Genomic DNA, 66,673 nt, shown 5'->3' with positions numbered 1-66,673 from the left:
AGAAGAGGAAGGACAAGGATCCTGACAAGAGCTGTGCCCACGTGCCCAAGGCTCCTGACCAGAGTTGTGGCCAAGTGGCGAAGGCTCCTTGCAAATCTGATGTTACATCCAAACACAGCTTTCTGAAGCCTCCTGTGCACACCAAGGAGGCCTTGCCCAAGAATACTCTGGATATCAAAAAGCCCAGTATATCCTGGGTACACAATGAATCTAAGAGAGTCTGGAAGGCAGCGAGTGAGCATGTTCTTTTGCAGGTCACAGACCAGTCTTGCAAGGACCAGCCCAAAGTCAAGAAAACAATGAAGCTAAAAGCCACCAACAAAAAAGACCTGAAGCCGGTACTTCACAAGTCCTCTGAGAAGAGAAAGGACAAGGGCTCCCACCAGGCCAACATCAAAGGCTTTTTGGAGCCCTGGCTCCTGAGACATGCTCAGAAATGTGATGCCCTCATCCCCAGTGGCCACAGGCCTGGGGATTTGCACAAGGAGAAAATGCCCTTGCCTCCTGGGGACAAGAAGTTGTTCTTGCCTGCAAGGGAGGCAGACTTGAAGAGGAAAGCTATGAGGAGTCCTGAGGAGTCCCCTGGAAAGAAGAAGGTGAAAGGGGCCAGGGGAAGTGGGTTTGTACAATGACCAATGTGGTGTTTGAAAAACCTGTGTGGAGTTTCTGCTTCATAGGTTGGCAGTAGAGCCATGGTGCTTCTCCTCTAAAGGGAGTTCCTCTAAAGTGTGTTATTTTTAATGTTTTCAACAAGAATCTATCAAACTGAGCTCTATTGGTCTGTACTTTACATGAACCTTTTAAGACCTAAATGAATTTTTCTCCCTGTTTTTATTCTTCCTGCTAGAGGGAAGACAAGGGGGACACTCCCAGGAAGAAAAAGGAATGAGACAAAAAATTCCCAACAAAATAATTTCAGCTATCAGCAAACAAAGGCTCCAATAAACTGAAGTGAGTATGCAGTGATGAGATGTCAGAAAGATGTGTAAATCTAAGTCTTTCTTAAGAAGGGTAGGATGAAGAACTATATCTCCTGTCCAGACACTCAAGAGTTTGCTTCTAACATGGTGTGCCTTCTGCAACTACAACTGCTGCAGATTGGCCTTTACATGCTGGAAGCTATTGTTGGTTGGGGGGTTTATGTATAAATTATGAATGGGATGCAATTGTTGTGGAACATGTCTTAAGCTGTTTATTTTTTAGCATTAGTCTTATTACATAGTCATGACAATGGGAAGATGCAATCAGCTCACATCCCTGGCAGCAGACAAAGAACTTAATGTTACAACTTACTTTTAAAGTTTTTTGACCAATCACACAAAGCAAAAGCGTACTGACAGTTGTTCTATCTAACTACTATAAGTACATGTATTTTTTGTTAAAACAATGTTCACTTCTTTTGAATATAATACTTGTTTGTAAGCTTTAAAACACAATGCACAGAGCTCTATTATTAAGCTTCAAACTTCTAAATATCTTACTAGATATACTTTTCTGTAGCTCAGGGAGTTATTCTAGACAAGTGTTAATATACAGACTATTGTTCCATTTGTCCTTATTTGTCTACTTCTTATATAATTTTTCTGTTGATAAATCTTATGGCCATTGCTTAGCTCTAATTGTAGTTTCATTGTCTCTGAGGTTTGCTTTTGTAGCTTTCCTAAAACTCTCTGATTTTAAGAGTTTCAACAGAAACAACCAGTGCAGAAAGCAGTTCTGAAGGTGTAGGTGGGTAAGGGTAGGGAGCCATTCCCTTCTGACATTCTCTGAAAGCACAGAGGTGTTGGGGCTGATGATTGGCTGGGGGAAGGGATGTTCCAATTGCATTAGGAATGGAAGAGCTTTAATTCTTGAATTCCTTCCTTTTCCTCAGGGAAAATGAGTAGCTGTCTTAGTCATGTGCTGGCTTTTGGAGTGGGAAGGGTAGGAGGTAGTTTTGGGCAGGGAGGGCTCTGGATCATGTCAGGGATGGTGCTGTGCTCTGTGTCAAATCGTCCTTGGTGCAGCATCAGCTGAGCCAAGGCAGAGCAGCTGGAGAGTACATGTGCAGTGAGTAGGGACCAAAGCATGGGAAAAGTGAGTGCTGAAAGAGGTGAGAGGACTGTCCTATGCACAGCATAGTCAGGCAGGAAGTGCAGCCTTACACCTGAGCCTTCTCACTGGGTTTAACCTTATTTCCTGCTCTTCTGATGCTATAGTCCATGAGCTGGGATTTGCTGCTTGGTGTATTCTTGGAAACTTTGCAAAGCTGACTAAAAATGGTGGAAATAAGCAGTGGTGAAACAAGGTTGAGAGCTATTTGGTGCTGCTTCTTGTTGCCACAGTTCCATGGACATCCTGATTTCAGATGATCAGAGATGTGCTAGGCCACTCTGTTATTGAATGTGAAAGTCTGCCAATTCAAACTCCCTCTTATTTGAAGCCTCTCAGCTTTGAAAGTGTTGCCTTGTTGAGACAATGGCAGGATGTAGCCACGCTTTTAAGAAATGCCTACATTATATGTACATCATAGTCATGAATTTGCTTCTCTTGTCCAGAGCATCAGAAGATTCATTCCAAACTGAGAAGAAAAATGCACTGCTGCCACCACTGCTGGCCATGATTGATGCACAATGTGCACCAAATTTGACCATAATGACCCAAAAGAGACCCAGAACTGTGACTGATGACCTGGACCTGCCTGATGTGGATAACCCTGCCAGGAACCAGGATCCTTTGTTTGCCAGCACAGGAAAGTGGAGAAAGACCACACAGAGCAATCCCATGGCATCAACACTGGTATCCAGGAGAGCTGGTGGGAGTACTCCTGCAACCCATGTGTGTTGTATGATTCACTTCAGAAACATCCTCTCAGATAAGTGACCATTTCTGACTGTAGGCAACTGCAAATAAAAGGAGTGTAGTTATAAAAAAAGTGTGTTTATAAAAAGAAATTGTGGTTTATTTAAAAATAACCTGTGGGTGTGACTGCAACCTGGGCCTAAGGTTTTATATCATGCGGACAAAATTATTGCATTTATGGGTTAAAAATTAGATTTTACTGACTCTATATACAAATTTGGCTGTTTACTGATGGCTGATCTAGGATGTTTGGGGGGGGGGGGGGGGGCAAGGGCTATGTGTTAGGCCACAGCTGTCTTCTAACTACTTGCTTTTTGCCAATAATTTTCCTGCTTCCAGCCCTCACTGCACTACCAGTCACTGAGCAAGAAAACCTGCTGCTGAATTTCTCTGTGCTTGGGAAAAGTTTATTGGGAGAAAGCACTATGAGCTGCCAGGTGAGAAGCCAAGGTTCCATTTCAGTTATTGGAGGGATTGCTGGGAAAGAAGGCAAGAGGGGGAGAGCCCAGTGAATAGAATATGGCTGGAGAAATGAACATTTTCTCTGGAAATTTAGGAAAACCTGGCTTTGGAATTGCTTTAGGCATCTCTCTCTGACCAGCTTTCTCTCTGTGGTTTTTCAGGAATGGGCAGGGGATGAGAAGAATCCTCTTCCAGTGACTTCTTTACCACATGAAGACAAGACAAGAAGACCTGAAGTTAGAACAGTAAGTGTTTGTTTTACAGCCCTGCCTGTAGTTTCTGAGGACACCAGACAGGGCTGGCCCTGCAGCCACCCTGGCTTCTTGCTTCCTCATGAGCACTTCTTTTGGGAGCGAAGAGAGAGGGGAGGGATGGAGGAGAGCTGTCCTGTCATGAAAGCCCTTGCTAAGTAGCTTGGCTACAACTAAACAGCACTTGAATTTTTGACTCCTTGCTGGGCCTTTGATCAGTATTGGCCAAACGGAATTCCTAGAGCTGCTGATACGTTTTTGATTGTACAGTTTAATCATTATAAATGTTGCATTGTCCTGTGGTGCAAGCAGTGGGGAATACTGAAAAGCTGTAACCTGCCATCCCATGGGGCCTTTGCAGTGTCATTTTCAATAAAACACCAAGTTTTGTGGGCCTCTCTGGTCAAAGGGATGCATTGCCATGATCTGCTGGCAAACTTGCAAAAGAAAATAAACATGATGTGGCTAGCTGAGTGGCTGGGAGGCTGTAAAAATCCTCTCCAGAAAGAGGCAGCTGCCGAAAGTCAAAAAGTTTCGCAGTACCTTTTGGAGTAAAGTCACTCCAGTCATTGATTGTGTCCTGCCAGGTGTGTCTGTTGGATGAATCCAACCAAATATTTGGTCTTTCCCTCCTTTTGTTCCAGACTTTTCCGCTGAACAAAGCCAAGTGACATGACCAAGAGCTGGCCTGACCTCATACACAGAATGAGACAGAATTTACAGTGACCCAGACTGGAACTGAGTGCCTTGATTGGGTCTCCAGGATGTAAACAGTTCCAAGTTCTCTGTTCCGTTGAAGCCTCAGAAAGCTTTTGTTTTATTTATTTTCTTATTTTTCAATGCAAAGCACCTGCATATTATTTTTGCTTTAAATACAGTTGTAGGGGTTTTATTCAGCTGGAAAACTTTTGTGTTTTCTGAAGGTAATGCTTTTCTACCTTGCGAAAGAAGGGAATGGGGGTGGTACCTGCCTATGAAATGATCTAGTGCAATGAATTGTTTGAATGGGTCCATGTCGTGATGGTCTATAAATGCCTCTATTATGAATAACTAACAGAACAATTTTCACACCTATTGCTGACAAGGAAATCTGCACTCAGACTGTGTTACTGAGGGTCTTGCTCAGTTTCAGCCTTGTCAGATCCAAGTTTGGGTGGCAAAATGACACCCGAAGTTTGGCTGGAAACAGCTCTGTCTGTCTCCTGTGCTGGAGGGATGGGACTCACTGGGAGGGATTCCTCCTTATGCTGCTTTTTGGCATTTGGGTTGGTGGAGATACAAAACCGCAACGGGTCCTTGGGATTGCTTGGACATTGTTGTGAGTCTGAGAGGTTCCAGGGAAAGGAATATCTTCTGACAAAGGAGGGAATAAGTGGCTGAATGTGGAACATAAGGCACATTTTGCATTTGGATATTTGCCTGCAAGCACTGGTGGTCTCAGTGAGCGTCCAAGAGCAGAATTTGGTACCAAAGTCTTCCTGTGGGAGAGGACTCAGGCTCCCTCTCACCCACACCCTAGGATAGGCCCTGTGACTTAGAAACCTGTCAAGGGAACCCAAAAGGGAAGAATTAGCTCTTTGCAAGCTCTTCTCCCTTGCCACACTAACAGTGGAGGCAGCATCCACAGCACCAGTGTGTTCAGGTAACACCCTTCTCTACCCAAATATCTCCTGGAAATTATTCTTGCAGTATGGCTCAAGGAGTTATTTTTTCAGAGAAATCACACTTCTGTGAAAAAAAAAAAGAAAAGCCCAAAACCCTTCAAGTTTTTCAGTCACCTTTCAGTTGACTTTGATGGGCTTTGGATAAATGTTATTTATATAAGATATTTAGAATCAAGTTCAAAAACTGTTAAACAAGAAATTTTACATGCACAAGTAGTTTCACTGTGCCTCAAACACAGATGAGCAGGTTCCTTTTTACAGTCATATTCCCCCATCTTCCCGCTCAAGTCATTGCATTGCAATATGAAAGCAAATTATTGGTAATGGTCATAAGACAGTTAATAAAACACAGATGCTTGATATCAGTGAGAGATTCTGGAATCTTGATTTATCACCATGCTAGTCCAGTGTGTTGACACCCTTGTCTACACAAAGATTTCCTGGTGTGTGCCAGGAGCATCCTGCCATCCTCACATCTAGCGGTGCATCTGCCTTAGCCCTCTGCTGCTACCACATGCCCTCCCTATCTCTGACAGACCTGTGCGACTGTGGAGAGAAGGATGGTATCCCAAAATAATTGTGTTTACCAGAAAGAATTATCTCCCTTTTCCACATCATTGTATGATGTAGGAACAGGTCTGCACAGATTCAGCAGTACCCCCCTTTGTAAAATACCTGTTTGTGGGTTTGCAGCTCAAGAAATTGAACAATAAATACCAGCAAAATGCCTACATTTCCAAAAGGGGTTTCTGTAAAAAGGGCTCCTGCTGGGAGTCATTCTGCCTTCTGGCCCTGCAGGACCACCAGGATCAAGGCTAGGTCCTTCTGCAACTTCAAGGGATTGGCCTTTTATGTTCACTCTATTAAAATTCTTAGTGCATTTCAGGGATAAGCTGCTCTAATGGGTGGGAGGAAGGTCCATATTCCCCCTCCCCATTTTACATATCAAACCTTATTTACTCCTCGTCCCTGGAGTTGTCCCTGCTCATAGCAGGAGGGTTGGAACTAAACCATCTTTAATGTCCTTTTCAACTCATGCCATTCTATGATTCTATGAAATAACAGAAAATTTTAAAAAATCCATTGTATTTCAACCTTGAGCCACATCAGGGGCCTGCAATGGTTTAGGAAAGATGCTCATTGCTTTCATTTGGGGCTAATCTAGGACATGAACAAGATGACTGTTCTGGTTTGAAAGCAAAACCAGTGAGAGACTCCAAGTAAGAAACACAATTTATTAGGAAAAGGGAAAAAAACCCAAAATACACGCAATAGTATGAAAGAAAAGCCACTGACAGAGTCAGAATACAACCTGACATCCAGCTAGTTAGGGTGGTGGTAGCAGGCCAAATGAAATGGTCTTGTTGAAGTGGGGATCCCATAGAAAAGATCTGGTAGCTCATTTTCTCTGGAAACCAGTGGGCAGCTTGTTGTGTCCCAAACCCCAGATTATATCCAGGTGGGGATGCTTAGCTCCTCCCCCCTGCGAGGAGCATCTCACAATGGGCTGATATAATTTTATGAGTCATGCAGTTGGTCCATTAAACAGAGATGGCTCCTGGAGGGAGTTATCTCTGAGTCATGTGGCAAGGCATTGATGGGCCCATTAACAGGAGATAAGGAAAAAACCATGCCTTCCTGGTTTCAGCAGTTCTTGAGGATGGGAATATAATGCATTTTTATATTGTAAGCTAGGACACTGTTCATTTTGTCTGCCAGCTTTGACCTTCTGTCAGTGACAAAAACTTTAAGGACAGTAACTGACCTTCTGCTCAAAGCCAGTGATCAGTGGGTGTGAATCAGTACCACAGACATGCAGAGGGGTGACTTTACCCTGCTGCTAAGGGGTTGGAGATAGCAGTGCCCTTTGTAACTTCATCAGGGCTGTTGGCTGTTCCTCTGGCCATGGGCTTTACAGAGCTGTACATAGATTTGCAAGTTCTCCCAGTTTGGTGTGTTGATTTGCATTGTCCTATTTTTTTTCTTTCTTGGAAAATGTGTGCAGGGGAAGACAATGTCTAAGCAATTCTTGGCCCATGTTAAGTCTTGCTTGTCAAGCAAATGTTTCTCATTGGCCCTGCTGCCACTCCCACTGGCCCTGCTGTCACACCCAGGAACAGCCAGAGCTGCACAGTTGCCTGCTTATAGTTGCATTAAAATGCCATAAAGAGGCAGCCACACCAGCCTTGCAGACTGAGACAAGGAGGAATTACAAATACAAGTTTAATCTCCTGGCTGGCTGTGCTTTATTTGCTACCAGTTCCAGCAGCAAAAACGTGCAAAGCCTTAGAAAAAAAATACATATGTGGTAAAAGCATCCAGCAAAAAAAAAAATTAAGTGGAGTGTCTGGAACAGAGTACTTGGGTTTGCAAAACTCTGCACTGCAGTGATGCTAAAAATAGTTCCAAGAACAGTTTCAGCCTAAATAAGGACAGATAGCCCCATTTGACTGTGGGACCAATTTAGAGTTAAGAATTTCCCAGTTAATTTGTTCTAATTAAGCTTGAATGGGATAACTGGCAGAATTTTTATCACCTGTTGTCAACTTGTTTGTGAAATAAGTCGGTGTCATTTGATGTGGGAGCCACAGTCCCATCACATGTGATCCTGCTGAGCATCCTGCAGCTGTCACAGCAGGCATGGCAGACAGCAAACAACGTGCTGCTTCTGGTTCCCATCCTGGTTTGGGGCAATTAGGTTGGGCTGGCGTTGGGAAACCGTGTAGTCAGTGTTGCATTCCAAGCACCTTAATTTTTTCTTTGACTTTTTCTCTACTTACTCAGAAGTTTCCCTGGGTTGGTGGCACCTGACTCATTCCTCAGTGATTGCTGTTTGCAGGTTTTTTTGCTTCTTGATGAGTGTTTCATGCAGATTGTTTCCAACTCCTAGAAGAGATGGAAACACTCCACAATGAAAATGTTGTCCCAAGTGGAGGGAGGTAAGGACACAGAACTGAGGTCCTGCAACCATGACTGTTGCAGCAGAAATAGCTGCTAGTAAAGTCCAGAGTAAGGAAGCAAAAAGGGCCTTTGCATAATATTCACAGATGTTTAATTCAGCTGCCCGGTAAGATGTTTCCGCAACTTCCCCTTTCAATATTATTAAGAAAGCTTCTCTGAAGGATCAACTGAATCAACACAAAATGACAAAAACAATCAAAAGCGCCCAGAAGACAATTTCTAAAATGCAAGCAATTCTGAGTCCCCAGTGTCCAAACAGATTTCTAGAGCGTCTAAGAGATGGCAGGACGGATGCGGGATTTTCTTAGTATGCTTTATCAGGAAACCCAGTCAGGAGAAGGTTTCTTCAGCAGAGGCTGGTTTTCTGTCACCTGTGGTAGAGTGGTCGGCTATGATAGACTCTGTACAAGGTAATATAGGTGGTGGTATGCCTGTTGGAAACTCCAAATAGAAATCATTAACTTTTAAGAAAAACATGGTTATTTTAGGGAAACTTTCCTTTCTTTCCTCCCAATCGCCACCCATCTGATATTGAGAAGGAACTCTGGAAAAAGGGATTAGTGGAGGGGGGTCCTGGTAGGGGGAAAAAGGAGGGTAATAGGACAATGAAAAGGAAAAGGGGAAAGTGAGGGGGAGGTAGGGAGGCCACAGGAATTGAGGAAGGGTATTAGAAGAAGTGAGGCTTATCTGATTGAAAGGTTCTGTCATTATAGGGGTGGACATTTGGCTGCAGGACAGCTCACTGGTTTTCTATGCCCTTTTGGCTTTTAGGCTGTTTCTGGGTCTTGATGGTTGTTGGTTTTGGACTCTATTTCTTTGGTAGGTGTGTGGTGGACTTCTATGATGTGGATAATACCTCGCAGGTTTGCAGTCTGGTGCATGTAAACTACCTTGCACTGGAACTCCACCAGGTCCTGTCACATTGGCTGCTTGGGGGCCTTTTATTCCTTGTGTTATGTTAAATTCCACAATTTTTCCATCTCCTAGACTGTGGAGGTTTTTCCTGGGGTTGTCCTTCTTTATAGCAGTCTGATGAACCAACACATCTTCTTTGTTATCATTCTAGGTGATGAAACCGTATCTGTTTTTTACATTGAACCATTTCACTGTCCCCAAAACATTCATGGCAAGGACCTTTTTACCTTTGCCAGGGGCCTTGTGTTTGTGTAACTTGTGTTGGACATGTTGCTGGTACTGAGGCACTGCCGTGCAAAGTTCATCCTGCTCCTGGTGCTGGGGGCCGCACTAGGGCCCAGCCCCTTCTGAAATAAATAGGGCCGGAGATCTTTGTCCTTTTTAAAGCCTTTATTAAAAATCAGCTCGGGTGAGAAGAATCAATGGGTCGCGGTCACGCCGCTGCTGCTTCCAGGCGTGGCACGGAGGAGGAAAAATGCAGCTTTGTCCACTGGTCTGCAAGCAGAGCGGGGGCTTCCATCCTCATGACAGCATCAGGAGATTCCCAGGAGTTCTACAGTTTAACATTCAGGGTCCTCTTTCTAGCTGACGTCTTTTTAGGTGAGGGTGAAAGGTAAAAAGGGTCTCAGCGGGCACTGGATTCTGTTCCTCACATCTAGACATCATTTCAATCTTTTAATTTCGTGTTGGCTCATTGTTTTTTGGGTTTTTTGCTAGGTTTGGTGAAATGTTTCCTCATTTGCATGTTAGTCCTGTCGTCCCCTCTTCCTCACTGTCCCTGGGGAGCGGGGGGGGTGCCATCCTCCAGGCAGGAGCAGGGTGGTACTTGACAAAAAAAGGGAATTCTCAATCATCAACAACAGGGAGTTAAGGTCCAGCTATCCTGCCCAGTGACAGCGGCGCCCCAGGCCTGCTGGTCTCACCTGCCTGCCCTTGGTCCCAGTGCACCAGGCTGCTGTGGGGTGGGCTGGGCAGCGAGTATTGGCCAGCTTGCTCTGGCCGTGCGGAGCAGCAGTGGGGTGGTCATGGGTTTTCCATGGGGGGAAAGCTGTGGTGGAGCATGGAGCGGCAGCAGTTCGGTGAGAGGGGAGACGGCTCTTGCCACCTGCGCCATGTCTCTAGGTGCTATAGCAACTGAGGCAAACACATCCATTCTTTTGTTTACTGTCCTTTCCAGCACTGCAAGGCTGGTTAAACTGTGTGTTTGGAAAAGGCTCACATGTGGGCGTTTTTTCCTCTTGGTTTTAAGAGACTAGTGCAGCTGTAATTTGCCAGTCAGGGGTTCACTCCTCCCTGACCCCACCAGCCTTACTCCTGGGACTGTGGGAGGAGGTGTGAGGACCAGAGGGTGGAAGGGGAGACCCCATGGCCCCTGCCATGCGGTCTTCGCCATCCTGAGTGTGTGAAAGTGACCATGTGGCCGTGGCCATGTGGTGAGAGCCAACTTGAGCAGCAGGAGTAAAGATGGGAAAACCTGGAAGAGTCTTTCCTTGTGATGGGGATGGGGTGCAGGGGCATGGAGAGGGGTTTTCAGCTGGGGTTCACCATTTTTTAAATGATCCTCAAGATTCAGAACACATTTTGTAATATATGTTATAAAATAATTCATGCTTAAGGAGAGATGTATGTTATAAAATTATAAAATCCAACAAGTCTCTGACCACAAGCAGCCCAGGGACAGATAACTACTCTGGAATTTCGAAATTCCTGAAGGCAGCAGGAGAATAATGCCTTGTTTACCAATGAATAGAGGTGGCCAGCGTGATGATGGGCTGCCTCTGGGGCCATCAGGAAACACCCAAGGATGATCATCGCTTGATAGATACCATCAACAAAGATAACCTAAGTTGCCAAGAAAGATACATCTGAATACACGACTTCCCCTGGCATGATCAGTGTTTGCTATGACTCAAGAAACAGAAATTGTCCAGCCCTGCACAGTAAAAGAAACCTTCATACATATGTGGGGTTAGAAATAGGGGCACGTCTGCCTCAGGCATAAAAACCTGCCCCGCTGGAAGCGGCATTCATGAACAGAGGGAGATCCGGTGTGATAGAGGTCGGACCTAGGTTCACCCAGCGCCCATCCTGGTCTCGACGCTGTCTCTTTGGCTGCAGGTTTTTGAGGACCATATTTTGGTCGCGAAAATAAAATCTCTCACATATATTAATTTGGATTTTTGGCTGATTATTTATAGCACATTTTGTCATATTAAATAAAAGATAGAATTCTTTATGGAATTCTTCCTTACTTCCTAATTTTTTCCAAACTACTTTCAAAAGTTCATTGGTTAGGACTGAGTTCTGTGAAATATAAGGAAAATGCCTAAATAACCAGTGTACAAAATTTTCTTGAACAAAAGAGTTTTTAAGGTGGAGGAAAACTTCTTGTTGTGCGTGGGTGAATGTTGTTTCCATCTTAACCCAGTTTCTTCCCAACACCTGAGAGTAAAAGGAGGAAAGAACCAAAGTTTTGTGAAATACAAAGCTGTGTTTCATGTCTGGCACAGAAAGGAAATGTGTGTATTTGTGGTTGCGATATGTGTGGATACCAACCATGGGATGACTGCAAATTCTAATAATAACTGAGGAAAGTAAAGCATGGAAGAAGGCCTCTGAACCTAGCCTTTGCTTGCAATTAACCTGGATTAATTTAGGAGTATTTGAATTACAGCATTCAGGATGTTGCTCTTTGCTTGTAGTCAGGCCTTAAAGAGTGCTGCAATGGTAACCTTTTTAGGTATAATTTTGGAATATTGATTGTATCCTTGAAACTATAGCTTTGGAATGTATAGAAAGGAAATGTGCTTATCTCACTCCTTAACAAAACTGAGAAAAACAGCTTGAGAAAGGAAAAGGGACATCCTCTGAAGAATTTGCAACTTCAAGGGAAGCTGGACATCACTGATAGTCATTGTAATAACAAGGGGAACCCACATCTGGGGAGTTGGACTTCACCAGATGGGATTCATCATTGTTCTTGCGGAAACTGGACCAACATCTCGGAGGCTGCCACCACCATCTGGGGATCTTCTTTTTTTGGACACATCCTGAGAAAAACTAAATCACAATAGTGTATAGAATTATGATAGAAATAGAAACTGCTGAGAGAGCTTACGAGTGCCCCTATAAATACCTGTAAGCCCAAATATCGGTATGCAGTTGGAGGTAAAACTGCCTCCACTGTACCCAGCGCTGTTTTGCTCATATTTTACCATAATTAATTAATAAATTGATTGTTGCTTGAATATTGGCCTAGTCAAGTTTCTTATTTATAACAGTTTTAAACTCACCACACTGTGGTAAAAAACCCCAAATTCTCAGGGTGGTCTAGTGCAGAGGTTTTCCAGGAGAATAGGTCTCTTGTTAGCAGGTAGCTACCTTCCAAGCCCCGGAATTGACTGACAGGGGATTTTCCCCAATCAGATCTCTTATGAAGCTGCAAGCATTTCACTGGCCAGATCCCGAGGGGGTGTGGAGTTCAGATCAATGAGAATATCCAGACTAGGTCTTTTAAAATGCCCTTTATAAGGGGGGCATGGGAAATGAATGTGCTCTGTGCCACATGAATATATGGAGGTAAGGTCTCTGTCTCCTTGCCCCTTAACCCCCCCCCTCCTCTTTCGCCAAGCAGCGCAACACATGGTGACCTCCGAAGTGATTGAGAACTCAGCCATAGCCTAGCACAGAGCAAAGGAGACAGTGTAACAGCTATTTTTTTGGTCCAGAACCGGATTAATAAACAGCCTGAGAGCTGGGAATTGGGGTAAAAGCCAGACTACAGGACATGAGAGCCTGGATCGGTGCTTGGAGCCAAAGATATTCCCAACCAGGAGCTGGGAATTGGGGTGTGAGAAACAACTGCTCACTTTGAGAATTTAAACAGGTTTATTAAACCTTGACAAAAACATAACAAAATGACTACATAAGGAAAAATTTGCAGCTCTGGGAACTACCCTCGTGGGGATACCATGTTGCTGGTTCATCTTCAAGATGGATGCTCAGTCTTTTATACCCCTGGGGGTTGCATTAGCCAACCCTGGCCCCTCCCAAAGTCTGTCAGTCATGTCTTATTTGCCATTTATCAGTGGAGACTTGTGGTAGTTGGTGTTTTACAGTTGTTTTAATATAAAAGTTAGACCTTCTTTGTTAGTCAGTTATAATGATTTCTCCCGTGTACCCCATTTTGTTCCCTCAAATGGTTTGTTCCGAAGTTGTTTACCCCAAACTTTTCCCGCCACTTCTCTGCCCATCAGTGTGTCAGTCTCGCCATTTTTACTGTCAATCCCAGTTTTACTGCCCCTAACTCTTATCAGTCTCTGTAGTCACTCCCCTTGTATTCTTGAATGTTCCATGTCTGTTAGCCCTGCTTCAATGGCTGATTGGTTTATAAGGCTTCCTCCCTTACCCGAATGAGTCCTATTGGTTATGTTAAAGGATGTGTTCCTTCCCTAAGATCCCCTCATTGAATGAGAGTTGTACCCACCCCTTGTACCATCCCTTCTTTAAAAATGCTAGTGGGACCCATTTTTTTTGTTACTTGTCCCGGACCTTGCCTAGGAATAAACCTTCCTGGGATTTCATATGAGTGATCTCTCCCAACCTCCATTGTCTCGGTTCCTCATGCCTTGTTTCCTTGCTGTGCTGCCCACGCCACAGCCTGCTGCAAGGAGCTGCAAACACCCTGTAAGCACCACCACCCACAGAGGTCTCAGGCGAGATCTGAAGGTGGCCACCTGTCTGGGCCGGCTGTTGTTTGTCTCTGCCCAGACAAGGGTGAGATGGGTTCGCTCCTATCGGGCTTCAGAGGACAAGGCTGGACTCTCAGGTTCGGTCTTCAAGGTTGTTTATTATTTCTTATCTACAAAGTTTTTCTTTTGACCAGCCGGGGTCTGACCAGCAAGGCAGCCAAAGGCACTCTGCCTGCCCACAGGGCGGTCGCATCCTTTTATAATAAAGACTATGTAAACCATATTTATCTTTTGTCCCTAATACTTATCGTTTTTATTACTAAGTGTACCTTCACTAAGAACCTATCAAAAATATCTGCGTCACACAGAAAATGGAAGACATGAAGAAGGAAGAAGAACCACAAGGCAGGCCCCAACTCCCTCCATCTTGTCTTTACAACTCCCCTGTACCAAAATCTTAAAATCTGTGTTTTGCCCTGTAGTTATACTATTTCTATACCCTTTAAACCCCAGTGATTCTCATATCCCCATATACAGGTGGTACATCTCTCAAAGGGTCAAAATCAAGCTACCAGGTACTTTTGGCAACATTCCAAGGCTCTCGAGCCCCTCAAGGGTTCTCTCGGTAGCTCTGGACATCAGGAGCGATGCGCTGAGTTCCCACAGCCACCTTCATGTGTGCCCTCTGCCCACGGGAAGTGTGCTATCTGGTGACTTTCTACCCTGTGGCCACAGCGTACCGCCAGAGACAGAGACTGCTTTCTTGTAACTTGATTGGAGATCAGGTGTTGCCATGCCGCACCCCCCAAGCAACAAGCTTTTCCGCTCCCAACTGCCCCAGGCAAGGGACACATTTCTTTTTTACCTGTCCTAGACAACCCCAGCTGTCTGATGGTCACACCATGGGGGGGGGAACAGGAACTATGGGGAGAACAGAGGACATCTAAAATACAATTGTTTTTAATATTGCTAAGGTTCCATATTGCTAGATTTTCCTATGTCCTTGATGTTTCTCGTAGGCAGTTCCTCTAAGCACTGACTCTTCCTTGTTCTCGCAGTAGCCAACTGACCCCAGTTCCCCCTCACCCAACCAACCCACTCTTTTATAACACTCTTCTTCTCATTGGCTACAGCTACAGCCTGTTCAAGTCAGGCCTGTTCCTAATCTCTCATAATTGGCTCAGCTGCAACTCCTTTAGGGGTAAGATTACTTTCTATACTACCTTTCATTTCTTATATTGTATCCCCCTACACAATAACATAACTATACATCACTAAAGATTTTCTTAATATTTAGACAATAGTTATCCCTTAATTGTGAGAGCCAATCATCTCATCCACCTATAACACCCCTCAACCCCCACCACAAGCAACATAACAGTCTCTGGTGCACCATTTGTTGCAGCTGGAATAGGCGCTAGTAAAGTCCAGAGTAAGGAAGCAAAAAAAGCCTTTGCATAATATTCACAGATGTTTCATTCAGCCACCTGGTAAGATGTTCAGGGTCCCCGCACCTTCATCGGGAGTCAGGTTTCTCTCTACCCAGAGGCTGGGGCTGGACAGTGGCATCGGGACAGTACAAAGACAAGGGCCAACGAGGGAATAGGGAGGGTGTGGCTCGGGGACATAGGAACAGGGGAAGAAGCCAATTAAGAGCTTTATGAGGGAAAATTCTTGTGTCTCCCTAACCTAGGGATGCCCCCCAGGGTCTCCACACATGACATAGGAAGGAACCCTGATTTTAAGTAACTGCACACAAAAAGTTCATGGCAGCAAAATGATCTCATAGAATCTGGTCCCTCAATACCTTATAACTGATGTACAGTCTGCATCACTATTGCTCACCCTTGAATGCAGTAAGAAAGAGGCTGCTCACCCAAGTGCTGGTTTCCAAATCTGCTGCTAGCCCTGCTGTTGTTTAACTACCTTTCCACTTCTCTGTAAGACTCTTTGGTTTTGATGAATAAATTGTTTCTGACATGTTCAGTCTGCTCTATGGGCATAGTATGTTAAACCTACGAGGCTTACCAACACTGCAGTAACTGCCCCCAAATCCCACTGCATCTGAAAGATCCTGGAGACAAGCAGGGTATCCCTCCTGGCTAGGATCATTGTTGCCTCCTGGTGCTTCTTCCATGCAGCATCCCGAGGCCACTGGTTGATGCCCTTTCGTTGTGTTGATAAACACACAGTGTGAGCAGAGGTTTCTGCCAGGACTGCATCCCCCTCTGCAGGCAGGCGTTTCTAGCTGAAATAGTTTTCCCACCTGGTGTTCAAACAGGAGGGAAGTCTGCAGTCTTTCTGATAGAAGTGGATGCATGTATTTGGTTTAAAAAATACAGGTATCATATGCTTTGCCTTATAAAACTTTCTATTCTTAGCTGAGTATTTTAGCAGGATGTCAAATCTGAAGAGTTTTGCTGCCAGAATGGCTCTATTAGGAATGAAATTCCGCAGGGAAAGAGGAGTATTAAATAGTATTTGAAGCTGGGAAAGTATAACCAAATGGACCACAATCCCCTTTGAACATAAATAAATAAGGTGTGGGGGGGTAGGGCCTCCTACCACTGTGTGGCTTTGTCCCTCAACATGGAGTGGAGGGGATACTCTTTTGTCATCACGGTCCCCTTGCCAGGACAGGTGTCAAATCATAACAGCTTTATGTGCAGGTAGGTCACTGCAGTTTGTCACCACAGTAATCCTGTATTTTTATTTTTTGTTATACTTTGTCATCATTAGCACACTTCCAGCAATAGCGATTCTAAAACCAGTTCTGTACAAAATGTATTTAGCTGTGGTGCCATCCAAGATTAACAATGTGGGACACCACTGTTCTGGGAACAGGGCTGTTCCTTGTAAACCGGCTTTGCAGTTTTCTTGCCAGTCCTTAGGGATACACCTCCAGAGCCCTGAACAAGAGTGTTGGGGCGGGGGTGTACATTGGAAGACAAATGAGATGCCTGTTTTGGGATCCTGTTCAGAGCTAGTACCATGTGACTTCCAGCTCTGCCCACAAGGCAGAGAATCCCAGAGCTTATGCTGTAACCTGATTTCCCTGCTGCTTCTCCCTTTGGTGCCTGGCAGGTGATGTGGTCAGTGTGGTCCCGACACATATGTCACCCACAGGCTGCACCCACGGGTGCCACACTTTCCCACCAAGAAGAGAAATGCATCAGTTGGCAACCTGCAGTGACAGGCTACCTGGTTTCACAGCACAGTGGTTTTGGTTTAGAAGGGGGCCTAGCCTGCAGCAGGGGCCACCCGACCCAGCCTGTTAGCTCTTTGCCAGCCAGAAAAGAAAAGAGATTTCCCATGATTTTTAAATTTTTTTACATGAGTGTTCACAGAGGTCTATCAGCTTTCTCTTTACATCACTTCCGTGAGTGCCTCCCCCATGCAAAACCACTACACACAGTCAGGGCCATATGGTAAACTCATGGTTTATGTTAGCCAGGACATCCACTTGGTCCCAGAGAGGGAACTTTTATCCCTCCTTTCCACACGTCAGAGTCAGGTCAGGAGCCACAAGGGTAACTGCATCCTTGTGAGGAGAGCAGCAAGGTGGTGCAGCCCATGGCGGTAATGCAGGATTCTCTCTGCTAACAGAAGCTTCCTGTTGAGAAATATTCACTGCAGAAACCAAAAAATACTCAATGCTGTAATGTTTCCCAGCACCAGTATACTCCAGACATACAAATGAGGTACTCTGAAGTACAAATGTTTTATTGCAATATTTCATTATTCCCTTTGTCTCTGGGTGCAATAAGTGCACCAAAGTGCAAAGTTATTTTGGGCAGGAAAGCCAAATGATGGTAACTTAGCAGAAAAACATGACTGTGCCTCCTCACTCCGGCTGTCCTGCTTCTTCCAGGTCCTGAAATACACACAAGTCTGCTGCTCTCCCTGGGCATTTGAAACAACCTGGTAATTGTGAAACTTTGGTCACAAAGGATTGTCAGTTGTCAGTTTGTTCAAGGTGATGCAGGAATAGGGATCTGCAGTCTTTCCTGCAGGACTTTACTCAGGATTCAGGGTTTGTAATGGTGTAACAAGACATCTTTGTATGCAGGGCTGTTATGTTGCTATCTCAATTTTTGATGGAAGTACTGGTTTATTCCCAATTATCTTTCTTGCTGACTCTCTTTGATTCATTTAAGGTTTTGAGGTTATTTAAATGCTCCCTTAAAAGAGCAAGTAACTCGAGAATGTTACCAGAGTTGCTACTGGATAATGAAATCAGTTGAGTCTTCCAGCATTGCACTTAAAAAGTTTTACAGAATACCACAAATTTTATTATAAATTCTATAAAAACGGTGATTCAAAACACCACTGAAGCCTACATTTTTACACACTATCATCTGAAAATAGGACAAATTATACTGGTTACTTCAGGACCTCTCAACAGAAACTCTCCTTTGGAAAGGGGGTAGTAAGTACAAATTTTATGGAAGACTAGAGAATGGCAGTATTCCAGTGGCTAAACTCAGGTCAAGAATCTTTCCAGCCTTCTAACAAGTTTATTAGCTTGGGAAAGTACTTTGAAAGACAGTTTTCAGACAGAATCCCTGCAATTTCCACTGCTGCCATCATTCCCTTGGGAGGTAAGCAGTGAATTTCTCTGCCTCAGTTATCTTGGGGTACATCAAAGATGTCGTTATGTCTAAAGCTAGAGACACCTCTGTTACAAAGCTCTTGTACAATTGGGAAATGTTTAAGACTCCATTACAGAAAATAAATTAAATGAAATGGCAATCGAGTCCTCCAGAGAACACGTAACAGGGCTGTTGGGGAAGTGGAAAGCTCAGCAGCAGTAGCTGCTGCTGCTCTCCTTACCACATGCTTGATTTACAAGTTCAATCCTTGCAACAGCTGCCTCAAATGATTTTGGAATTGCAGTTTCTCAAAAATGGGATGATTGCAGTTCTTGGCAGGTTTGTTCCTGTGAGTCACACTTTTATTCCATGTTTTCACAGGCTTTTCTGTATCACTATTAATAGAAAGCTACCAAAAGCTTTACAGTTGCAGAAAACACCATTTTCACAAAGAAAACATACTGGATTTATTCCTTAACCTACCATACAAAACACAGCGTTTAGAAGCTCTGTGGCGCCTCCCTTGTAGCATTCCTTTGGAATTTGGAGGAGGCGGCAGAGCTCACATGCAATCCACAACGTTGCTGGATCCTTGGCCCACATCCCGGATCTGGCTGCTGAGACAGGAACACACAGCCACGCCCGCCCCTGCCCTGCAGTGTGACACTGAGCCCACGAGTTCCCACCTACAGGAGAAAAAGAAAAATAAGGTCCTGCCCTTTCTCAGCAGACTGAAAGTATTTTCTGTGCCTGAAATTCTATTACACTGCCTAGCTCTTCACTCTGCACAAAAATGCACCCCATTTAGTGCAAAATCAGACTGAAACAAGTAGAAGAATATAGATTGTTACTGAATGAAAGGGTGATGACAAGGAATAGAGAGGAGCAGAGGAGGAGGAGGTGCTTAAATATTTACAAGACTGTCCTAGTGATATAAGCAGCAGTCCTGCATTGATAGCCATGGAAATGACTCAGTTATTACCAGGAAACAACAGCTAGGCTCCTCCTGCACACTGCTTCTATGCCACTATGTTTTTATACAGGCAGATTTCCTTGTCTTATTAGGACAAACAAAAAATTTGAAATTACCTGTTCACTATGGGATCAAATGCTTCCACTGTATTCAGGTACACGTTGCCATTATGACCTCCAACTGCAAAAATTTTTCCCATCAGTGTTGCTATGCCAACACCACCCCTTGGAGTTGTGAGCTCAGCCACATATTCCCATCTGTTACAGCGCGGGTCAAAACGCTCCACCGAGCTCAGGGGTGAGTTGTCATCAAACCCACCTGCAAACAACCATCACAGGGTCAGCTTTTGGCACTCCTGGTGCAGGGAATATCCACGACTGGCATGATCAGATTATTCTTAGCATTCAGGGGGTCCTGTTCAGCACTCTCCTTACCAGAACTTTATAAGCTCCTAAAAAGTAATCTAACAGCTCACCCTCTTCTCACTGCTCAAGCATCACTCAGAGCAATAACTTTCTTCTACTCAAGTTGCAAGGATTCTAATTTTATTATTTTTCCCTCTGAATTAATCATATTTATAATGAAACAGCTTCCGAATCAGACGAGAAAGAAACCTAACACCAGTCAAAGGATGGTCTCAAACTTATTTTACTTTATGCAAAACACACACTAGCAGTGTTCTCAATTACAGCATTGGCAAATATTTCAATAGGGGAAAAAATTCTTATAAGACTTAGTGATGCATTCCTCTTGCTGGGGAAACTGTCAGAGGAGCATTTTGTTCAACACCTATTTAAGCACTTACAATAATACACAAGCCAGAGCTTTTTAAACTATCACTGTGGCACACCTACTTGGCATCTTCCTCTCTCAGGAAAGCAGGTAAATACAAGCTAGCACACAAGACAAGAAGCTGTGAAATAAGTGCAAAAAAAGCTACTGTTGTCTACACTCAGAACACAACCGGAATTATGTTTGAAAGCATGTGATCTTAAGAATAGTTTCCTAAAAGGAAACTCAAGAGTACTGAATCTTGAGAGTATTTTCTAATAAAGACATATTGTCCTGAACAGATCATCCCTCCTGAAAAGTGGGTTAGGAGCTGCTTTTCATTTCCTTGCTAATGTACCTTCGTTTAAGCATGACCTGGTTGTGCTTGCATTCTTCTCCTGCACAAGAATGCCAAGTACAGGTCAGCTCTATCTGTTCCCGGTTCCTCTAGCAACAACAGCCTCTTCCAAAGCCAAGCACTTGGTAGCAGCAGCAGCACTACAAAATGCCACGTCCCTACTCACCCACAACATACAAGCAGCCATGGAGCTCACTGACACCATTCCCAGCCCTTCGCTGACCCATCTCTTTTACTTCTATCCACTTATCCAAGTGGGGATCATATTTCTCCACACTGGAAAGAGATGCTACACCATCATTGCCACCCACAGCGTAAACATGGTTCTGGAAAACAGTTGTGCAAAGATTATTTGTGATGTAGTTGCCTGTAGTCAGCTTTTCATAAGCAGTGTTAAAATTATATGAAAATGTGGTATGTCCACTTTTATTTAAGAATTCCAACAACAGATTTAATTATCTAACATAAATTCTATCTCTTCCAATGAAAGAAGTGCAACAGTTTTGTAGTGTTGCAGCTATTTTTCAGAGCATGGGGGGATTAAAGTAGAGCATGCATTTGGTACCTTTAAACATAATGACCATGACAAACCAGTTGGCTGAATGAGATAGGAAGCACTATCCATATCATTAGAACAGTACTCCTCCCAGTACCTCAAATACTTTTGAAACAATTCAATGTGCTATGTGTATTATCGTAAGTATCCTCACTTTTTGCACAGGATTTTGATGACTGGAAGTGCTCAGACCCACCAGCTGCATTTTGTTTCAGACCTTGTGTTCTGCCTTGTGGATGCAGCTTTGAAAACAGGTGGACTCCCTAGCAGTGACTCACCACCAGGGCCACAGAGCCAACGCCTCCCCGGGGAGTGTTCATGGAAGCCACGGTGCTCCAGCGATCTGAGTCAATGTCGTAGCGTTCCACATCACTGAAGCATGTGTTGTCATCTAAGCCCCCAATGGCATAAATGGGGCCGCCCAGGGATGCCAGGGCAATGCCTCTCCTAGGGAACCACAGCAGCAAGACCTCAGTGCAAGTCCTTAACCAGAGGGAACTACACAGCAAGTGCTATGGTATATGAATGACACCTGTTTCAAACTAGGGGGAAAAGAGTAATGGAAATTTTAAAAGTGATATTTATAGAAAATCATGTTGCTGGCCCTCTGCACCCCTGTGTCCTTTTCACTGAATGTCAACTCTAAGGCCGAGTCCTCTGCTCACATATACATGACAGTGTCTTAGATATGATTTCTCTATTTTATTAAATCTGAAGATAAATCAAAACCTGGTTGTAACTTCATTGCTATAGCTGGCTACTACCATTTGAGAATGATTTGGAGTGATACTAATACATATTAAAAGGCAAACCTGCGCTGGATATTAAATAGCTGAACTCCAGCAAGATTTAATTGTGGTTTCTTCCATTCTGGTGTTTCTTAATTGAGTGTTAAAATGGTTGTCAGATTTGTTTCTAATAAATCTACCAATATTAGAGTACAATCAGTATTATAAAATTGAAAGTATGGTCTAGAATAAAAGCATTGAGTTTCTGCTTTAACCACCAAGTGAGGTGAATTATCATGTTACTGACAACATTGTTGTCTCATTAAAGAGGGAAGGTTCAGAGATACTGAGGCAGGAGCAAGGGAGGCACAATCTTTCTACAGAACCAACACTGTGGCAATATCCTGGCCTTATCTTAAATTGCCTCAGCAGGTAACACCACTTTGTGGTGGCATTTTTCTCCACTAAGTATTTCAAGACTTCCATGACTGGGAGGAGTGGAGCTGGGAGGTAGCCAAGGCACAGCAGCCCTTTCCTTTACTTGGGTACTCAGTAATAAATGTCACAGAAATCCAGGGCTGGTTGTTGCTGAGATTGTTCCCTGGAGTAGTGGCAGGATGGAAGAAGTAGAACAAGCCACTTCTAGGAGTCTGGGTCTTCTACTTTAACTAGGTCACAGCTACAAATAGTTTTCGGACTTAAGCCATACTTATTATTTCACTCCTACTTGCACACTATGCTTTGAAAAACAACAAACAACACAACAGAATGCAGAATTAGGGACACTGATTTAAATAACAGCAGAAAAAAAAATACTGATCTCTGAGTCCAGTAACTCCTTATAAGAATCTTAAATGCCAAGACGAAAAAAAGTCTTCAATCTGACTTTCAGAGTGCGTGTTTCTGGCCTTTTGTGTGAAAAACATAGGCAGCTATTTGTTTCCTGCTGTAGTATTTAACTTTTTTAATTTCTACTATGAAATATTTCACTTCTAATGTTATGCTGGCAGTTATCTCACTCATTCCTAAAAAGAGCAAAAACCACGCAGAACCAGTTCATCAGTTCTAATGCGGGAAGATCGCCTTCCCAGAGTCCCCTCCCACACACCAAGTTGTTTACTGGGCACAGCAGAAAGGCTTTGGATACCAGAATGCAAGTGTAGCTGAAGTAAAAGATGTCCCTGGTCCAGAAGCCAGCTCCTCCAAAAAAAGAACAGAAGGGTGATACATTCATAGCATAAAGCTCCAAAATAGGGGAAAGAAATTCCTAGAAATAGAACAGTTTGGAAAACCCCAAAAAAAAAGCAGGACAGACAGGATGTTTTTCAGCATCAGCAAGAAATGGTACACCACAGACTAAGACTTGGAGTGTGGGATATATATACCTCTTTGTGTTCATTGATGCCTTCATCATCCACTTGTTTGTGAGAGGATCAAATACTTCCATGCTTCCTAAGTGTTCATTTCCATCATGTCCACCTACTGCGTAGACTTTACCTGAACACACAGACATCTTTTAAAACAGAGATTGCTTGGCAACATTTCAGTTTTCATTTATATAATATCCCTGCCTATGTGGAGACAAAGAAGTCAAATAAAGGTTAAAGTTTTTAAATGTTTTCAGTATCAGAGTTTTATATGCTGTACTAAACCAGGAATCTATTCCAATGTGAACTTTTATACAAAGCTTGAGATTATGTAAACAAAAAACCTCCCCATAATTTAAGTACTGCAGGTCAAATCAGTTTGGACACATGTACCAGTCTCACCAGATTTTATATCAAGAAAAATTATCTCTGTTCTGCTGCATCAACACAGGGGCTGCTAAGTACAAGCAAAAGGTGCATTTTTGGTGCTAAGCTGCTCTGTCAGCTGATCTGTCTTCTGAAAATGGAGACCCAAAAATAAAGCTAGGTCTGCTCTTGGAAGAGTTATGGTCTTAGTAACTTTCCAGGATGGGTTTAAGTAGGAAGGGAGCCAGTACGAGTACTAGCAAATTCTGGGTGACTACTGTGTAAGGCAATTTCTTTATAAATGGATTTTAAAAAATCACCTATTTAAGGCCAGAAGCTATGTACAGTTCAGTTGGGCTGGGAGGAACCTTTAAAGGTCATCTAGTCCAGCCCCTCTGCAATGAGCAGGGACATTTTCATTTTCAGATTGCTTATAGCACTATCCAGTCTGACCTTGAGTACTTCCAGAGATTTACCCCCTCTCTGGGCAGCCTGTTCCAGGTTTTCACCAACTTCACTGTTAAAAACCTTCTGCTTGATATCTAGTTTAAGTCTATGGTCTCTTAGTTTAAAACCATTACCTCTTGTCTTATTACAACAGGCCCCACTAAAAAGCCTGTAAAGTACAAAAAGGCCACAATAAGGTCTCTTCCCAAGTCTGAACAGCCCAACTCTGTCAGTTCGCAATAATGTTTTTTCCATAAGCACAGTCTCAGATCGGCTCAGGACCAAACATTGCTTCAAAGGGAGAGAAGCTTTACTAAACTGAAGACTATCCAACAATTAAGCAATTAGTTTACTTCTTGTACAGCTAGTAAAAGTACCAGCTCTGCAAAAGGAGCAAACAAGTCCCTTTTCCTGGGGTTGCTTGAATAGGGTTACTGACCTCCCACAGAGATCACACCCACATGCCTCCTCCTGCTGTTCATTTCAGGGCCGAAGAACCAGCTGTTCTTACTGATGGAGTAACACTCAATGCTGCGGAAAGGGTCACCTGATCCACCTCTGCCACCGACACAGAACAGCACACCTGGAGAACACAAAACAGGTTTACAGAGAACTAGCAGCAGATGGGCAAAAACAGTTGTACAGCAGAGCAAACTGAAAATTACGTAGTTTGGGGGAAGTTGTATTTCACTTCAAGGAGCACAGTCATTGCCCTTCATAACTGGGTACTGGATTTTGGCCTTTGTTGACATACTGCTATGGCAATTAGCTATCAATGCTCTTGTAAAAACAATGCCTATTTTAAATATGCTTTTTGTGGTTTAAATCCATTGTTTGCTAAATATAATGATATAGAAATTATGATCTGCAGTCAACATTCATCACTCACTTTTGGTGTAGGTTAGTCAAAGACTTTAAAAGTTAGCTCAGCCTTCAACACCAAAAGATAACTGTCCACCGTTTTCGGTACAGCTTTGAACAGATTGCCTGGTCATAACATACATAACAGCTGTAGCTTTAATACAGATAAGAGCTAATCCAAATAAATTATTATTGCTTTAAAGAAGGAAAATGACTGCTAAAGTTCTGCTAGGAAAATGCAGCACATTACCGAAATACCAGAGAGGTACATAATGGCTTTCCCAATTTTGCATTAAGTCATTAACAATGCTCGATATCAAGCTAAACCTGCTTTGCTATCAAGACACCTGCACAAATGTGCTGCTTTTTCTCCACACCACTCCCTACTGTGTAACCAGACACACATTTAATTACCAGCAGTCTGCTTCCTTGGTGTTGTGCGAATGGAGTACTCAAAGTCAGGCACTGCCCTGCTGCTCAGGTGAAGGTGGTAGTTTCTTGCTTCATCCAGCAAATCCCTACATTTTAGATTCTGCTTGACAATCTCTTCCTTTGCCACAACACCCATAAGGAAACAAATGGGCAAGAGAGGCAGCCGTACCTGACACAGAAATGAACACAGTTGGAGAAAGTGGCTGAACTGCTGAGTGCCACCATGCAGTGCTGCACATGCAGCAGCCAGCAGCTCTAGAGCCAGCTGGCAGCCCCATGCTTCTCAATAAGGAGAGCAGCTCTCAGAGTTGTTCCAGACAACAGTGATATGAACAATTCTTTTTGGTGATAATGTCTGCTACAACCATTTGCATTTCAGCCACAGTGGAGAAGTGTCCCTTGGCCCAGGCTGTGCTGAGGAAAGAGATGAGCTGCTGCCCATGCTGCACCTGCACCTGCCCAGTGTGATGCAGGCAGCACCTGCAGCTTCACCAGGGCTTTGTCAGATTAGTCTGCTGTTGGGTATGAATCTTCAGCTCACTGCTATGCCAGTATAAGAGGGCTTGTTCATTGGAAAATGGCTCATTTTCTTTGGGTGGCAACTCAAAACAGAGACACTTAGTCACCATGAACTAAGTGTCTATAAAGGAGGTATTGCTAGTGCAGTAACACTTTTCTTTAAGGCAGACTTGGCAGACTTCAAGCTTAAAAAAAAGTAATAAATATTGAGAGAGTAATAATTGAGAGTAATAAATATTACTTTAAAAAAGTAATAATTGTTTCCTTCTCTAAATCCTTCCTGCCATTTATTTTAGCAAACCTTTCATCCTTCTTTTTAAGACAAACAGTGTCTTAAAAGTACAAAGGCAAAGGTGGGACAGATGTTAGTGGGAGGAACTGAAGGAAATCTCCACCTGACTTCCTAAGGTTTGGAGTTAACACTGTCAAGCAGTTCTCAGTTGGCTGAACAGCAATGGTGCAGAAGTCCAGTACCTCCAGTGCTTCTCAGAGCAGCAGGATGGGGGTGTTACAGCACTGACAAGCATCTTTGTCTTGAAGAAAGCATACATCTCTACCCGTTCTTCCTCATGTCCTTGCCTTCAGTCCCACTTTTTCCTTTATTTTGGCCCAGCTTATTTGAGGCTACTTTAAAGCACCACTGTAGCCCTGCTGACAGGCTCCAAAGGTTAGTGACATGGTAAGAACTCCAGGCTGTTAAATTCAGAACCTCATTATAACAGTGAAACCCATTAGGCTGAATATGACATAGATAACCATTGTCTACAAGCCCAGGCATGTCTTCTGCTAGCAGTTATGTCCAAGTCAACTGATGTCTCCATATGGTCTGGCAAACAGCCCATATTTACAAGAAGGGGTTAACTATTTCTTTGCTTGAATCTAGTCTCTGGTTTCCACTAACAGAATACAACTGTTAATCTCATCTGCTAGCCTAACTGGGCAATAAATATAAATTTCTTTAAAAAAAAATCTTTAATTATATTGCCTGTAAGTTAAAGTATAGTATAATAAAGAAGGGGTTTTTGTACCAAAAACATCATGCTAGTCTAGATGAAACTGAAGGTTTTTGGAAGACAGCTAATAGACCATTGTGATCTTCTCCTAGGAAATGTAAAAAATGATTCATGAAGACAATGACAGCAGCACCTCAGTGGACATCTTCTTACTCACATAATGCCAATATTATCAATTCAGCCAAAAGCAAAATAATCAAGTTGGAGTTCAGTGACAACTAAATCTGCCCAGCCAATTCTACCTGCTAGACACATGGAATGTTTTGCACCACATGGTACGCAAATTCTTCCCAGTACAGGCTCTCCACACCTGTCTCAGATACTGTGACACAACTTGATGTGACAAATCTCCCTTTTCCTCTAGTTTCCTTTCCTAGCCATGTAAGAAAACCCAACAGCTTTGCCTTCTTTCTTAAGTACAAATACATAACAGCAAGGACAGCGAGCATATGTCAGGCTGTAGGAGTGGCAAGCCAAGTGAAGTGATGGATTTATATTCTGTTTTGTGTCAGTATAAAACATTTCTGCTCAACCACAGATGTAGCTTTTTGTTGGTTCCCCACCTCCCAGCCATGAGCATAAACTGAGTACTCTTCTCTCTATAGAAATAGGAGAATATCACTTCTCCCCAAAATTCAAGTACTCTAACTTGCTTCCACTGTCAACTCCCAACCCTGAATACCGGATGAGGCGCCAAAACCTAAGAACATTCTTCACCTTGAGATCTACCCAAGTACAAAGAGCTGATTACACAACTAAACCAGTGATGAGACAGGGACTTGGTGCTTAGGTCTGCCCTACCTGTGCAAGGATTTCATCCAGCCACGTAGCGTGATGCTGTGGATTGGCCAGCAGCCATTTGATAGCAGCATTGTAAACTTGCTTTTCATTTTCAATATTCAGGTCACTGGAGGACAGGAGTTTATGGAGGTGCTGTGGTGACACACTCACAAAGTCCTCGCACTCCATCACTTCTGTGAAATGTTCACAAGCAAACTGATCGGCCATGTCCATCAGGTCAATGCGGTTGTGGCTCTCGGCAAATGCCCTGACTGCTAGGCAGTTAGAGGGGTGGAAGTGCAGCTTCATGTACTCACAGCAGGCCTTTGCCACCAATTCTACCTGCAGGATGCAGGCGGCGTACAGGAGGGGCTGCACGTTATCCACTGTCAGCGTGAGCCGTGAGGAGTATGCAAACTTCACCAGGTCCTCGATGGCATCGCCGTCAAAGTCCCTGATTTCAATCAGCTTCTGCTTGGCTTCAGCCATTTCCGAAAGAAACATGGCTCGGAAGTACGGGATAACACAAGCTAGCACCAGTTTGTGGCAGGAGATTAGCTTTGAACCAACCTGAAAGAGAAAAGAACAAAAAAACCCTCAGTGTTTTACTGGAATGTCAGTTTTGGCTGTGAAAGCAGGAACAGTGAAACTGAAATAAGAATTCTGGACTCCTTGTATTTTGTCCACACAAATTAACCCAATTTGTCCTGTATTTCTGACATTACATCCAAGTATTCCAAGTAATTCTAAGTTGTAGCTTGGCCACAACTTAGAGAATAGAGCAAAGCTGTAACACAGGTAAGCAATAGCAGTGATGCACTGAACTTGCCTTTCTTGAAAACCCTTAGAATGAAATATCCTTAGAAATATTCTTTATGCATCTTGGAGACAGGATGAGACTGCTAGACACTTATTTTTTATGTACTCATAGACTTTAAGGGGGACAAATTAGAAAGGGACATTTTTAGACTACTTAATTTAGATTTCTGGACTTCTGGACTTCAACTACTGTTGAAAAACTGATGTTTATAGAAGCAAATTCATGTAAAAACACAGGAATAACAGCTATTTCAGGGGTTCTTAAAAGTTACCAATCTCTTCAATATTTTTAGTATGTTTACCCACAAGACAGTGTACTCCCCATAAAGAAAAGGTATTTCTCAAAATTCTCATCAGAAAATGTAAAATAAGCTTTTCATGTACAAAATTCTATAATTCCACTACATTAAAAAAGAATCTAAGTATTGAAAATAAATGAACAATCCACTTCTTATATGTGTTCCAGGAGTGGTTGCTTATGTCAGCCAGCTATCCCCCTTTGTTAGTGCAGAGTGACAAAGGCTGTAAGAAAGCAGTTTCCCTGAAGGATTCAAATTACATGCTCACTTTCAGATGAAGGTATTACAGAGAGCTGTTGTGCATTTGAGAAAAGATACTAAATTATAAAGGATATTTTGGTTTTTTTCTAGCTGTGATTCAATACCCACTTGCTCTTACCTTTTAAAAGAGTATGATCAACACAAGTGTAACCTACCTGGTGAGCAGTGAGCTGACTACAGAAAGCAAACACACAAGAAAGAGTATGCAGATTAAAAAAAGAAGAAAAGATGGATTCCTCAGTGTGAGATCACCCCAGAAAGAACAGTTCAGACCTACCAAATGAATAAAAAGCAAACCACCAGGAGAAAAGCAGATGGTATTCATCGGCCACTCTCTACCTTCTAACAGCCTTCTAAGACTGTTCTTATGACGGCAACAGGAGAGTAGGTGAAATTCCAGAATTTAACTTTTGGAGCAGAGGGAGTCTTCCTGTGTGCTCCCACGGATTATCATTGTTACATCATCAGCACTCCAACTAACTATAGTATTGATAAAGAAAGATGCTACTAGCGGTCTGTTGTACAAGGGAAAGCTCTCAGGCCATTCTTACCATCAGACACTTTAATTCTGCCCATCATCCCATTCTCTAATTAAACTTTCTTTTGAATTAAGTGGCTCTACTATGTTACCTAAATCTGCCTAATTTTAAATTACAGAATGGTTTGGGTTGGAATGGACCTTAAAGGTTCTCTCATTCCACCCCCTGCCATGGGCAGGGAGACCTTATATAGCCTGTTCTAGCTATTTTGAAATCAGTTCCCCACCAGTTACTATCATATTTTAAGAGCCAGCAGTTAAAATAATAATTGGTCTGACAAAAGCAACGCTAGAATTGCTCACTAACTCAGGTCACACACAAAAGCAGAAAGTTCAGTAGAGATCTGATTATTCTTACAACATGAGTGATACCTGAGACTACAGAAAGAAAAATCAAGCCCCCCTGAAAATTCTAATTCAAGTACAAAGTTAGCAGTTACTTGAAAATCCCTCATTTAGGAAACCTACAATAAGATAGATGTCCACAGGCTGCTCTAGCCTTCACTGGAAGCCAAGTCATGTCATCTAGCATTCTTAAGTTACCAAAATAGCTCTTCACAGATCATACAAATGAACATTAATATAAGCCTAACTTAGGGAAAGTTAAACTGCAGCCACAGTAAAGTATTTTTTCCAAGTAGTTTCCATAGCAGGAATATGCAGTGAACTATGCTTATAAGACTTTCAACCTTTTTTTTTTTTTTTTGCAAAGGTAGGTGGAAAGGAAGGAAGGTAAGAATGAGGTCACCAAGAAAAGGGATGAGGAGGGTTGGTAACACCAGGGACATGCATCTGTCAAAGATTTTCCCTGTTCATATCTAACAGCCTAAGTTGCAGGCTAACAGCTTTTCCTAAAGGCATCTGTCCTTTGTTCTTGGTTTAGGAACTGTGCTTCATCACTATTCCTTAAATAATTACCTTTAACTAGTAAGCTGTTTAGTTAAGCAATACTTAATATTCAAAGGTGCAGGCACCCACTTCTATGCATGTGAAATACAACTTTATTGTCATCAAGATATAAGCAATATACAGCTGGGTTACAAATAATGCCTTAAAGGAATGCTATGCAAGAATCATAAAATTTGCTTTATCCCTCTCTTTCTTTACTCTTTGGTAAGCTGTAGAACACAAGCATCTGGGTTTTTTTTCTTTCTTTCTTTGAAGAATGATGGAAGTTAGATTTGTTACAGAAATCCTGTTTGCTGAGAAGAATATAGCAAAACAACACAAAATGCAGACATCGAGGTAAAATTGGGGATGAAAATATATTGAGAAAAAGGCGCTACAAGTAGCTGGAATGGCACAGTAATTAGTGACCAACTGTGGGAACTTGCTGAGAAGGCAAGCTGGATAAGCTCAAAGTCATGTACTTCCTCTCTCAGATTGTCAATATTTTATTTCAGCTGTAAACTTCCTAAATAAGGAAAAAAACCCTAGCATCTCTAGAGATGTCTCAGATCCAAGAGGTATTCTGTGGTTTCCACACCCCTGTCAATATTCACAGCTAACTCACAACACACTTATCTGCAGCTTTATCTTCAGACTGATACATGCAATGGATATGTGGCAAGTATCACCTTCAGTGTAACATCACAGAGCTCTCCAGCTTCAAAGAAATGAAGAAGAGAGCTGTGAAAATCCTTCCAAGCCTCGTTTGCCTCAAACACGAAGACATCCTCATCACCGATGGAAGGCTGAGTTTGCTGCTGCTGCCACCTTTTTCCCTTTATCAGATGTTGTTTTGTCTGCTCAGGGATCATGGATTCTGAAGCCATTGGCTGTTGCTTCTCTCACTGCATCAATCTTCAAAAACTCCTGCCAAGATAAAATCCAGCTCATCAGGAGTTAGGTCCTAAAATTCAGTTCTGTTCATCTTTCTGTTTAAAAACACACACACAAAAAAAACCCAAACAAGACTGTTATATATGTGTGATTAATTAATGCTATTAGTACATATATATATGTATGTATTATTATATTACATTAATCCACCACGTGCCCTTGACCACTCTGGCTGGGAGCATAGTCTCATTCCTATTCAAGCAGTTCCCGGAACACGCTAAAGATAATATCAAGTCTTTAGCCTAAGAATGGAGTCTTCTCGGGCCATGAATGTCGACTCTCTTGACCATTCACCAAGGCGATGAAGGAGCTGATGCAGATGCCAGGAGCTGATTACATCCAGGAGCTGATTACATCGGGCTTCCCTAAACACCAGTAACACCCGAATACACGTGAAAGACAGCTATACAGAAATCGAGGCACACCTTTTTGCATCCGTATGGACTCGGCCATCCATGTGAAAAGAACATCCAGGAAGGACCAGAGGACTGTAGAAGCACCGGGAGTGAATCTTTGCATTCCTATGTGCAAACTCTACATATGAACAAACACAAGGGACATCCTGTGTTATGCAGGCCTCAGAGAGAATATAGGGTATATAAGCGGGCAGTACAAGGCAATCAGGGTGAACCTCCGGGCAAACGCTGGCACTCTGTCAGTTGGATCCAGGTTCACCCAGCGCCAATTTCCAGAGTTGACGATGTCTTGGCTGTGTCGGACTTTTTTTTCAATTTGTAATTAATAAATCTTTGTCAATTTTTTTTTTTTATTTGGCTGCAGAGTCAATCATTTATAACAATTCATTAGGTAATGCTAGTAGGTAACACTTCAATTACATTATAATACTACCTATGATCTTACTTGGGGAAGGTTAGAGGTGAAGGGACACAGCTAAGAATCCTATGTAGGGACCTTTAGGAAAAGCCATTATTTCTGAACCTGTTGTCCACCCTTCTTGATAAAGACATGAAAAAGGTAAATATGTACCACAGAATCATACAATTGTTTGGGTTGGAAAGGAACTTAAAAGATTATACAGTTCCAAGCTTCCATTAGACCAGGTTGCTCAGAGCCCCACCCACCCTGGCCTTGAACACTTCCAGGGATCTGTAGCGTCTTTGGAAAACATTTTCCAGTGTCTCACCACTCTCACAGCAAGGAACTTCTTCCTAATGTCTAATCTGAATCTCTCCTCTTCTCATTGGAACTGTTCCCATTTGTCCTATGACCACCTGCCTGTGTAAAAAGTAACTCTCCGGGTCTTTCACAAGCCACCTTCAAGTGCTGGAAGGTACTCCAGAGTATACTGAGAAGCATGTTCCTCTTACACTGACTACTTTTGGTTTGATGGCTTCCTAATTAATTTATGATGCATTCATTCTTCATTCTATGCTAAGAGTTGACTGCTCTAATTCAGGATTTCTGCTCATGGACTCTGGCGTTGGAGGAAGTGGACTGGCCAAAAGAACAAAAAATTCTTCTGCAATAAAAATTTAAGTTACACGTGTGAGAGCAGAAATTATTTTCCTTTGTGAAATTTTGGAAGTGTCCATGATTCTTACTAAATTTACAGTTCTTCATGCATCAGTACTGGAGAAAAAGCAGGAAGTGACCTGAGGCAACCGTACTTGTTCCTGCTGTAGATCACAGGGTTACTGCCAGCTCTCCATCCTGTGTGGTGACAGAGCTGGTGGCTGCACTAGGCCAGGCAGGTTCAAGTGAGATCAAACAGGTAATATTTGCCTGTGGTGCTTTAAGCGAAGTAAATATTCTTCCTTTAAAAGATATGTAAAAGAAAGATCTTACTTCTTCCAAAACTACAAATTAGTTCAAAGATATTATCGATCATGAAATCTCTACACATTTTATAGCAATGAATACTTTTTTCTGCTGAAAACTTAGCTTCATTATACCAGATTTGACAAATTACTAAGGTATTTTTCTAGTTCATTATGATATTTTGGTTCTCAAATTAATTCTCTGTAACTGGTACTCATGTTTAACATGCCCTTCAAAGAGGTCACTACAGCATTGGGATCTGAAGCTGACACAGAGCTTCAGACACAATCTCCTGACATTATAAAAATTAACACGGACAAACAAGAGGGAAAAGACTGGTGTTGAAATGCTGTAGAGAGATGCTGAAAGGCATAATGTGTTATTCATTGAACATGATAATGTAGGTAAGATGAAGCACCTCCAGCCAACACTTGTAGTGAACTCATGCTTATTTTGGTCTTTGACGGACACTCTCGCTTCACCACTCCCTGCTTACTCACATCCAACCATTGCTATAGAGAGTAAAGACACTGCTTTTAGACAGAACTGCCACTGACTCCTAAATGAGAGTTCACAGCTCCCAAGTCATAAGGTTTTCCCATCTGACACATGCTACATTTATCTTCCTGCTTTAACTGCAGCCACACACAGACTTTTTTCATCTGTTCAGTGTCTCAAGGTAAAAAAGGCTGATGTGTACATCTTAAGTATTCTGGATATGCCACTGTAAATACCAACATAAAACCCATGAGTCTTAAGAAAAAATCAGTGCTGTTGGGGTGAATTTTTTATGTGACAAATGAACTAAGAAATAGTACAAAAGCCAGACATAACTGATTTTAAGCAACGCTCTTCATTCATATCTCATACTCATAGCAAAAAAAGGTCTTGGAGATGCTCTGAGCTCTTGCCTGTAAGAAAAGAAGTTGAGTGCATAACTGGATTTATCTATTTGATACATACTAAGTACCCACTTGATATTGTAGGGGAAGAAACTAGAAATTACCCTAGACGAAACCAACGGCATCACTCAGGCACACAGCCATCGATAAGTAAATCACATGTATGAAAGAGTGTCCAGTATTATGATATCAAATATGTGTATGGGAACATAAGAACAAGTCAGTTACTGTTCCTCAGGTAAAGAGAAGTTTCTACAACATGTTAATTTTTAACATATGTAATATAACCTTCAGAAATATTCAGACAGCAATCAACTGACATACTTCAGCTTTTTTCTGATGAGACTTGGTGGCAGGTAGATTTTTATTCTTCCCCCCAAGTCACCAATTCAGCATCTTGTTTCTGTCATACACCTAGGTCATGCAAATCTTTTTAGACATCTATCCCCTAATCTTCCACTGGTCTTAATTACAGAATCTCACAATTTGAGTGTTCAAACAAATCATCTGCTATGGAAAGCACCAGCTGCAGCCATGTTTCATTTGCAAGAAAAAACTGGCTTGGGCTCATCTTTAGCCATAAGCCTTTTCTGTTCTCAGATTTCAAACAAAAAAGAAATTAATTTTAGTAGCACTTGACTCAAGATACTAAATTCTGAAAATCTGAATATCACACCAAATTTATGAAGGTTAATATACTTCAACTACACAAACTAAGAGACAAGCTTTTACAGATTTACTCCCCAAACCAAGAGTAATTCAACAATAACATCCAACTTATTGAGGCTAGTTTCATCCTGGGTGAATGCCACACACACACAGAGTCTTTCCACAACAAAACACTGCCATGGCCATTCAGAACTTCAATAACATGTCCCCTTTTTCACCTTGACAATTAAGTCATCCAGCCTGCATACAAATTTGGATGACATTAAGGGCATAAGTGACCATCACAGCAAGTGACTGACTCTAAGGAAACTAAAGGAAGTGCCTCATTCAAACCATCATCTATCACTCCTTGTAAACAGCTACTTGACTTTCCATGAAGAAGCAGCTATCTGAATTAAAAAAAAAAAAACAACAAAAAAACCCAAAAACCAAATCCCACACATCTTTACAGCTCACCATTATTTGCTGAGAGCCAGTCAGCAATTTCTTTGTTCAAGTTAAATATTTGGAAGTACTGATGATGTCTGCTATTCTCAAGAGGGCAGCTGTTCCAGACCCCAAAGTCTGTGCTCTGGTCATCAGTGCTGGACCTCAGGCAAGGGACTGAGGATCTCCTCCTACCTGTTCCTCAAACTTATAAAAGCAAGAAAGGGTGGGAGGTCCGAGCACAAAAAGCTATCTTACAACTGCTCTAATTCAGATAACATCTGAATTCAGTAACATTTGACAGTGACATGAATTTGCTTCAGACAGTCTAGCTAAATCTTAAAGTGAAGTGTAAAATTTCTCAAGTCACATTGAGTACTTACGTTCAGTAGAGACAAAATACCTCCATTTTGAAGCAAAAAGAAATTAAGACAATAGGCAGTGGTACAACATGAATAACATCGCTGTTTTCCCCCATTATAAAATTAAATCCCAGGAATCCTGGTGAACAAGCCAATTGTGATAGATGAGCAATGGGATGACTGACTCTCACAATTAATAGACAAATATCATGTATACAGTTTAAGAAAAGTTTTATAGATTTATAGTTATGTTTTATCCCCTCAAGTGGTTATCAAGGGAACGCTGGAGTTGGGACATCTGGGAGGGCTGGTGTGTCGCTATGGTGACATCTGACCTCCAATCAGGATTTGAGCAAGAGATCTTCACCACTGGACAGCGAAGAAGGTGTTGATGGACAGAACTTTGAGAGGGGTTAAAGGGTTAAAAAGGGGAAACCTCCATTGTGAGGGGGCTGAGCACATGGTGCAGAAAATCTTTTGCCCCTGGCGTTGTAACCTTTTTTCTCTATTCAGTCTTCTGTTGTATTTTTGATGAGGTTTAATAAAACTTCCTAAACTATGAAAAGCGAGTAGCTATTTCTCACACAATCTAGACATTGGAGTACCTGGCCTCCTTTCCCCTGCAGAGCACCTCAAGAGGCAGTGTCCCAGAAAGAAGAGATCATCCTTATTCTTTCTCTGACACATGGGAGGAAGATACTTCAATGATATAAAACAAATAAAACCACGACTGCCACTGTAACAAAAACTAGGCAGTGTTCAGATAAGAGGTATTATGATTCCTGTAAATCCAACACTCCTTATGATCACTGGTACTGAAGCTGGAAAAAGGTGGCAGAAGTGCAGGAGAAATAAAGATACAGATTTTCCCCAAGTATCCTGTATGTAATTTTGACTACTTACCCCCAAGATGAACTAAAATCACATCATGATCTGTGCAAAGAAGGGTGGTGAGCCTCCCTCAAAAACCAAAAAGGCCTTTTAATTGAAGGAAACAAGAAATTTGCCTTTGTATGTGTGGCTGTGTAAAACTAACTTGTCTAACACAGAGCCTGGTGAGTCTCTGTGGGTAATGAAATGCTCTCCCTGCTGCCCACAAGATCAGAACAGCAGAGGCAGCAACAAGATCTCCTCCAGTTTAATTCAGCTAACAGAGAAATTCGAGTTGTTGCCTTGTGTTGGGCTAAGAAAACTTGAACATTTGGAAAAAGGACAGCTGGCAGAGCTAAGGAAGACCCCTTAGGGAGGGAGAGAAGTGGGAAGAGCAGGAGGCAGCTACAGTGCAAACTGCAGACAAGCAGCAGCTTTAGCAGAGACTGTGCCAGCAGCTGTTTCACTGCCCAGTCTGGCTACAGGTACACCATCGAGAAGGAACATGGGGGGGAAAAGCTGATAAAACAAAATAGAGTAGAAAATCCTGAGTTCTCACCCATTCTCCCTTCTCATCTTTAATTCTATTAAAGATGGTATGGAAACATTATGCAAAACTGTTCAGATGCCCAAACTAATTAGGTCAAATTAGACAAGATTGGAAAACATGGGAACATTCAAATTACAAGCTGTATTACAACCCTAAGCCTACTGCACTTTTCAGCAGAAAGTTATTTAACAGAAAGAAAAAAAAAGTCAGAAACTACCCATCTAACTGGTTTAGCTTCTTTAAAACCACGAGGATTGCTTTTGTAGAAACACATAGAAAAGTTTCTTAGAAAACACTAATTTACAGTTTCTAAATCCTTTCAGCATTTCAAAGGTTCTTTGCAGCAAAAAGTGATATTATTGTTTTGTTTTACTTGTCACACAGATAGCTCAGCAACAGTGAAATGGGTACAGCTAGCACCATCTCTCATAAATTTGTATAATGAAAATCCCATCAGTGCTGCAGACACACAAGCTGTGAATGAGGACTGCCCTTCCTTGGAAAAATGCAATAAAAAAGGTATTTTGTATAGCATGAAAAACAGATAAAATTTCATTTTGGAAATAATTCTTCTTGGCAGCGTCTTCATGCTGTTTTGAGACAGCTTCTTCCCAGCTCGCTTTGATTCAGTGCTCAGTGAAGTTCTCCTGAGGTTTAATCCCAGTTTCCATGAAACACCAGAAAGGCCACCTGTCTCCTGGGATTGACAGAATGGCAGGTTGACAATTTTGTTCAATTTTGCATCATAAAAAACAAACAAAACCCTCATATGCCATGACTGATTTATGCTTCACTTTTACTTCCTAACAACCAGCAAAATCACTCAGAAGTCACAAAACAGCAAAGCAGGACTCTGCTTTGCAGATACAGGGGTAACTAAGGTGTGGATTATTTAGACAATGTAAACTTGGGAAGGCCCAAAAAAGTAAAACACAAAATAAAAACCACTGAAAATCAGTGCAATGGGAGCACAGTGAAGTGCTGATGGATAGATACAAAATTTAACTAGCCTACTACATTCACAAGAACACAGAACAGTCCCTTACCAAGGAGAGGCACTACAGTCTTCTCTGACAGACCAAATTAAAATAGTTTAATAGTCTCCACAGCAGCATTTAGTTCAGTCATTCCTGGGAAGTATTAACAGAGAGTTAAATTATTTCTAAGTCATTTGGCAGCTTCTTTTGAATTATGATTTTTAAACTTTAAAATTTTAGATGAGGGTTAGAACCAATTCATATTGAATTTAGATACACCAATGATAAGTTAATGATTATTAGATGCTTAAGCTAAAGCTAATTGTTATATTATGAGCTTATTTATAGAAGTAAGTGGAGCAAGCGAACCATTATGGAACATACTGAAACCAGTAGAACAATATCCAGCACCTGGACTCTATGTTAATCCATCATGAAGCAGGGGGCCTTGGATCATGCCAGAGGGTGACAGAGACCTGATGAAGACCTTCCAGACTTCATCTCTGGGACCACTGACACAATTCGAGACCACCGACCCAATTCAAGAGAAAAACTGTGCACGCGTGAAGCACTAATAACCTCATTTTAATACAAAGTGGGGATGGGAGATGCTGGGGTTATACATATGTATTATTTTGGGAAATAAATAGAAGTCAAAAATCCTTGTGCGTTGTGGTCATGCATTTCAGGGATGATCCTGCCCATGCCACCCGCCCAGCGTAATAAACATACCACTTTCTAACTTTAACTAGTTAGAGTCTTTGTCTGTGATTTTTGGTTTTAATGATTCATCTTTATCCTGGACATGTAAATCAAGGCATGGTATCCACTAGAGCATTCCAGAAATGTAACCAAACAATACTTCCCATGCACACATCAGTCCCTTCCTCCCAGGACTCTCTGCCTTAGCTGCCAACCACCATCACATTCTCTCATTTAGAACTGAGATTCACAAGACAAACAGCTCAAACCATGAAGCAGTATCACCTTCCTTTTGTCTCAGAGCTGCAAGGCTCCTTCAAAATCTGAAATCAAGAGGTGGCAGAGATAATACAAGACCAATGGCTTCACAACCCAAATTATTATTACAAAAATCGGTTTGGTGAAACATGCTGGAGAAGAACTAAAGCACTGCCTAATGTGGTGCTGTGCTGCCTTGCATCAAATTACTGGCAGTCATTACACAAGGATCCTGTCTTTGTGTGAACACACTGATTACATTTGCCTTTACAAATAAACAGCCAACCAGAAAACTGGATGCCAGGCTCCTGACATTCCACTAACAATTAAAAAAATAAATGAGGTTATGAGCACACTGCACAGAAACGCCATGCACAACCTTCCCAGGTAACAATGCAGCCACACTTCTTTCACAGCACAAGAGTTTGCACAGATTACAGAGCACTCAGCCCAAACTAACTCAAAAACCTCACACTACGTTGCTTGAAGGTGGCTAAACCTTTTGCAGCTTAACCTCCATTTCCAGCAAAGACATATGAGACACATCGATTGTGGTTTTGACACTTCATGAACTATTTTACTTGTTGTGGTACTTCTCCACAGTGTGATTTGTTTCTTGATTATCCTTGCAGAAGCCTTTGCAAATATCACACAAAGCCAAGTTTCTCTGAGTTTTGTAACTCTGACAAGTGTAGATTATACAGGAATGACTAAGGCAAAGGAAGAAACACAGACACGTTTCCCAGTGGCCAGTAGGCAATTGTCTTGAGTGGAGATGGAAAAGGGGAACCTACCAAAGGAGGAAGAAAAGCCAAGAAGCAGGCAGTTCCAAGAGCTGGGGGAACTGTGACATCTTAAATTCTTATTTACTTGAGAAGGGAGGAGAAGCTAGGAACTCCTAAGGCCCTCCCCAGTAACAATGGGCAATTTCTTGCCTTTTTTTTTTTTTTAAACACAATTATTTGTTGAGGGTTAAGCTAAGTGACTACTCTTTACCCTTTACAAAATGCCAATAGTGAACTGACTAAGGCACTACCTTTGGCTGTGGTCTTCACATGGAGCAGCTTGAAACGCAGGGAATCCTGGCTCACTTAATTTTTAATAAACATTTATGTCCTTCTCGGACGGTATGGCTGCCGGAGCTCCCTCTGTGAATGCCCCCGCAGCACAAGTCCCCCGATGCCGAGCCTGTGCACGGTGCCGCCTCTGCGCTCTCTAAGCACAGTCCAGCCCTGGTAACCATTTACACCAATTCCACCTTAATTTCCCCCAAAACCGGCGCTCGATCCGGCTCCCTGGCTCCGATCGCGGCGATCGCCGTGGGCGAGGACAGAGCCGGGCGGCGCCGCGGCCCTCCCGGGAACGGTTCCGGGCCGTCCCGCCCTAGCGAGGGTGCCCCGGGGGTCGGAGCCCTCGGCGCTGCTGCGAGGAGGGCGAGACCAAGGTACCGCACGCCCCGCCGAGCCCGCTCCCGGGACCACAGAGAGGAACCTGAGGGCAGGGGGCGCGTTACATAAGGGCGGGGGAGCCGCCATGGCGGTACGAGCACGGTACGAGGGCGTGGGGCGGCGGGGGAAGGGCGCGGGGTCGGATAGAGCCTTCCGGGTGCGGGGGAAGGGGAGGCGTGAGGTGAGAGCCGTGGGGAGCCCCCCGGTACCCGCCCGGTGCCCACCCCGCTCACCTGCGCTGCCCCTGCCGCCGCGGCGGGTCCGGCGGAGCACCCGCCGCCCGCCAGGGGGCGCCCCGCGCGCATGCGTCGAGGGGTGGGGGCGGGGTGGGGGCGGGGTGGGGGCAAGGCAGGAGCCTGGCGGCGCTTCCCGGGCTCCTGCCCCCTCGGGTTCCCGGGGGAGGACTGCTCTGTCTTTTCGCTCGGCGGGGTGTGTGGGAAATAGACTTTCCCGGTTCTTGGTGCGTAAAAGGGTTGATCTTCAGCGGGAAGCAGAGGCAGGCAGAGCAGCTCCTGAGAAATACCATGACCCTGTCCCCCCAGTTAGTGCAATCTCCACCGGAATAATCTACCGCCTTCTTGAGGGGAAGCCGTGAGGAGTGACTGAGGTCACTTGGTCTGTTCAGCCTGGAAAAGAGGAAACTGAGGGGAGACCCCATGGCAGTTACAGCTTCCTCGTGAAGGGAAGTGAGGGGGCAGGCACTGAGCTCTTCACTCTCCTGACCAGTGACAGGACCCGAGGAAACAGCCTGTGTCAGGGCAGATTTAGGTTGGATATCAGGAAAAGGGGTGGTTGAGGGGTGGTTGCTCAACCACCCACAGGGTGTTTGGGCACTGGAACAGGCTCCCTAGAAAACTGGTCACAGCACCAAGCCCGACAAAGTTCCAAGAAGCATTTGGACAATGCTGTAGGGCACAGGGTGTGACTCTTGGGGATGTCCTGTGCAGGGCCAGGATTTGGACTCAATGACCCTTGTGGGTCCCTTTCACATCAGCATGCTCTGTGATTCTTTGATTCTTTAAGAAAGATAAGAGTGATCCTGCTTCAGATTTTGAAGGAACTGCTCTCCATGAGTTCAGAGAGAGAAGGATGTAATATAGAGAAGGAAAGGCTGTAGCAGCTCCTTCCTCTTCACCTGTCCACCGGCTCTGGTCTCTACAAGTGTATATATATATATAAAATACAGAGAGATATATACAGCCCTTCCAGTGCAGGAATACATTTCCCCAATACACACTTTCTCCCTGGTTTGATTTAGTCTCTTTGTTAGTAGTATCTTTCTCTGTGGAATAAGTGTAAGCCTTGGTCCCATTTGGTCAAATCTTGACTTCAGAACTTGAAAAGAATTGGCCAGGAAAGTTTCACAGGTTGTTAGAACCAAAGAAAGACCTTATGAAAGAAATAGATGCCCTGGGGAGTATGGAGTCTTCTTTGCATAAAAGCAAGCACAGCTTGCCTAGTGAAAATGTCAGTCACCTCCAGCCCCACAGATTAAGAGCCCAATAGATTTCCCAATTCCATATTGCAGAGCTGAAAGCTGGACGTCCACTGGATGACAAATGTTCATAATAATTCTAGGATTTCCTTTTTTCCTGAATCCAACACAATTCTGCTGAAAAGCAGGAAGGTGTTTTATAAATCCTTGTTTATCTAAGAATGAGTGGCTGGAGCTTTGCAGTTCCACATAGAGAACACATATACTGTTTTTAGAAGGAGATGCACACCTATTTAGGAATTTTTAAAAGCAAAAATGTCCAACTAAATAACACTTCTGTTTGACGTGGTCTGTTTGACAAAGAGACAGAACACTGTCCATGAACATATGGGGATCATTGTTATTATCTCAAATATATCTGATTGGTTTGGGTTGTTATTCCACACTCCTGTGCCTTTTATTCCATAGAGGCCAGAGGCAGTGAAAACTCAGTGCCAAACAGCTGAATTGATTATGTGATGCACTTATCAAAAAATTGCACTAGTTGTGATCAACCCAGCACATTTACGTTTTGCATAAATACATCTCAGAAAATTCCTGTTCAGTGATGTATTTTTTCTGGTTTGTTGGTGTTTTTTTTGTTGTTTGTTTGTTGTTTTTTTCTGAACATAAAAGTCTCAAGCAATCCTCCTCAAGTTCATCCCTGTTTTTGAAAGGTACTAACCTGAATACATGTGGCAGAGATGTTGCTGTCCATGTGGAGTTTCCAGAAGGCTGGAATTGGACAAAGTGACCTGTACAGACTTGTGTCTTGAAGATTTCTCCTCCCCTTCTATCACAGTGTACGCTTATATTCCCTATTGGCCTCAGAGTTTGTACATCATATACCCACAGTGACCAGCCTGGCAGCTGCTTTACTTCCCCAGACTGGTTCTCTTCAAGATGAAAGCCTGACACCTAAGAAGTGCCAAGGGAGGAAATATTATCTTCCAGCTTTCTCAGAAAAGTGTTGGGGATTGAAGCAAGGTCTGTGAAAAGGTAGAAATCATCAGTGGGCAGACTACTGTTCTAAATGAGGAAATTTGTGCTCTTATTTCTGGCTTTGAGAGTTAGTGATACTGCTTGTAATATATTGTGTCTCTCATCCAATGCTCCTGGAAACCACCAAAAAGGCTCCAATTTACTCCAGTCATAGTTTGATCTGGCCTTCAACCCACAAAGATGCCATTGTTTGGTTTTACTGCCATTGTGGTGCTTGGCATAGTGCTGCTCCTGCTCACACATACCTTCAGATACATACATCCACTAACTCCTCACAAGCAGTGCTTTATAGGGGCGAGGTGTAATCCCTGATGACAGAAATAGGTTACATTTTCCTGGATGTTGGCAGACTTTGAGGCTGAATTCCTGGTCATCTATTGTGACTGTTCTGGTAACTGCTTTACCTCTGTTCTCTTAGTAAATGTAAAATAAGTATTTGTCTGGATTCTCTTAAAGCCTTGAGTTTAAAATTGTAGAAGCTTTTTGGATTAGCAATTGTAGAGACCTGTAAAACTTCAGTAGTTTATCTTCCTGCTCTAAAGGCAACAAATTTAAAAATATTGCTATTCCCTGATAGTAACAATTCTCAAAAGAAAAAAAAAGATACAACTGTGAAAACTTAAATAGCTGGATTTGTGTGTGTGTGTGGTTTTGTTTTGTTTTTTCAGCTGTTTCAGAGGGAAAAAAAGGAAGTTCACTTGGTCCAAAAGACAAATCATGACTTGGCAGCTGAGAGACAGGACATAACCTTGGGTGAAAAAGATCTTTGGGTATGGAGTGACTTTGGCTTTGTGTGCTAATATCAGCTACATCAGCATGAGACAGATAAGTCTACAAGGTGAAAACCCACAGGAGCATAAACACATTCCTTGAGGAAGCTTCGAAGAGCAAATGAGTGCCAGGTAGCTGTGTCTTGACAAGAAGGTCTCATGCACTGGGTATAGCTTTGCACCATGTTACTTGACATCTTCCAGAGATCCTGTGTTACGTGCTGGATGAAGAACAATTCTTTCCCCAAACTTCTTAGTCCACAACTGCACTAACACAGCCATAGCCACTGCCAGGCTCCAAGATAGCAGGTAATCATGGGGCTACACATACAAGCAAAACATCTCTTTCTTAGTGCCTTTGAGCTAGCACTGAGGTAGCTCAGCACTGCACAGCACAGGCACTATCTAAAATGGCCTTTAGAATATTGAGGATCATTCTTTAGGATTTGCTCGCCTGTGATCCATATTATGTTTGTAAGCACTTGGGAAAGTCAGTGTTTAATATAATGGAGAGTCCCAAGTTTCATGACCTCCAAGGCATCAGATGTGTGTGACAGGGCAAAACTGAAATAATCCATGTCTTGAAAAACAACTATCTGAAAAATCTGTGCCGCTGCCTCCTTATCTGTAGGCCTGTGGCTTACATCGACTTTTGTCATCCTGCTGAAGGAGAGTACACCTCTGTTTGGCATGTTTCTTCCCTTTTATCTGTTCTCTGCTCCTGAGGAGAGAGAGCATGAAGTAAGCTACAAACTCTCCTGCCTCTAAATTGGTTTCTGATTAACCATATAGATTAGGCAAAAATCCTTGTGAGTCAGGATTTCTTTTATCTAGAAAATGACCATGTGAACAGTGAGTATAAACTATATTAATAAAATTATGCATTTTAATGATTCTCAGTCACTGATTCCTAGTGTCATGTCCATTACAACTGACCCAAATAAAAGGAGTCTCCTTTCCAAGTTGTCTCCATAATCCTGTGCAGAAAATCTCAGTATCTCAGAAGCTGTTAGCTGTAACTGTGCCTCTCTTAATTAGTGTCCTGATTGATTTTGGTTGGTTGGGGTTGGGTTTTTTTTTTTTTGAATGAAAGTATTCGTTAAATGCACAAGAACTGACCATAGCTCTCAGTGACCTAAAAGACTACTTCTAAGGAAATAACTGATATAATATTTCAATAGCCAAACTGAATTTTATTTCTATATCTTTTATTTTAAAGAAAGCAGGCAAGCAGCACTGGATGGCCGGGGAGTCGCCACTCCACTAACGGCACACACCACTTACAAGTTTGGCAAAGTATATATATACTGTTCTTAAGCCTACAAAGCATTTTCCAATGTTCTTGGTTAGTCCAAGTCAGCAAATATCGATAAGCTGGGATCAGCAATTTCATAATCTTTCCAGGTAGTTGTTAGCTTTCTGTTCTTCTTGTCATCCGGAGGGAGGCCTTACTTGATTTTGTCAACTGCATCAAGCTTTTTATTATACAGAAGCATTTTAGTCGCTATGTTGCAAATCCCTTAGCTTTACCACTTCCTCTATTCTAAGCATCAGTCATCTAGCTACCTCATCTCTTTACTCTTCTATACTTCTTCTATTTCAATGCTTTATTTGGCTATTCAGTCAGAAAGTTTCAAAACCATATTTTTGACACAGCAGATACAAGCATTTGCTGATTCCATTGCCAATTGACATGAATCACAAAAACATTTTTCACAATCCCTCCGCTTTTTCTTTATGTTATTTGTTGGCGTCTTTACTTCAAATCAAGCGAATACTTTTTGGGTCGCAGTTCTATTTGGTTCTGCTTTGGCCTTGACTGTCCTAAAGGAGTGAGTTTTTTCTCCCATGGTTGTTATTTTAGGGTTTATGGGCGTTGCTGAAACCTGCATTCCCTGGATCATTGAATATATTAGCCTAATAAAGCATGGAATCATACATGGTATAAACAATAGGCCTAATACAGAACAAAGCAACATGAACCCCAACTTCTTCCACCAGGTTCCTTCAAACAAATTATTCCACCAATTATCAGTTAATATGGAATTCCTTTTCTGCACTGGAATATATGCAGCTTGTTTAATTTCATCTGCCAAATTTGTAATACCCTGTCTCTTGGAATCTCTGCTGGTCAGAGTGACCCCGAGATACGTTAGAAAGTCTCTTTTCCTAGCCTGGCGGTCGAAGAAGAAGTCAGAACTCTTCAGTTCTCGTTCTCAAGGTTGTTTATTGTTTCTTATCTATAAAATTCTTTCTTCTGGCCTGCTGAGGTCCACTTAGCAGGTCAGACAGAGGCACTCTGACCACCTCAGAGGCGGTGTTATCTTTTATACTAAAAACTACATGTACATTATTTACCATAACTTCCCAATACCTATCACCTGTGTTACACAGTGAGTTTCTACTCTAAACCAATCTAAAAATGTCAACATCACCCGGAAGATGGAGGCTAGGAAGAAGGAAAAAGGACAAGGCACGCCCAAATTCCTCCATCTTGGGACCCCGAGCCCCCATTCTAGAAACCTCAAAAATCTATTTTTCACCTCATGACAAACTAAGTATGATTCTGCTTAAACTCTTTTGACTAGTAATTCTTCATATAAAGGTTGGTAATTGTTTTTCCATGGGTCAAGATCAAAGGCACAGGGGTCTTGAGCTCTGTGCCAAGGTCTCTGAGCCCCCCCGGGCAGGGGATCAAGCCCTCCAGGGCAGCCAGAGGAATCTCCTGAGTTCCAACACCTGTCCATTATCATCAATCTCTAAGCAGTACTCAGATGTATTAAATTTTCCACAAAAACCCCCTTCTTCAGCTAAAAATAATCTAAGGCTAGCCTATTCTGTTATACTCCTGCTCTGGTCTGAGTTAGTTGTCTAGCTACAAGCTTCAATGCCTCTGATGTTTAATTAGAAGTAGTTTCTACAATGGCCTGTAATCTAATAATTTGGTTAAGCATATAAATAGGGGTTCTATAACCCCAGCTGCTGTCCTGAGCCCAGGAGGCAGGATCATAGTAATCTATGATCCATTGGGAAGTCCATTCTTCATTATTCCAAGTCTGTTTTCCTCCTATTTCAGTTTGTTTTCTTATGTGCAGAGTTTCATAAAGAGGTCATCCTAAATATTCACCTTTGCTCTTTATTAGCAAAAAGAATGCAGGTTGAATAATTCCAATTGTACAGGTACAGGTCTCCATCTCTTTGATGGTTCATTAAATGCCCTTTTACAACATATCCAAAATAATCCATCTGGAGCTTTCCAATTTTCATTTGTCTGCCCCAGATTTTCCCAATATCCCTTAAGATCTTTTAATCTTCAAAAGGATTAGCATATGTTACCCTTTTCCAGCAAACAGTTCCATTGGTACAATTGATAGACCAATAACCTGTTGGTGGTTTCAGCCACCAGGTCATAAAAGTGGAGTTGGTGGTATATATAATCTTGCAGGGGGTATGTCCTACATATGTAGTAAAATTGTTTCCTTCCCTAGAAATACAAATTTGGCCTACTACTTCATAATTCAATATCCACCCCTCAGGTGGATTATTTAGATTTATGTGTAGTTTCGAGGGGCCAATCCTCCCATTCCTAAATTTGTTGCCACCCAGTCACTCTTCTCTCCAATTGTACAGGTTTCAAGTTTTTGTGGGTCATAACATCCTGCATTAATATGAGTGTGTGCTGCAAATGCTGGGGCCATAGTCTGGCCATACTTCTCATTTTAGTAGCACTTTAAGCAGGGATTGGTTATCCCATTCCTTGGAAGACTCAACAGTACCATAAGGCCCCACATTTTTATTATCCCTCTGCCTCCTTCACCTACTGGGGTACTTCCGGCAGCAAGGGGTACCATCTTCTCGGCAGCAAGGATATTCTTCAGGGGTTCCGTATGAGCTTTCCCAGATTTCATGCCGTTTCTTAAATACTTCTCAATTCTTTGCTTTGACTGGCTTGGATCCGCAAGGGACTTGATTACATTTGCAACACTCAATCATTTTAATATTTGCCTCACTTGATAGTCTCCCTCTTAATCCATATTTCCACAACATCCACCACTCATAAGAGTCTAGTTCTAATGTTTCTTCCTCTATTCTCTTTTATTTTTTTAAAATATATCTGGTTAAGATCTGTTCAGTGTCTTTCCACTCTGGACACAACCCACTTGGAGGATAACCCCTGCAACAATGACAATACCACATCTCCTTACAATAGTTGCATTCAGTGCTTACAAAGGGATAGCAATTACAATATTTTTCAATACAGGTTATTTTATCTCCTTGCATCTGATTTCCTTGTTATTTTCGCCTTCATTTCTCCTGGCTGAGAGGTATTTTTTCAGTCTGCTTCCTTTGTTGTTATAGGTCCTTTTAGTTGGGAGATGTGTGTCCACCCTTTCTCTGCTGTCCGAATTGCCATATTTGTGGTCAAGAGCACAAGGAAAGGTTCATCCCAGTAAGGAATCAAGCTACCTTCATTCCAAGTACTGATCAATACTTGATCACCTGGTTGTATTTTATGAATTGCAAATCCAGGGGAGAAGTTTGGTTCATTATTACTTTCTTATGAAGTTCTTGAACATTTTTTTTCCCCCAAAGTCATGACATACCCTTGGATTGACATATTGTCTACTATAGGATTTCCCACCATCATCTCTTGAGAATATGGCATCCCATATAATATCTCATATGTGGAGATCCTATGCTCTGAGTTTGGCATTATTCAAATATTTAACAACGCCAATGGTAAGCACTTAATCCGAGACAGTTTTGTTTCAATCATTACTTTTTCTAGCTGATGCTCTAGGTTTTCGTTCATTCTTTCTACTCTCCCTGAACTCTGAGGGTGCCAAGGGGTATGATATTCCCAAGAGATCCCTAGAGCTTTCATTACTTCTTTTAACACTTTTGAGGTAAAGTGGGAACCCTGATCTGAATCAATCACTCTAATCATCCCAAATAATGGAATTATTTCGTCTAAAATAATCTTTGTAACAAAATGGGCTGTTGCTCATGCTGCAGGGTAGGCATCTACCCACTGAGTTAATTGGTCTACTAGTACTAACAAATACTTATATCTTCCCACTTTTGGTAGTTTGGTAAAATCCACTTGTATCTTTTCAAAAGATGTATACACAGTTTTTCTCCCTTCCTCCAGGTCTGTCTAGATGTCTTCTTGTTAATTTTCTAGCAAATAATGCATCCTTGTGTCTCCTGATTTGCTTATCAGATATTCCTATACACCCAAAAAACTTTAAAAAGTGGTTGCTGTCCTGGATTGTCAAGCAAATTGTATTCTATTTGCCATCTGTATGGCAGTTGTCTTCTGTTAAGTGGGCAGTTTTCCTTATCTCTTCCACAACCACTCCTCCCTCTGGGGAGACCTCTGCTGATAATAGGTTATTGAATGTCACTGCATGACTGATAAGAACTATAGCATCCTGTTGTGAGATGCTCCGCCCAGAGGGAAGAGCCAAGCATTCTACCCAGATATAATCTGGAGATTCTGGAACTCAAGCATGGCTTTCTCCACTAGATTTCCCCAGAGGAACAGCTGCCTCTTCCACTGGATCTTCAGGGGAAGACTACCCCTTTTTTTTCTACAGGATCCCTGTTCCAACAGAACCACACCTGACACTCCAGGAAGACTGCAGCCACAATTCCAATTGGACTGCTGCCTTGACCAACAGGGTGTCAGGTTGTGTTCTGACTCTATCAGTGTTGTTTTAGTTTACTGCATTGTTTATTTTATCCTTTTATTTTCTTTCCTAGAAAAGAACTATTATTCCCGCTCCCATATTCTTTGCCTGAGAGCCTCTTAAGATTTATAGCAATTTGGAGGGAGGAGGTTTACATTTTCCATTTCAGGGGAGGCTTCTGCCTTCCTTAGCAGACACCTACCTTTTGAACCCAAGACAGTTGCCTAGTGCTGGTGTTACCCAATGAGTTCATTGATGTAACGGATGAACTATTCTTCTAGCATAACTTTTAGAGATCATTTCTCTACCATCTGGTCAAAGCCACTTAGCCCCTTCTAGCTTAGCCCCTAGATTTCTCCCTCTCTTGTATTTCCTTTGAGGTATAGCATTTTTAATACTTTGTCTCATCCTCACTTTTACTCAAATTATTTAAAAACATGGGTAAGCATACTGCTGCCGTTTGTACTTCTGCATCAGCCAAAAATTATTCCCATGAGTCTGATAATCCATTCCCTTCTGATGACCTCTTACATGGACAACAGCTATCGCTGATGGATCCCTCAAAGCTTCTAACACTCTTACAATCAATTCATGATGAACAAGTCCTCTCCTTCAGGTATTTACAAGTCTTTCTTCCTTCCAAAGATTTAGGGTATTGTCATACTCTTATGGGAACGACTGGATCACTTATTTCTATCTTAATGGGTTCAATATCTAGCCTTCCTATTTCCCCTTTATGGAGCCACAACTTCGGATTAATTTTGTCTTCATCTTCTGATGTTAAAGTGTAAAACTGTACCTGTAGTTCTCCTTGTTTCATTTCTAAATTTACTCCTAATGCTATAATCAAATCCCTTCCTAGCAAATTATTGTCTGCTTCTGGTACCAATAACAAATCAGTCAAACAAATCTTATTTTCTGATTCAATTTCAACACTTTAAAGTATCACAGAATCACAGAATTTTTAGGTTGGAAGAGACCTTTAAGATCATCGAATCCAACCCATGTTCTAACACCTCAACTAGATCATGGCACCAAGTGCCACATCCAGTCTTTTTTTAAACACATCCAGGGATGGTGAGTCCACCATCCCCCTGAGCAGATGATTCCAGTATTTGACCATTCTTTCTGTGAAACACTTCCTCCTTAATTCTAGCCTGTATCTCCCTTGGCGCAGCTTGAGACTGTGTCCCCTTGTTCTATCTGTTGTTGCCCGGAGAAAGAGGCTGACCCCCAGCTCACCACAGCCACCCTTCAGGAAGTTGCAGAGAGTGATAAGGTCACCTCTGAGTCTCCTTTTCTCCAGGCTAAACAGCCCCAGCTCTCTCAGTCGTTCCTCATATGGCTTGTGTTCCAAGCCCCTCACCAGCCTCGTTGCTCTTCTTTGGACACGCTCAAGCATCTCAACGTCCCTCTCAAACTGAGGGGCCCAGAACTGGACACAATACTCAAGGTGAGGCCTCACCAGTGCTGAGTACAGGGGAAGAATGACCTCCCTGTTCCTGCTGGCCACACCATTCCTGATACTGGCCAGGATGCCATTGGCCTTCTTGGCCACCTGGGCACACTGCTGGCTCATGTTAAGCCGACTGTCAACCAGCACCCCCAGGTCCCTTTCTACCTGGGCACTGTCCAGCCACACCATCCCCAGCCTATAACATTGCAGGGGGTTATTGTGGCCAAAGTGCAGGACTCGGCACTTGGACTTATTGAACTTCATCCCATTAGATTGTGCCCATCCATCCAACCATTCCAAGTCCCTCTGCAAAGCCTTCCGTCCCTCTAACAGTTGGACACATGCTCCCAGCTTAGTGTCATCTGCAAATTTACTAATGAAAGACTCTAAACCCTCATCCATGTCATCAATAAAAATATTAAACAGAACTGGCCCCAGCACAAACCCCTGAGGGACACCACTGGTGACTGGCCACCAGCTGGATGCAGCAACATTTACTACCACTCTCTGGGCCCGGCCATGCAGCCAGTTCCTGACCCAGCACAGAGTGCTCCTGTCCAAGCCACGGGCTGCTAGCTTATCTAGGAGTATACTGTGGGAGACTGTGTCAAAGGCCTTGCTGAAATCCAAATAAACAACATCTACAGCCTTACCTGCATCCACTAGGCGGGTTACCTGGTCATAAAAGGTGATCAGGTTGGTTAGACATGACCTACCCCTCCTAAACCCATGCTGACTGGGTCTCATGCCCTGGCCATCCTGTAGATTCTGTGGCATTTAATATGAACTGTTCCATTATTTTTCCAGGCACTGAGGTCAGGCTGACTGGTCTATAATTACCAGGATCCTCCTTTTTGTGAATGGGTGTCACATTGGCCAGCTTCCAGTCATCCGGAACCTCACCAGTGAGCCAGGATGGTTGGTAAATCATGGAGAGTAGCTTTGTAAGCTCATCTGCCAGCTCTTTCAATACCCTGGGGTGGATCCCATCTGGTCCCATAGATTTATGGACATCCAAGCATTTCAGTAGTTCTTTGACTGCCTCCTCTTGGATAATGGGGAGACCATTCTGCTCCCTGACACCATCAACCAGCCCAGGTGGACAGGTGTCTTGAAGGCAAGTCATCTTCCCACTGAAAACTGAGGCAAAGTAGGCATTAAGCACTTCTGCCTTCTCCTCATCTGCAGATACTAAGTTCTCTTCCCTGTCCAATAGAGAACAAAGGCTGGTCCTACCCTTCCTTCTAGCATTAATGTATTTGTAAAAACATTTTTCATTATCCTTTACAGAAGTCGCTATTCTAAGTTCAAACAGCTTTGGCCTCCCTAATTTTTTTTTCTGCATGTTCTAGCAGCCCTCTTGAATACTTCCTTAGAGACCAGGCCCTCCTTCCAAAGCTGATACATCCTCTTTTTATTCCTAAGTTCCTCCAAAACCTCCATACCCAGCCAGGCTGGACGTTTGCCCCGTTGGCTTGTCTTTCAGCACACAGGGACAGTCTGTTCCTGTGCCCTCAAGATCTCTGTCTTGAGGCATGCCCACCCTTCCTGAACTCCTCTGTTTTTAAGGGCTGCTTCCCAAGGGACGCTCTGAATAAGTCTCCTAAACAGGTCAAAGTCTGCCCTCCGGAAGTCCAATGCAGGAGTCTTACTGGTGCTCCTCCTGACTTCACCGAATATCGAGAACTCTCTCATTTCATGGTCACTCTGCCCCAAGCAACCTCCAACCACCACATCTCCCACCAGCCCATCTCTATTTGTAAACAGCAGATCTAACACAGTCCCTCCTCTGGTGGGTTCACCCACCAGCTGCGACAAAAAGTTGTCCTCTATACACTCTAAGAATTTCCTGGACTGCTTCTTTACTGCTGTATTAAGTTCCCAGCAGATGTCTGGTAGGTTGAAGTCACCCACGAGAACAAGGGCTGATGATCCTGAAACTTTACCTAGCTGCTTATAGAATAAGTCATCTACCTCCTCTTCCTGGTTGGGTGGGCGATAACAGACTCCCAGTAGGACGTCAGCCTTGTTGGCCTTCCCCTTAATTCTTACCCATAGACATTCAACTCCATCTTCCTTAGTTTCAATTTCTACAGCATCAAAAGTCTGTTTAATATAAAGGGCCACCACTCCACCTCTTCTTCCTTTCCTGTCTCTTCTGAAGAGCTTGTAGCCATCCAGTGCACTACTCCAGCTATGTGAGTCATCCCACCATGTTTCCGTGATGGCAATTACGTCATAGTTCTGCAGTTGCACCATGGCCTCCAGTTCTTCTTGTTTGTTGCCCAGGCTTCGTGCATTCGTATACACGCACCTCAGCTGGGCTACTGACTTCACCCCTAACTTAGCCTTGCAACCTTTGGGACAGCTTCCAGATAGCTCACCTGCATTCCCTTCCCCCTTCAAACCTAGTTTAAAGCCCTCTCAATGAGGTCTGCCAGCTCATGAGCTAAGAACCTTTTGCCTTTAACAGAGAGATGTATCCCATCTGGTTCCAGCAGAGCAGATGCTGTAAAAGTTTCCGCACGATCAAAGAATCCAAAATTTTCCGATGACACCAACCCTTAAGCCACTTGTTGATGATGCGGATTCTCCTGTTTCTTTCATCATTTTCCTCCCCCACCAAAGGGACTGAGCAGAACACTACCTGTGCTCCTGCCCTATCAACTACCTGACCCAGTATCCTAAAGTCCTTTCTAATTGCCTTGATACTCCTCTTTTCAATCTCATCACTGCCAGCCTGGAGTATCAGCAGTGGGTAATAATCAGAGGGCTGAATCAGCCCAGGAAGTCTCTCAGTGATATTTTGTACCCGGGTCGCAGGAAGGCAACAGACCTCCCTGTGGGATGGGTCTGGTCGACATATGGGGCCCTCCGTTCCCTTCAGAAGGGAATCACCTACTACAATTACCCTTCTTTTCTTCTTGATGTTAGAGGTAGTGATCCATCTTACAGATAAGTCATAAATGGGGGGTTCACTGGGCAGACAGTTTTCTTCTGCATCATCTAGTTGGGTCTCTAGATTCAGGACCTCATACCTATTCTGTAGTGGTACCTGGTTGGATGATGGGGGTGGGGAGGAGTTTTTGTTATTACCTCCCCGAATGGGGACCCAATTCCACTCTTCTTCCTCTACCAGGTGCCTTTCTATTGCCTGAGAGCAGGAGGCATATAAATCCTCAGTCTCTCAGACAGAGGCCTCTCTTAAAGATGGAAGGGCTGAACTCCACCAGTCTATTTCCCTTTCACTTTCCCTGATACTCCTTAACCTTTCAACTTCCCCCCTAAGCTCAGCCACCAGTGAAAGGAGGTCGTTCACCTGTTCACACCGCAGGCAGGTCTCCTCCACAATACTCCCTGAAGCTACCGATAAGCTCAAACACTCTGGGCACGGTTGGGCCTGTACAGACACATCCTTTTTGGAGGGCTCGACTTGGTTAGTTACACAACCAGCCAGTTTTGACCATGTGGAAATCATTGCTAACAGACACCTCGAACACAACCAGGTAGCAGGCAACCTCAGACAACACAGAGGACTCCTTGCTAGCAAGAAAGCTGACAACCCTGCTTGCTTGTCCTGCCTGTGTGAACTGCTGCACAAACTGCCTTGTAAATGCCCCAGAGACTTACCACAGCCCTGTTTGCCGCGCTCTGGGTCACCGTGCTCCCCAGAGACCTCTTATAATCAGCCACTCATCAGCAGCACAGGAAGCTCCATCCTGTGCTCCTCACTGACTCCCTGAAAGTATAGGTACTTTAAAGTATAGGTACTTTAAATGGTACCCCTTTTGCTCGCACAACTAGAGCAGTTTCTTTACTAATTTTACATCCTTTAGGGAGGTGCTGTGTAGTTGATCTTTCTGCTCCAGTGAGTGTCTACTAAAAAGGTAACTTCTTCCCCTTGGGGACATATTTTTATTTTTATCAAGGGCTCTTTCAGTGTTCTGGTCCCCAAGATGTACAGCCCCTGACACCCCTATTTGTCTTCTTCAAACATATTTTCATCTTTTTGTCATTTCTTACAGCTTCGCTTTGTGTGTCTTCTTCTCCCATAGCAATGATAATCTGCAGGACTATATCTGGGGTTTCTAATTTGGGGAGGTTTCTTATAATCTCCCCTTGGTCTTTGTCCTTCTGTTCTAAATGCTTTCTTTTTCCCTGTTCTGAGTTTACCTCACATATGCTACAAATATCTTGGCTTTTGCCTTTTGTTTTTCTTCATGTCTCCTCATGTACACCTTTTGGGCTTCCTGCAATAGCTCTTGGAGACCCTGGTCCAGCCAATTCTCTAATTTCTCTAGCTTTTTCTGTATATCTCCCCATGATTTTGCCACAAATTGAGTTTTAAGCAATACTGCACCTACTGGGAAATCTGGGTCCACTCCCAAATACATTTGCAGGCTCTTTCTGATCCTCTCAAGCCAATCTGTAGGTGATTCATCTCTTTTTGGTGCACACTGAAAGCCTTGGTGCACACTGAAAGCCCTCTAGGTATGCCATTCTGTTTGCCTTGTATAATGATATCTCTAAGGTCCCTCATATTTTGTCTGTCTTGCTCGTTCTGGTGATTCCAATCCAGTCTCTGATTAGGCCATTTTTCACCCCCATGTGGACCTTGATGGTGTCTCCTTTCCCAATCTCTTATTCCTACTTGCCTAATAATTTCCCTTTCCTCAGTAGTAAACAGTATTCCTAATATAGCTTGAAGCTCATCCCAGGTGTAGGTATTTGGGCCTAAAAATTAGTCTAACCTCTCAGAAACCCCTAAAGGGTCCTCAACTAGCCATCCCATTTCCTTTTTTTAAATTCTCTTACATCCCCAGTATTAACTGGCACTGTTACAAACCTGATTCCCCTATTCATTTCCTCCCATAGGTACTTCTCTAAGGGGGAGTAGTCTCTTCTTTTGCTCTTCCTCCTCTCCACTAGAATTATTTTTCTTGCTTTGTTCTCTCCTCTTGCTCCGAGTCCTACTAAATGGTGGTGATGGAGCCGTCAGGCTCCAGGACCTCTCAGAGGAGGAGGGAGTTTCCTACCCTTGACAGGGAGGGGGCAAATTGTCTAATGGTTCCCAAGGTTTTTCTTTTTCCTCTTCCTTTCTCTTTTTTTTTAGTTTTCATGGAGTATAATGCTATTGCTACAGAGGACCCCCTCCAAAGTGCCACATAATCCCTTTCCTCCTGATCAAAGAGTTCCTTACTATAAACATGTAAAGCCTGACACATCCAGTCATCAAAGGACCCAAACATTGGCGAATATAAATGATCAGGCCTAATTTCTTCCTTAGTCCACTCTGCCATACAATAATGTACCATCTTTTCTTTACTTTTTCCTTTCCTAAAGGGCATTGCTTCCCAATGTGCAATCATTAACCCCAGGAGGCTGTCCGGGGGTATCTCTGATAATTTGCTCCCTTTCTCATTTTTAGAGCTGCTCTGGGGGCCCCATAACCTTGAACCTCTCTTGGGGCCCTTTGAGCCTCTCTGGGGGCTCATTGAACCTCTCTGGGGGTTTGTGGAACCTCTCTGGGGGTTCCTTCAGCCAGAGATCTTACTATTCCCCTGACTCATCGTGACTACTGTCTCACACCACTTGCTTCATCCCTTCACTGGCCGAGCCCCTTGGAGGGTGATGGAACCGCAAATAGAAGGACTCCTCAATCATTTCACAATAATATTGTGTCTCACTCACTCACTTTCATTTAAATACTGTCACCTCCACCCAACCAAATGATACCCACAGCCCACTGTTCTCGTCTGGATTTTTGTGCGCTAGAATTGCAGGTGATTTAGACTGCAGTTCTCAGGGAGCTCAATTCCTTGCTTGCTTTCTTTACCAGGGTTGTGGTGCTGTTAGCTGCCAGGCTATTGGCCTCTGCAGGCCCCAAAAGTGGGGCACCCCCTGCAGTAGTCTCAGTCTGAGAGATCCAAAGGCATCATGTCAGTGTCACCAAACTGATATAAAATTTCAACAGCCAAACCAAATTTTATTTCTATAACTTTTATTTTAAAGAAAGCAAGCAAGCAGCACTGGGTGTGCTGTGAGTAGAGTGGAGCGGCGACTCCCTGGCACCCAGCACTGCTTGCTTGCTTTCTTTAAAAGATATAGAAATAAAATTTGGTTTAGCTATCAAAATTTTATATAATAACTAATTAATCTCATTTTTTTTAGATTTTTCTGGCCCATACTACATTGCTTGCTCTAAATCATGACGTAGCCTCCTTCCAGACAAATTCATTAAAATCTCCTTTAAATTGTACTTGTGTTTAAAACGGCTTTTGGTACAATTTAATGTCTAAGAGTGAGAGGAGGATGGAAATGGAAATGTGCCACATGAGCAGATGTTCAGCTGGGAAGGTAACATTAATGATTAGGCTGTGCAGCCAGAACTGGTGTTAACAGCATATGCATACTTTAAGGATTTAGAGAACTGAGCTACACATAAATACTTGCTTTTTCCTCTTCCTTGTTTTCCATACCAGAGAAACTTGAATCTTGTCTTTTGCTAGTATAATTCCAGTGTAACTACACAGAAATCACTGAAAGAAAAAAAATGCAGACCACCACATCTGCATAATATTAAAGCCAGCTATTACACAACTTTCAATTTTTCACCTCTCTCAGAATGCAGGTATCAGTTCTGTAAGGCTCAAAAGAGTCCTTATGTACTGTATTCCAGGTCAGCACTGCAGAGGGAAGCAGCAGCGCCTCATTATGGAAAAGCAATGTACATCAAAGGATTAGTGCAAGCTCCTGCTCAGGTTTTGGGTTTTTCTCCCATTAGAGATTACCTCATGATTAGCAAGCTGGGAGGCACGCATGAACATGAGTGTCTGGAATTCCTTTATATAACAATACTGCCACTATTTGGCAGTATTTGGGGGGGGGCACAAGACAGATGATGGACTTTGGACCTGGTTAACATAAGAGATTTGATAATAGGATGCCTTGGCAAAAGCAAACAGAACTTTGAAAATTAGACCTATATTGCAAGAAGATTAAATCAGACAGGTTAACCAGAAAAATAAAATCTCATTAAACTCTGCAAGCAAGACACATTCTCATATGCATAAATTTGTGTGTGTGATTTTAACCTAATTGTAGTACACATTCATCCTTATAATGCTTGTATCCCCAGTCATCTCTTCTGTTTATGCTGGATATCATGTTCTGTACCTTCAAGACTGGTTCTGAAGAGCAAAGCTTTGTTTTGTTTTGTCTTGTTATCAGTCTGTTCAATCCCCCAACGGTCGGTGGGACACAGAGACAAGGGCACTACCACAGTGCAGCTTTTGCTTTTTGCTCTTGCTTTTGCTTTTGTTATAAATGAATTGACTCCGCAGCCAAATTTGAAAAAGATTTGACAAAGATTTATTAATTACAAATTGAAAAAAAAATCTGACACAGCCAAGACAGCGTCAACTCTGGAAATTGGCGCTGGGTGAACCTGTATCCGACTGACAGAGTGCCAGCGTTTCCCCGGAGGTTCACCCGATCGCTTCATACGGCCTGCTTATATACTCTATATTCTCCCTGAGGCCTGCATAACACAGGATGTCCCTTGTGTTTGTTCATATGTAGAGTTTGCACATAGGAATGCAAAGATTCACTCCTGGTGCTTCTACAGTCCTTTCGGTCCTTCCTGGATGTTCTTTTCACATGGATGGCCGAGTCCATACGGATGCAAAAAGGCATGCCTCGATGTCTGCATAGCTGTCTTTCACGTGTATTCGGGTGTTACCGGTGTTTAGGGAAGCCCGATGTAATCAGCTCCTGGCATCGCCTTCATGAATGGCCAGGAGAATCGGTGTTCATGGCCTGGGAGGCTCCTTTCATAAGCTAAAGACTTGATGTTATCTTTAGAATGTTCCAGGAACTGCTTGAATAGAAATGAGATTCTGCTCCCGGATGGAGTTGGTCAAAGACGTGGTAGTTCAATATAATATTTTATACATACATATATTCACTAACAGCATGAATTAATCACTCATATATAACACTTTGCTCCTGCTTTATTCCTGCTTTGCTCTTGCTTTTGCTTCTGCTTGTTAGTTAGTTTAACTAGGCAGTCCAGACTTTCCGTGGATTGCTTTTCTTTCCTTTTCTTGGAACCACTCGAGCCTGTTCCCGACTGGGACCTAGAAAACACCAAGAGTTTGTACTTTGTGGCCTGCAGCAGCTATTCCCAGCACCAGAGGGACCGATAACAGAGCAACCACTCCCAGGAGAGACTTTCTGAATTTGTCATCTTTTCCAGAGCAGTGAAAGAGTGGTGGCATCCGGTATTGTTCATTTTGTGTGCTGGGGGGTGCTGTGCCTGTTTAATAAACAGGTTCTTTCCACTTCTCTCTGAAAAATCCTTCCCTAACTGGTTGGGGGAAAGGGCCATGTGGGTTTGGTTTCTGGAGGGGCCTCCTTTGGAGGTTTTCTCCCAAACCAGGAGATTACTAGTCCCTAAACCAGGACATTACTAGTCTCCCTAAAATAGTATAAAAGTGTTTGTATGCCACAATAAAATTGGATTCTGATCACTGAATCAGTCTCCCCATCTCTCTCCATCACCTCCGTGTGAGGAAGAAGACCCAGCCTGACTGGCAGGCAGTCAGCGAGCCCCTGAAACTGATTGTGACAGTGAGAGAACCATGTTTGGGCCCACAATTGCCTCTCTGATGTGACTGACGGGTAAGCCAGGGGAATTAAAAATATGGGAAAGGAAACATCCCAAGAGAGAGATGTCTATGAAACCGTAGAAACATTCTGGGCAGGCTTGACTCCCCCATCCCAAAGAAGGACCTTAAGTCACTTTGACTCCTGTCCTGGCTAATACCTTTTAAGACATTGAAAAAAGCAAGAGCAGTCTCGGACTGTATCCTCTGCAGATGCCACTGGCCTCCTGCCTCACTCTCACTCTGACTTTCCTTGCCCACTGGAAACTGGCACCTCTGATACTGAAGAGCTGCCGCAGCCATCAATGTCGCCCCTGCGAAGACAAAGGAGGGGAAGGCGTTCTTTCTTACAAACGTCAGCAGCCTGTATCGCTGACCATGGCTCTAGCACTAAGGGGGAGAGGGAGCCCTTCGATCCAGGACCCCTAGATTCAGACTATGTGACTGTTCCATTCCCTCCTGATCCTTATGCTAACTGGATGCAACTAAAGAAAAACTCTTAAGGAGAGGGATGTGAAAAACAACCACTCACTTTAAAAATTTTAGGAGGTTTATTAAACCTTAACAAAAATACAACAAAACGACTGTGAAAAACACCAATCACTTATTTTTAAAATTCTAAAAGTTTAAGAGTAATAAAATGGTAATAAAGATAGTAATAACATTAGAGTAATAAAAATTTGGACAATTAGGGTTAGGACAATACGAGACAATAAAAACAAAGAGTTAAGGAGAGTCCGGGTACCTTTTTCTGGGCAAAATAAGCCCGAAAAAGGACACCCTTTAACAGAGGATTAACCCTTAAAAGCAGTAGACTGTTCCATATTCACACACCTCATACATGATACATAAATTCCATTCAAACAAAGGATTCTGTCTGGTCAGTGTCAACTTCTTCCTCTTAATCCTGACAGAGTCTTCATGACTGAGCAACACCTGACCTTCCAATCAAGTTACAAGAAAGCAGTCGCCACCAATAAATGGCAAGCTGAATGACTTTGGGAGGGGCCAGGGTTGGCTGATGTCACCCCCAAGAGTATAAAAGACTGAGCATCCATCTTGAAGATGAACCAGTCATGTGGGAAGCAACCACAAGGGCAGCTCCCAGTGCTTCAATTTTTCCTTATTTAGTTCTTGTGAAAAATATGTATTTTATGATTGTTTTTTTGCAAATATTAAAATGAATATTATATGTGTTATGTTACAAAGATATGCTGTATTAATTTTCTTAAGTAGTGTGTTAAATATAGTTTTAGGTTATAACATAATGTTAAAATAGAAACTACGCTATGTAAGATACTTTTTTTAAAGAGAGGAATGAGATACACAGAGATAGCAGCCACAAGGCACCTAAATCTTTCAGAGAAAAGAATTTATTGCTTCCTTAGAAGAAACTAACTTCTTCCTGCCAAGCTCAGTCATGAAGACTCTGTCAGGATTAAGAGGAAGAAGTTGACACTGACCAGACAGAATCCTTTGTTTGAATGGAATTTATGTATCATGTATGAGGTGTGTGAATATGGAACAGTCTACTGCTTTTAAGGGTTAATCCTCTGTTAAAGGGTGTCCTTTTTCGGGCTTATTTTGCCCAGAAAAAGGTACCCGGACTCTCCTTAACTCTTTGTTTTTATTGTCTCGTATTGTCCTAACCCTAATTGTCCAAATTTTTATTACTCTAATGTTATTACTATCTTTATTACCATTTTATTACTCTTAAACTTTTAGAATTTTAAAAATAAGTGATTGGTGTTTTTCACAGTCGTTTTGTTGTATTTTTGTTAAGGTTTAATAAACCTCCTAAAATTTTTAAAGTGAGTGGTTGTTTTTCACATCCCTCTCCTTAAGAGTTTTTCTTTAGTTGCATCCAGTTAGCATAAGGATCAGGAGGGAATGGAACAGTCACATAGTCTGAATCTAGGGGTCCTGGATCGAAGGGCTCCCTCTCCCCCTTAGTGCTAGAGCCATGGTCAGCGATATAGGCTGCTGACGTTTGTAAGAAAGAATGCCTTCCCCTCCTTTGTCTTCGCAGGGGCGACATTGATGGCTGCGGCAGCTCTTCAGTATCAGAGGTGCCAGTTTCAAGTGGGCAAGGAAAGTCAGAGTGAGAGTGAGGCAGGAGGCCAGTGGCATCTGCAGAGGATACAGTCCGAGACTGCTCTTGCTTTTTTCAATGTCTTAAAAGGTATTAGCCAGGACAGGAGTCAAAGTGACTTAAGGTCCTTCTTTGGGATGGGGGAGTCAAGCCTGCCCAGAATGTTTCTATGGTTTCATAGACATCTCTCTCTTGGGATGTTTCCTTTCCCATACTTTTAATTCCCCTGGCTTACCCGTCAGTCACATCAGAGAGGCAATTGTGGGCCCAAACATGGTTCTCTCACTGTCACAATCAGTTTCAGGGGCTCGCTGACTGCCTGCCAGTCAGGCTGGGTCTTCTTCCTCACACGGAGGTGATGGAGAGAGATGGGGAGACTGATTCAGTGATCAGAATCCAATTTTATTGTGGCATACAAACACTTTTATACTATTTTAGGGAGACTAGTAATGTCCTGGTTTAGGGACTAGTAATCTCCTGGTTTGGGAGAAAACCTCCAAAGGAGGCCCCTCCAGAAACCAAACCCACATGGCCCTTTCCCCCAACCAGTTAGGGAAGGATTTTTCAGAGAGAAGTGGAAAGAACCTGTTTATTAAACAGGCACAGCACCCCCCAGCACACAAAATGAACAATACCGGATGCCACCACTCTTTCACTGCTCTGGAAAAGATGACAAATTCAGAAAGTCTCTCCTGGGAGTGGTTGCTCTGTTATCGGTCCCTCTGGTGCTGGGAATAGCTGCTGCAGGCCACAAAGTACAAACTCTTGGTGTTTTCTAGGTCCCAGTCGGGAACAGGCTCGAGTGGTTCCAAGAAAAGGAAAGAAAAGCAATCCAGGGAAAGTTTGGACTGCCTAGTTAAACTAACTAACAAGCAGAAGCAAAAGCAAGAGCAAAGCAGGAGTAAAGCAGGAGCAAAGTGTTATATATGAGTGATTAATTCATGCTGTTAGTGAATATATGTATGTATAAAATATTACATTGAACTACCACATGCCTTTGACCAACTCCGGCCGGGAGCAGAATCTCATTTCTATTCAAGCAGTTCCTGGAACATGCTAAAGATAACATCAAGTCTTTAGCTTATGAAAGGAGCCTCCCAGGCCATGAACACCGATTCTCCTGGCCATTCACGAAGGAGATGTCAGGAGCTGATTACATCGGGCTTCCCTAAACACCGGTAACACCCGAATACACGTGAAAGACAGCTATGCAGACATCGAGGCATGCCTTTTTGCATCCCTATGGACTCGGCCATCCATGTGAAAAGAACATCCGGGAAGGACCAAAAGCACTGTAGAAGCACCGGGAGTGAATCTTTGCATTCCTATGTGCAAACTCTACATATGAACAAACACAAGGGACATCCTGTGTTATGCAGGCCTCAGGGAGAATATAGAGTATATAAGCAGGCCGTATGAAGCGATCGGGTGAACCTCCGGGGAAACGCTGGCACTCTGTCAGTCGGATACAGGTTCACCCAGCGCCAATTTCCAGAGTTGACGCTGTCTTGGCTGTGTTGGATTTTTTTTTCAATTTGTAATTAATAAATCTTTGTCAAATTTTTTTTAAATTTGGCTGCGGAGTCAATTCATTTATAACACAGTTATTAACTATTTTACAACGGTTTCTAATCTATTTTTGTGTAAGGTTATTTAGTAAGGTTAAGTTTTAGTGAAGCTGATTTTAAGTTTTTTTGAAGTATACCTGTTTGAGTTATAAATCCTTTGCTATACAAGTGAATGACATAAAGACTGAATGATTTTTTGTTAAAATTTGCTCATTTAAATTACCAGATAGTGCTATTTTGTTATAGAAATAAGAACAATTTTTACTTTTTTATTTTTTTAAGTGGTACTGAAGAATGAGTAACAATTTTATGAGTTATCTAATGCTTTCTTTTTTACTTTTTTGCTTTAATGTCGGTAGAGAGTTTTGTAGACGCCTGGTTAGAAGAGAGGGGTCATGATAATTTGCAGCTGGTAAAGCAATAGGGTCGTGGGCAAGGACACTGTCTCCTTGAGCAAGAAGTTATATAAAAAAAGGATAGAGAAAACAGGGTCTAGCCAGAGTAGAAAACCACAAGCATCCTGAGTATGTGATAGTAGAGGTGGAGCTGACCTCCACCTGTGGACCAATTATGAGCTCTACTTTTGCAATATGTATGAACCTTATTACTATGCTTATAAAAGTATGCTTATTGCCTAAATAAAGTTGAGACTTGTTGATCATCATTGGATGTGCTTGTCTCCCGTCAACTCTGACAAATGTCATATATGTCTAGGAAAATATAACCTAAATTTCTTAAGATAGTTGCTACTGATATATTAGTAACCCTGATTATGTTGTTAATCTTAGCATGTGAATACACTGACTTTTTATAACAAGCATTTTTTTATTCATTTCCTGTCTATGGTACCATTGACCAACTAACGATAAATGAGAAAGCCAGCTACTTTACAAACCTTCACTTATTGTTGTATAGCTATTTATAAGACATATATTATTTTTCTAACTACTATTACTAAGTGTTTTTAAAAATATATTCAAAAGACTCTTCCAATTAGAAACCTGGACCCTGACCAAGTCCTGGCCCTAACTGGTAGAGAAATTTTTCTGCACCAAAATTATATTCTAGTAATTTTGACTTACCAAATTTGGACCTATAATAGCTAAACCTCCTTTTAAGGTGAACTTGGAAATCTTAGCTGGGAATGATTTACCAAGGCCTCACTTTAAAAAATAAAGCTTGCCAATTAGTATGGACTCTAAGTAATACTACAATATTAAAGAAATTTATAATGCATTGTTTTAAATCACTATTCTATTTTTCACCTACTACTAATTGTAGCTAGTATCTGATTTATTTTTACTTAGTGTAAGTTTATTGCTACATTACATATTGTTTTGCTTTTATGCTACCTTCATGTTCATAATGAGAAACACACATTATTAAAAACCAAAAAATTAGGGGGAAATATAGCTCCTCCAGAACATCACACTAATATTTACACAAAAAATTAGGGGGAATATAGCTCCTCCAGAATTTTACCCTAATATTTACACTAAAAATTTTTGAAAGCAAACCAAATCATATCAAATTGGATCCTTTACCCTCCTGAAACACCCTCGGAACCCCAAGAATTAGAGTTCCTGGATTCTGTGAAATTGGATTTTTGTGTAAATTTTAAATACATGGGAAGGAATCAGTCTAAAAATGTTTCTTCCTATCACCCTGTGTATAAGAATCAAACCTTTTTGTACAATTACACTTCTGGCCCAACTACACTTTCTAAATCCAGTAATGCAGCTGCCATCAGGGATGTTTTTAAAGATCAAGAAGAAAAGTAGTGAAAGAACCACAAAACAATACAAAAACCCATCCTCAACTGCTGGATTCAGGAGAGTCTGTGCATTTAGAAATCCATGTTCTGAAATGCTGCCTAAAATTGCCTGGATTTTTATGCATACTGGTACTACCTGCAAGCATTAAAAAGTAGTGTCCTAGTCATGACACTGGGGCCTTGGTGCTAGCAGACATGGGCACTAAGTACAGCCCTGATTTTCTCTTGTAAGTAAGGTTTGTGCCAAGAAACACAGGTTGAGATGATTCTCCTAACATTCAGAGTAGGATTCAAGGACTTGGGAAAAATGGGCCAGAGCCAGTCTCCAAAAAAGTACCCTCAGACTTTGCTAGAGACAGTCCAGTGCTCTGGGGACTTTCAGTCCATGCCATTAGAAATTCTGTAAGTAGTTCACCTTTATGCCTCCTGCTTTGGGGACCAGAGCCCCTGTCACCCGGCAGGGCAGTCCCAACCCTGCTGTCAGCAGCCCCTCAGGGAATACACAGTGCACCTGGCACATGAAATCCCTGTTGGACCCTCACTCTCCTGTGCTTTTTAAAAGCAGAACAGCTGGAAGAGCTGAGGAAGGAGCTCCATAGACCTCCAGCCAACATTGTGGTGTTTTTAACTGAGCTGTTGCTCATCATGTCTGAGGGAGACTACACTGACTCCAGCACAAAAATTAAGAACTAGGCTCTTCCTATTTTTCTCTTGGAACCTGGTTCTTTGCTTAGTGAACACATCAGCATTTGGGCCAGACCCCAATTGCACAGCTCAGTGGTGCTGTCCTTTTCCTGGCACCGGGCTCCAGTCAGTGCTGGGGCCAAGGAAGAGGAGGCAGGGAGGACATGGAAGCACAAGAGACATCTCAGCAGGAGGCAAAGCACAGGGCCAGAGTCACTAACCTGACTCATAAAGAGTCCTTAGGCCAGGGTGTGAGGTACCACTCTTCAAATTTGGGACTTAGCTGTAGGTGGCTGCATGAAAGCTACTCACATGGACGCCTGCTGGGCACCCATGTGTGACCAGTTTGGGCTAAGCTTCAGTTGAGTGTTGTGGCCAGAAGTAGAACTGAGGAACCTGGGAGGCTTGGTGCCTCAATTCTGTCACTGGTGTTCAGTAGATGAAGGCTGAAATCCTTGGGTTTTGTTTGGTTTTTATGCCAAGCAGAAGACTTGGAAACTCAAGCAACATGGAGAAGAGCAAGTAGCTCTCATTTGTGACAGGCCTGTCCTCTCAGAAAGAGCAGTAGTTCAAATAGAAGGAAGGAAAACCAGCTTCTTTCAGAGTAGAAAAAAGTCACTAAATCACTCTACTCAGATTTGGGGGATGCCACTGAGGCAGGGAAAACAGACTTACAAAATAGCTTACTGAAAATGCATGCAAATTGCACTCCTTTATCCTTCAGGACTCAAAGCATGCTTCTCTCAAATGCTTTGGAGGTTGGAGGGTCCTGGTTTTAAATACTAACCAATACTAACCACATCTAAAACTCTCTGAAATTTGAAATTTGCTTACCTTTTTTTTTTTTTTTTGCTTTCTCTATGAAGCAAAAAATCCAAAGCTGGGAACTTGAGCTTCACTCACCCTAAGTATCCTGTTACATGAATGTTCCATGAGCAAAAAAGGAAACTATTTTTGTGTCATTTAGCTCATCTCGCAACTATTTGTGCTGATGGCAGCAAAACATTTACCTGTTGCCAGCTAAAAGGAGGAGGTGGTGAGGGCTCTCCCTTTTCTAAAGAACCTGTTTACAGAACAACTTGAAAAGCTCAAGGTGAACAGGACAGATTCCAACTCTACCGAAGGTGGCAGCACATTCAGACCTGCCTGGGATGGCTGTGGGCCAGCAGTGCCTGCAGCCAGAGTTGTGCAAGTGGGTGCACAGATCCTCTGTGCTCTGGAGGGGCCTTTGACCTGTCTGTCAG

General features: G+C 42.7%; 1 protein-coding gene across 5 annotated transcripts; it reads right to left on the bottom strand.

Moving 5' to 3' along the window:
- Positions 1-17,285: 17,285 nt before the first annotated feature.
- On the bottom strand, positions 17,286-40,525 carry KLHL8 (kelch like family member 8). 5 transcript variants are annotated; one of them, XR_014616129.1, is made up of 12 exons: positions 40,484-40,525; positions 31,733-31,841; positions 31,043-31,280; positions 27,570-28,118; positions 25,219-25,405; positions 24,383-24,526; positions 23,149-23,260; positions 21,314-21,482; positions 20,646-20,805; positions 19,467-19,668; positions 18,861-19,063; positions 17,286-17,706 (listed from the first exon to the last, which is right to left on the bottom strand). XR_014616129.1 is itself a non-coding variant. In XM_084204941.1 (12 exons), exons 4-12 carry the CDS (start codon positions 31,238-31,240, stop codon positions 18,940-18,942), a joined length of 1,845 nt encoding a protein of 614 aa, XP_084061067.1. In that variant the 5' UTR covers positions 31,241-31,280; positions 31,733-31,841; positions 37,912-37,995; positions 39,839-39,888; the 3' UTR covers positions 17,286-18,939. The 5 variants fall into 5 exon arrangements, 3 of the variants coding, with proteins under 3 accessions (XP_084061067.1, XP_084061066.1, XP_084061068.1); XR_014616130.1 differs by having other exon boundaries at positions 17,286-17,659; XM_084204941.1 differs by lacking the exon at positions 40,484-40,525 and adding exons at positions 37,912-37,995; positions 39,839-39,888 and having other exon boundaries at positions 17,286-19,063.
- Positions 40,526-66,673: the final 26,148 nt, after the last annotated feature.

This window comes from Fringilla coelebs (genome assembly GCF_963513975.1).
Source record: "Fringilla coelebs genome assembly, chromosome: 4".
In the NCBI taxonomy this organism is placed as follows: domain Eukaryota; kingdom Metazoa; phylum Chordata; class Aves; order Passeriformes; family Fringillidae; genus Fringilla; species Fringilla coelebs.
The sequence above is the reverse complement of the archived record's forward strand: the minus strand, read 5'-3'. Positions and strand labels throughout refer to the sequence as shown.

Bases quoted from the DNA above. Each gene is read 5' to 3' on its own strand.
- KLHL8 (XM_084204940.1), bottom strand. From the start codon at position 31,240: ATGGCTTCAGAATCCATGATCCCTGAGCAGACAAAACAACATCTGATA. The intron at 28,119-31,042 runs GTGATACTTGCC...TTTCTCTTTCAG, and splicing joins TCTGTGATGTTACACTGAAG to GTTGGTTCAAAGCTAATCTC. The intron at 23,261-24,382 runs GTCAGTAACCCT...CTGTGTGTTCAG, and splicing joins GGGTGTGATCTCTGTGGGAG to GTAAAGTCTACGCAGTAGGT.